This window comes from Callorhinus ursinus, unplaced genomic scaffold (assembly GCF_003265705.2).
Source record: "Callorhinus ursinus isolate GAN/ISIS: 27379988/994484 unplaced genomic scaffold, GSC_fseal_2.0 scaffold58, whole genome shotgun sequence".
In the NCBI taxonomy this organism is placed as follows: domain Eukaryota; kingdom Metazoa; phylum Chordata; class Mammalia; order Carnivora; family Otariidae; genus Callorhinus; species Callorhinus ursinus.
In genome coordinates, this window is record NW_027397120.1 from 3040740 (window position 1) to 3111601 (window position 70862).

Consider the following 70862-nt stretch of genomic DNA (forward strand, 5'->3'; position numbering starts at 1 on the left):
GTTCACCCGTAATTATTTCCGAGTGGCCCTCCCAGAGACATTTAAAGAGAATAACCACAATATGATTGTTACTCTTCAAAAAACATTTACAATAATTCTTTCTATTATGAAATCTCTAATCTCTGGTTAAATTTCTGCATACTTTTTCAATTTCATAAATGATTGATTTGGGTTTTTTATACGACTTATTTCAAATTGGGATCCAAATAAGGTCTACATATCCGATGGGCTGATGAGTTCTGTCTCTTCTGATCGAGGGTCTCCCTTACTTTTTTCCCCCTTGGACTGTATTTTCAAGAAGCTGGTTTGTTCGTAGAGTTTGTGTCAAGATTTTGCTAATGGTGTCTCTCTTGTGTTTTACCTGGTCCTCTGACCTCTGTATTTCCTATAAATTGGTAGTTGATCAGAAAGCTTGATCAGATTCGATTTTGATTTTTTGGCAAAAGTTCTTTTTTGATCCTTGCCTTTCTGATCTTTGCTGCTGACTTCGTTCTTTTCATCTGGGTGTATCCTGCATTCCGTTTCGGATACATTTATTGGTCATGTGCATATTTTCTTTTATGAACTTCCCGTCTTTGCCCATTTTTTTATTGGGACCTGTATCTTTTTGTTATTTATTTTTAAGACTTCTTTATATATAAAGGCTAGTAAGTCTGTTTTTCTCTCAAATACAAATATTTTTCCCACTTTATAATTTTTCACTTTTTTCTCAGTGATGCTTATGGTCCCCTTAGCTGCACGTAGGACTTTCCTGTCTGTCAGCCTCTTTTTCTCTGGTTTCTAGCTTGAGAATTACTCAAGAAAGACCTTCCTTTCCCTCAAATTCTGTACGGTATTTGCATTGATATGTAATTATGCATGCTCAACTTTGCATGATTTTTATTTCATTCTTAACATTTTAAAACTTTGCTCTATCTAAAAATTTTGGGGGGCAAAGGATGATATGTCTAGCTCGATTTCTTCCTGAGATATTAACCAGTTATTCTAACCACATTTTTCTCCACTGATTGTAAATTCCATTTGTACCATATATGGGATTGCTTCTGTGCTTTCTCTTCTGTTCTTGGATCTGTCATTCTCATCTGGTGGCTGTAGCACTGTGTGTGTGGGGGGGGGCACATGCATGTATGTGGCTTTTTTATTAAAACATACCACATGCAGAAAAGTGAAAAGTCAGGGTCCAGGCCCAGTGCACATCCTCATGTGGACAGCCTACTTCTCCATCTTCCCCTGTTATTTCTCAGAATGCTCCTGGCTTTTTTCACACACTTATTCGTGCAAATCAACCTCAGACTCATTTTATCAGATTTCAAAAATAAAAGCCACATAAGACATCGATTAGATTTCTGCTGAATTTACTGATTAATTGCAGGATAGGCAGTAGCTTTCCAGTCTTGAGACTCACCACTCAGAGACATGGGGTATTTTACCATGATAAGTACTTTTTATGTATCTAAGGGCTTCCTTTTCTTTCTGCTTTTGGTTTTTGTTTTGTTAGACAGGTCTTGCACTTGAAGCTCAACCCTAGGTATCTTTTTTCCATTACATTTTCTGATTATAACTGTTTAACCAGATCATTTCCTGGAATATTGCTGTTTAAAACTGAATAGTACATTTTTCCCCCAAATGCAATGAGAAGGAAACTACTCTGTACTTAGTGACACTGTATGTCAGTGTACTGAATGATCATCTTTAACAATCTAAAGCCCTTTGAGGGAATAATTATCCTCACTCTACTATTAAGGACAGAGGCTTGTCCAAACTGGGCTTCTCTGACCCCAACAGCTGCCCCTTCAGACCCATGCTCTTCAAACTGCACGTGGGTCTCAGGGGTAGGAGGGTCTTGTTAACATGGAGACACTAGGTCTGGGAGGGTCCCTGAAGTCTGCCTTTTGATAAGCTCCCGGGAGATGCCACCAACCACGTTCTGAGGATCTGGGCGTCCCTGAGTCATTGAGGTTGTGAGAAAATGGGACCTTTGTAGAGGGGCGGGGAGCTCCCTTGTTCTATGTGGAAAGTACTTCGATTTTCTGGAGGAATTAGAATATTACTTAGCCAGACGAGGCAGCCCTCAAACCCAGTACATGAAGTAGTGGTGTCTGGTGGATCGCAGGGCTGGGGTAGGTGCCTGCCTGGGACTCCCTCGCTTCTCCCATCACTGACCCTATGCCTCAGTTTCCTCTTCTGGAAAATGCTTCAGAACCCGCTGTGAGCATTGAGTGATGGAATGATGCATTTGAGGTGCTTTGAACGGGGCCTGGCAGTAGTGACCGCGACTGCATACCTGTGCATGGGGCCTTGGAGCCCAGCGCCCTGGTCCCAGGATGTCAGTGACAGGGCATAAAGCTGGGCCCTCTCTGCCTCCGACGTTGACCTTGACCCTGTGGGGAAGCCCCCTCCCCCACAGGGGCAGGCCGTGTGGAGAGCACCATTCCAGGTGTCATCCCAGGGCCGCTGCCCTCTGCTCATGTCTAGTACTCGTGATTTCTGTGCACATTTTAAAGCACCTTTAGAAACTTCTGGCCCATCAGTTCCTTACAGATCCTTATGCATATTTGTTGAGGATTTCCGGCCAGCCATCACACAGGATCCTGTACTTCTGCAGCCTGGCAGGAAGGCAGGGCTGTCCAGTGCAAACTTAGCAGGGCTCAGCAGGGCGGGCGCAGAGTTGCTCCTCGGGGACAGACTTCCAGTTGGAGAAGATAAAACAGCTCTGGGGATGAGTGGAGTTATGGTTGTGCAACAGTGTGGACATGCTGCATGCCACAGATGGGGATGCTTAAAAAATAGCACAATTTAGGCCCTGTGTATTTTACCACAATAAAAGAAACAAATCCAATCAAGGCTTTTACAACAACTCAGTCTTTTCCCTCTCTGTGAGAAATGGAAGCATTCCTTCCTCTCGTCTCCCGTGATCATTGGCTGTGGATGGTCCCGACACTAATCACTCATTCTCCAGTTCCCCTTCTTCCTCCAGCCACTGGAAACCCCGGAATAATTTGGGGACTCAGGCAAGCCCCCCAACCCCAGGTTCGATGGGCAGCTGGTCAGAGAGAGTTGGGGATGAGTCTTCAATCCCCACGTTTGGGGATCTGGAGCCAGGGTGGGAAGTAGGTTGGATTTACTGAGATGTTTCTGAGCAGCCCGAGCACTGGGCTGCTTGGCAGCCGTGTGCATGTTCCCTAACTGGAGGTGGCCGGTGACTGGGTCCCTCATCGACCGACGGGGGTGGAATGCAGAGTGTGAGTTTGTGCTCCCCACCTCCCCCGGACTCAGCAGGGGCTTCTGTCTGACCACCCTTTCCTCCGCTGTATTTTGGGCCTACCGTCTCCTTACAGAGGCATGGTCAGCTGCGAGCCGCCGGGGGGAATGCCTGTGCGAAATGCTCCCCGCGGAGTAACTGCCACTTTTGAGCCGTGCACGTGTGGCTCCCCGGGTACCCTCCCTGTCCTACTGGTGACAGTGCTCCCACTTCCCGGTGGACAGCAGAGTCTGGGAGCTTTGGAGGCTGGGGGGCAGCCCTCGGAACGGCCTGCTCGGGTCAGTCAGGGTTAATTGTGCATTTACAAATACACAGTGACTTTTTAGCCAAAATTCAGGACAGACAAGATTTGGTTAGTGACATCTAAATTCACTTATGTGAAAATAATTACAAACTTAAATCACATTTAGTTATGACCTTTATTAAAAAAAGTAAAATTATAAGAAAAGATGGAACCATCAACCACAAACGTATGTATCAATTAAAGTGATCATTTTGGTCATTCTTCTGGTGAGACCCACTTAGTCATGTTTCAGGAAAGCCAGTTGAGTGACCAGCTGAATCTCTTAAATTTTAAAAACATTCTTGATAAGCCTCTTAATAACTAATTTGAATTAGCAAAAGAAATCTCACCTCAGGGCTCATAAATGCCTTTGCCAATCCCTGAAAGTTGTCGATTGTGAAAAATGACCTGTGGCCAGTTGCGCGTCTCCTTTGGAGACGTCTCTGTTCAAGTCCTTAGTCCATTTGCAAATTGAGTTATTAGCTTTGTGCTGTTGAGTGAGGTACTGGAGTTCCTTACTTATCTTTGAAATTAGCTTCTTATCAGATAGACGGTGTGCAAACGTTTCCCGCCATCCTGCAGGATGACTTTCCGCTGTGCCGGGGCTTCCTCTGCTGGGCAGAAGTGTTCAGGTTCACGTGCTCCCACTGTTGATGTTTTCTCCTGTTGCTGGTACGCTCGGTGTCCTGCCCATGCCACGTGATGTCATCCCCAGAGTCCGTGTCACGGTGCTTTCCTGGTCTTCTCCTCTGGAAGTTGAAGTTTCAGGCCTTACCTTTGGGTTTCCAGTCCATGTGGAGTGGATTTTTGTGTGTGATGTAAGATAGGGCTGCAGTTTCATTCTTCTGACCGTGGTTTCCAGTCCCCTGAGCCCCGTTTGTTGAAGAGACTTCCCCGTTGTGTGTTCTCGGTGCCCCTGGTGAAGGCCCCTTGACCGTATATGTGTTTGTTTCTGGCTCTCTGTTCTGCCCCATGGGTCTCCGTGTCTGTCTGTATGCCGGGGCATACTTCCTTGGTGCCTGTGGCTTTGTAATGTATTTCGAAGTCAGGAAGTGGGATGCTTTCAATGGGCATGTGAGAAGGTGCTGCACGTCACTCATCATCAGGGAAATGCAAACCCAAACCACGATGAGATCTCACCTCACACCTGTTGGGATGGCCGTTCATAAAAAAACAGAAGACAGTGAGTGCTGGTGAGGATGTGGAGCCACCTGGAGCCCTCGTGGACTGTGGGTGGGGACGCGAATGTGTGGCTGCTGTGGAGAATAGTACAGAGGGTTCTCAAAAAGTTAAAAATAGAGCTGCCACATGACCTGGCAGCTCCACTTTTGGGTATATGCCCGAAAGAGTTGAAATCAGGATCCAAAGTGATATTTGCACTCCCACATTCATAGCAGTATGACTCACAAGACAGGGAAACAGTCCTAATGTCCATCAACAGATACATGGATAGAGAAAATGTGGTCCATACACGCAGTGGAATATTATTCAGCCTTAAAAAAGAAGGAAATCCTGCATTATCTGACAACCGGGAAGACGCTGGAAGACGTTATGCTGAGTGAAACGAGCCAGTCACCGAGGGACAAATACTGCACAATTCCACTTAAGGGAGGCATCTACAATAGACTCTGGGAAGCAAACGGTATAATGGTGCTTGGATGTGAGGAGCTGTCGCTCAGCGTGTTCAGCTCCAGCTGCGCAAGACGGATCCACTGGGGAGCTCTGCTCTGAATGGCGTACCTATAGCCAATAATACGTGTTGCACACTTGGACGTCTGAAAGGCTAGAGCTCACGTTAAGTATTCTTACCACAATAAAAATTTTAAAAAACCCCAAAACAAAAAAACGACCTGTCACGGCAGCAGCACTCTGGAGAGAGTGTTGTGCTTCCTCTCCATCTTTCCCTTTAGATCCAGACACTGCTGCTGCCCCAGGAGGGTCCTCTGTTTCATGGTCACTGCTGGAGGGTTTTCTCCCACTCCCTGGGGCCAGCAGCTTCTCCCTGAGGTTAGGGCAGCACCCTGACAACAGAAGAGGGGGAGACTTCTCACAAAGACCCTTTGTCTGCCCAGATGGTTCCACTTACAGCGCGGTTTCACTGGCATGCCGGGTAATTGATAGATGCGTTGGAGACCTGTGGTCCCAGAGTTGAGGCTGCAGAGAAGCCCACGTTGGCTGCTGCCCCATCCAGACTGTAGAGTCCCGCAGCTGGCCATGTGTCCCCTCAATCCTCACGTCCCACAGCAAAGTCCTGACACGAGTGGAGAGGCTCCCACCAGGCCCCAACGGGCGCCGGGCCTCATTCTAGAAAACACCTGCGTGGACATAGAGGCTAGACCCGGAAGATCTGACTCAGTGTCCCCGAAAACCCCAAGAATAGCAGTTGTGGCCTCCACAGACTCCAGGAGTCCCACAGCAGCCGAGCAGTATTTACAAGCTGTCTTGCTCTGCACCAGTCCAAGAACATTTGGGTCTTAACAAAAAATGACATTTTGAAGCAATTCATATAAATTGTAAGATCATGATTTGCCCCCAGATACGGTATTCGGATATGGTGGCAAATGTTTATTGCACGAATGATCTCCACCAATATCTGACTGGCATTTTAGCAAACATGCTTGGAAAACGTTCTTAGGACATGTATTCTTTCCTCAAAATTAGTGCAAGAATTTTCAAACACTCCACTGATACTTAATTTATCTATGAGGCTGTTGGAACTCCTCTGATTCTCAGGTGTCCTGGTCTAAACTCCTACTTCAATCCTGTATTCTTGTAGGAATACTCGTAATATGGGAACAGGAGGTGGTATCTAGGATTACACCGGCCTGATGAGACCGTGCAGACCGGAGGCCAGGCCTGGGGCTTGGGTGCTTAGTCACTTCCTCTGGGGCATTTTCTCCTTCCACTGCCTGTCCTGGGGAAGCCCTGGATGTCAGGGGGCTGTGGCTAGTACTCCTGCCTCCCGTCGGGGCTCAGAGCCAATGACTGACTGTGGGGTCCACAGATCCCTGCTCCCTCACCTTCAGGTGCTCAGACTGCAGAGCAGGTGCCCGAGCTCTGGGTGGGATCAGGCCCTGACCTCTTCTGCAGCTGCTTTGCCCCGGCTTCTCCCATCCTGCCCCTACTCCCACAGGTTTCTCCCAAGGGGCCTGTCCACTCTCCCTGGCACAAGTGCCCCTGCCTTGGGCTCCTTCCCAGTGGACCTGGCCGGAGGTCAGGACAGAGCAAGTTCTGGTGGGTGGGAAGGTTGCTGGCGGCCAGGCAACGAGAGGGTGGACAGCAGGGGACAAGCGCTCGTGATTAAAGGAACCTCAGCTGCTGCTGTCATGATTAACTTTAAAAATCTAACACAAATATCACCCAGTGCTAACACTTAATTCTGGTGAGAACGTGCATGTGTGTGATGCACTATATTTTTCTTTTCTCTTTTTGTATTTCTTAAGATGTTCTTTCACAAATTACTTTGAATAAGGAGCACATAGGCTTCATGGTACAACCCAAGGTCTGCAATGAGAGCTGTGCCTGGCTCTGTCCGTGCAAGTCCTAGATGCTTTGCACAGAGCAGCTCAGGGAGTCCCCGCACAGTCCCCTGAGGCAGGAAGGGTCATCTGCTCTGGAGACAAGGAGGCCAGGTGTCTGGCTGAGGCCACGCCGCAGGTCGGTGCTGAGGGCAGGGCTTGCCCCTTGGCTGAGGGGCTCCGAAGCTCCTGTCCACATAGTTTTGCTTGCCTCATGCTCTCTATATTGAAAACAGTCTCTTAGAATAATTTTTAAAATGGAGTCTGAGTGCTAACTCACGTTTCTTTGGTAGCTTCTTTGAACTTAATTCAGATGTCCCCTATGTTATTTGAGGTAGAAAATGTCATGTGTTGATTTTCAAGTTTCTTTAAAACATGTTACAAAGCTTTACTAGGATTGCATTTTTCTTTTCCACAGTTTGCCTTTATTTTGTGGGTGAAGTGACTTTTATGTTTCAACGATGATGACAAGGTCACCGTGCTGTTGCCCCCATATCCAGTCACACTGACTCAGCCATCTGCCTAGGACGGCCCCCCCCCCTGTCTACACAGGTCCTCCTCCCAGACCCCTGGAGGGGTTGCTGCTGGTAGCTCTGTTAACCTCCTATGGCCCTGAGGCAGGTGCTCTCATCCATTTTGGAGATGAGGAAGTGGGTCCTAAAACCAAATGGTGTAGCTGAGTGAGGTTTGCACTGGGCTTGAAGGGGAGGCAGGGAGGGTACATCACAGGGAGAGTGCCCAGAGCTGGGCAGAACTCCCTGGCACCCATACGGGTTTGGGGCGCATCTGCAGGGTCAGTTTGAACTGATTTTAATGACCTTTGAAAACTTCAGGAGCTCTGGCCACCATGATGCCACCATGTGCTTGGCCAATCGGGCTCTGTGAGGTATGTGAGGGTCCTGAGGGGCTGGGAGGACCACTGAGCATCCCCTTCCTGTTCCTGGGCCCTGCGCCCACAGATTCCAAAGGTCCGTCTTTCCCAGCTCAGAGTCCACCACCCACCACCTGGTTCTGAACCGCCCTGAGTGTCTCCTCTGTCTTGATGACTCTCTCCTGGGTGAGAGCCTCGTGTGCAGGCTGAGAAAGCACAGAACACCTACCATGAGGTTTAAACTCACTCCTAATTTTATCACCAATGGTCCCTATCTAAGTGTTGCTATGTTTGCCTCTTTCTCAGCTTTGGTCCTGAGCAAAGTCCTCAAAGTCTAAAAACCCAGACTCATCCCAGCTGAGGGAATGATCTCCCTCCCAGAATTGGAAATGGCACGTACTACATGTGGCCTGAGGAAGACTTGTCACTCTGGCAGCAGAAAACCCAAACAACCAAGGCCGACTGCTAAGTCAGAAACTGTCTTTGGGGGCGCCTGGGTGGCTCAGCTGTCTGAGCACCCAACTCTTGGTTTCAGTTCAGGTCATGATCTTGTGTTCGTGGGATTGGGCCCTGCCTTGGGCTCTGCTGGGAGTCCTCCTGAGATGCTCTCTCGCCCTCTGCCCCTTCCCTGCTCATGTTTGCTCTCTCTCTCAAATGAATGGATAAATCTTAAAAAAAAAAAAAAAAAAGGAAAAAAAAGAAACTGTCTTTGGCTGCAATGTGAGCCGGGATGCCTCTGCAGGTTCCCTGCCTGGACCCGCCTGCGTGACAACGGGGTGCCTGAGCATCTTCCAGGAGCTGGGGAATAGCAGATCCCCGGGCAGGGCCCCTGACCCCAACATGGGGAGATCTGGACCTGCCCGCTGTGTTGCACACCAAGCTCGGGGAGTCACTGCCCGGCCTGGAGGGCACGCTCAGCACATGGGAAAGAAACAAGCAGCAAAGACAGAACACAGTGTGGAGGAGAGGGAGCTCCCACCCGCTGGGCTTCCTGCCCCACTGGCCACTGGTGGGTGGGGCCAGGGTGGGGGCACAGCCATTCTAGCCCTGACCTAGCCCCATTGTCCTACGGCATTGAGACAAATCATGTTGCACTGGAGGGGAGGCAGTGGGACCAGAAAGCCAGCCACCAGCCTTGAGCACAAACTCTTCTGGGCTTCTAAGGCAACAACAAGGACAGTTTGATGTATAACCCCATGGTCGGGAGGAAGGAAGCACGCTTGTTCTTTAGGAGCAACTGTCTTATTTCCCTGGAGCTAAATCAGAAAAAATACTTCCAGTGGATCTTTATGGGGGGGCGGTAGGGAACATCCCTGACTTGGGGCACCAGAGGCCAAGGCCAGGGTGTTGTAATATGAATGCATGAAGGCATGTCTCCAGGAGCCAGGGTGATGTGGCCACCGTGTCAGTGATCTCAGCTGATGTAGGGACAGGAGTTAGAGAAAGTGGGTTTCTCTCTCTCTCCATTCCCTTTGCCCTCCCCCAGCTTTGTGGGGATCTGCTGGCTTTGCAGTGGGGGTGCCTGGGTGTCTGGGTTGCTCATTGAGGGGAGATCAAGGTCCTTGAGAAAGACTACAGGTTGCAGAGCTGTGGGCCCTGCTGGAGCACTAAGGCAATCTTTGGAAGGGCTGGGCTCCTGGAGGCCCTGGGTCTCTCCCATGTCGGGCTGCTTCCCCATCATGCACCCAGGCCCTTCGTGCCTTGACAGACTCTCAGACATCCTGAGCCAACACTCGGGATGAGCAAGAGCCGACTGCCTTTATTCCATATGCAATAGTAATGACGTTAACAAAATATCAATGGTGAGCTCTTAGGTGCAAGCAGGATTTCTCTGGCACATGGCCTTGATGGCCTCTGATCCCCACGATGACACCACGGGCCCATCCCAGCCTTGTCCCCACTTTACAGATGAGAACAGCAAGCCAGAGAAGCTGCAGAATGCACACACTGGCTGCTCCCGGCACCCACCTGGATCTCAGCTGGAGTCTGGGCCGATTTCAGAGTCGCGTAGCGACAAGCCAGGTGGCCTTCCTCTGTGCAGGCACCTGGGTAAGGATGCGCGGGCCCTTCCTTGTGCTCAGAAAGCTGTAGTGCCTGTTGTTTAGAATGCAGAGCATTAAGGTGTACAGACACACAGCTGGGTGGGGTCTCACATGGCCTACCTCCCCCCGCCCCTGCAAAGGTAAGGGGACACCCCCTGGGAGATGGAACTGCCTCTCAGGGAGACCTTAGGCCCCACGCAGTGCACCTCGGGGCCATTGTTTCAAGCTCATGAGAGGGGCTGGAGCAGGTGGGGCCTGGCGCCTCCAGAAACACGGCCAGCCCCCTGCAGTGGGGGCTGGCAGTGGGCACCACCCGTGGCTCACACGGAGATGGCAGCTGTACATATTTAAAAGGAGCATGGCCGGCTTCCTATCTGAAGGATGTTTCCCCGGAGAGACCACCACCATTTGATCTATTTTTGATTAAAATGTAAAAATTAAAAATTAAATCAAATGGTAGTAGAACTCCTTGGGGAAAACACACTTCAGTTATGAAGTATTCCCTACAGTAACCTTGAGACTCTTACAGCATCATTGTCTCATCCGTAGGTGGTCTTTTTATGACACACATAATTAAAATGAATTGCAGTGAGAACCACCAAATGCCTCCTTCAGAGGTGTGGACTGTGGGCTGGCGCTTCTGGAACAGGTCCTGGTCGGGGAGGCGCCAGGCGGAGGGGACAGATGGGGCTGCCCAGCCAGGACGGAACCCTTCCCCCTGCCCGTCCCTAGTGCCGCCTCATCCCGCCCACATCAGCCAAGGATCTTACCTGCTTCTCCTGCCCAAACAGCCGATGCGCATTTCGAGTCATGTCACCAAAGTAGGCGCAACTGGATTTGCTAGGAAAATGTGTTTGCAGAATCTAATCTGCAGCTTATTTGTATCAGGCTGCTTTGTCAGTCTGCCTTGGAAATGGGAAAGCACCTTTGAGAGGTAGAGGGTGGCTGTCTCGAATTTGCATCCCCGACCCCACGGCTGACGGATATGCGGCACGCTGGTTTGATGGGATGTGACCTTCTGAGTCACGACTTCATCTCCATTAGCGTGGGGTGTGGCTGGACATGCCGTGGCTGCCTAATGACAATTTCTGGTCTGCATTCATTTTTTGAAACCTCTGCTTCGGATGAAAATGCCACAGAATAACAGCATTTCTGGACTAAAGATCTTTTTTATTTTTTAAGATTTTATTTATTTATTTATTTGACAGAGACATAGCGAGAGAGGGAACACAAGCGGGGGAGTGGGAGAGGGAGAAACAGGCTTCCCGCAGAGCAGGGAGCCCGATGGGGGGCTCGATCCCAGGACCCTGGGATCATGACCTGAGCCGAAGGCAGCCGCTTAACTGACTGAGCCACCCAGGCGCCCCTAAAGATCTTAAGCTTTAGACAGCTACCAGCAACGCTGTGCCATGGTTTCTAGGCAAACAAACCTGCAAGGGTGCCAGGCCCAGAGGTGCCGATCCAGGGTTGGAGGCACAGGGGCTGTGCTGGCCCCATCTCGGAGCACATTCATGTGGGGTCCCCACCTTTCTGATTACCTGCTGGTTTCAGCCTGCCAATATGTGACACGTGGTGATCTGTTCTCAAAAGTTGTGGCAGCCAGTGACAGGTGTAATGATTTGGGATGGAAGTCCTCTGATGAGCATGGGAGAGCAGGCCGCAGCACAACCCCCGGGCAGGACAGAAGAAGCCTCCCCCAGAACCTGCCCTGCTGGGAAGCACCTTCATGGTCTCCAGTGGCCAAGCCTAGGCCCGAAGATCAAGCTGGTCCCTGCCCTCCAGGGAAACCCAACTCCCTGGGTCCAGTCCAAAACTTTCTTCAGGGGTGGGTCTTATTCACCTCCACGGGCCCTTGGGCCCTGGCCGTGGCTCTGTGGGAGCCATCATCACAGCAGGTGTGACCATCTCCCACTAAGCTCAAGCTCCTGAGGGGAGAGAGCTGCAGGTAAGAGCTGGGTGCCTGCAGTCTGCAGGCTGAGAGGTGCTGGTCACGGGAGGCCCTGGGAGCTCTGCCCCTCACATGGCTGATGTGCCGTTGGGTGCTACAGACTACGAGGGCCCGCTGGGCTGGGTGCCCGTGAGCCCCAACGCTCAGAGTTTCAAATCTATCATGTGCAAACTAAAAAACTGCCCACCATCTACAAGCTGCAAGCAGGTCCTCCCTGCAGGAGGCTGAGCTCTGCACTGCCCTGGGGCGTCAGTCCTTCCTTTTGGTTTAAGCAGTGGGTGGACGGATGCCCTGGTTATGAAGAGGCAGGGCTCAAGCGTCCCCTAGTTCAGAGGCAAGGAGTTGTGGGGTCTTCTGGAAGATCACAAGTCTCAGCTGCTCAGGGACCCAGAAAGCAAAGGGCAACACAGGGGCTTTCTCCCACATGCACATGGGACCCAGCACTTGTTATAAATGACATCTTTTTAAAAATCTTTTCCAGTGGTATTTCCTGTGGCTGGTATTTGGGAGGAGTTTTAGGTCTTTATAGATGTGTTTGATCTGGCCGGCTGATAACACCTTCTTACTCGTTTTTAATACTTTCTTTTTTTTTCAAGATTTTTAAAAAATTTTTTTTAAAAATTTTTTATTCATTTGACAGAGACACAGCGAGAGAGGGAAAACAAGCAGGGGGAGTGAGAGAGGGAGAAGCAGGCTTCCCACTGAGCAGGGAGTCCGATGAGGGGCTCGATCCCAGGACCCTGGGATCATGACCTGAGCCAAAGGCAGACGTTTGACACCTGAGCTGCCCAGGTGCCCCCCGTTTTTAATATTTTAACAAATTAATTCTCCTGGATTTTCTAAGAATACCAACATGTTTATAATGATAACTGATTTTGGTTTAAGTATATTGGCCCCTCAACTCCCTTGTTTATTTATTTTTTACTATTGGCGGTGCTTTCAAAAACTTTGTGTTGTGCGAGATTCAAATCTGCTTACATGTAGAGCTGGAGACTGGGCTCCCCCGTGCATCGTCCAGCTTCATCAAGTGCTGACTCAGCCCGTCTTGCTGCTTCTCACTCTGTGAGGACTTCTGTCCTGGGGTGGACGAAGCAAAACCAAGGCATTGTTTTATGTCATCCTAAAGACTCCAGCATGTATCTTTAGCAGGTGAGGATATCTTGGCCGCACTTTTAACTTCCCTACATCTCACAAAACAGTGACTCCCTCGTATCATCTGACACCATTCACACTCACTTTTCCTCCAGGTGATGAGGTCTGCCCTCCTTCCTTCCTAGACCTTCTTCCGTGGCTGGTTTCCTGCCTGCCACACCAGTTAGACGTAGGCTTTCTACATCTGGTTGGAGTGATGAAGACGGCGTGTGCCTCTGAGTAGTTATGGGTCTGAGAAGGCAGGAGCAGATACAGAACAGAGTGGATTTCAGGCATTTGGGATGAGGGGGCAGCACAGCCCCGGGGAGAGCGGAGGGGGGCCAGCGCTGAAGGAGTCTCCGTGCTGAGGGGCTGGTTTGGGCGGCTTGGGCAGCTCCAAGGAGAAGTGCCAAGAGGCTCCAAGGCTTCAGCCTGAAACACACCAGCCCTGAGACACACAGGGCCAAGACTGTTCTAGAAAACGGAGAGTAAAATGGATCACAGATTTGCTTCTGAAAAAATGAGCTGAAGAAAGCACTTAACCCATTTATAAAACTCTTCTAAGAATGTAGATTCAATCCCAAGTAGCAGAGTTTTTGTTTTCTAATATATTTCCTTTGTCAGTTAACGTAGTTCCATCCAGACTGCTCTGAGTAGCTAACACTTGCAGACTTGCAGAATGATCTTTCCATCGACCTGGCGACTACACAGTGTCTGACTTAGCACAAACCCTGGTCCGGCCCCGAAACCCAGGCAGTGCTCTATCTCATGTCTTCCTCCACCCCACCCCCTACCCGGATGCCCACAACACTCTGCCTGGTGGGGTGTGTGTGTGTGTGTGTGTGTGTGTGTGTGTGTGTGTGTATGCATGCATGTGAGTATGCATCAGCGCAGATCTGGCTCATCATTTTAAGACAAACAATAATTCTCATAGCCAGTATACTATTGATAGACACTGAGGTTGCTCTTGAATTTTGCCTATGGCAAAAATGCTAAAATTCATACGCTAGAGTATGCAAATCTAATCTAGATAGCTTACTATCAAATTAGCAAGAATTCTTTTTAAAAGCATAATACTTAGTGCTGGTGAAGATGTGGAAAAGGCACTCAGTCACTCTTGGTAGCTGTAAACGGTGTTACGATCATTTTGGATGACAATTTGGTAAAATCTATTAATATGTAAAATGTTCCTGCTCTTTGGTTAATTTGTGGCTTTCCTGGGAAGTGAGTCTATGTATAGATTTGTGCCCAAAGGTGCCTTTTGAGCCTTGCTCCCCAGACCTCCGAAAGGACCTCCTGAGCCCAGACTGTGTATGTGGAAACTTTGGCGTCCCGAGAGGCTTCAGCATGTGGAGCCGTGTGTGCTCGGAGGTGAGAGCACCGGCATGTAGGGGTTTGCTGCTTCACATTCTGTCTCCAGCACAGCTTCTCCCAGGCAAGATGTCAGCTCAGGAGCGCTGTCTCTTTCCAAGTAAAACCGATGTCGCAGACTGCCCTTCAGGGGTCAGAAGGAGGTGATGCCATTTGGGTCCGTGCAGCACCTTTCACCCACCTCAGAGGTCTGGGGGTGGCTGTGGGGTCCTCACCAAGGCTTAGCATCCCTTTGTGTGTTGGCTCCTGCCCAGGAGTGTTCCCCTGAGGAAGGGGGCCTGCACAGTTCCCCAAAGCCCCCCTAGCCCTCAGTGCCCCCCAAACGCTGGGCCTCCTGCTTCACCACAGTGGCCTCTGCATGCTGTTCCTTTGAGTAAGGTGCGGGACGGGGCAGGGCAGGGGAGAATCACCAGAGGCCTTTAATGCTGTCTTATTTCTCTTTGGAAGAATAAGAATTGTAAGAATTTGACACCACTACTTGGTGTCCGTGAACCAAATGACCCACTGCCTCAGCTGCTTTGTCAAAGGGGCCTTGACATGGCCTTCACCTTGGAGAGAGTCAAATGTTCACACGTGCCTTGCATGGCAGACAAGCAGATGTTAGGATGCAGTTATGGGAGCTCTGTGGGCTGCTTGGCAAGCTGCTGGCTGGCACAAGGGCATCTCTAGCCCAATAGGGAGTGGGGTCTGGGGCCCCTGACCCCAGGCCTGCTGATGCTGCTGGCAGCCAGATTTCCCAGCATTCCCTTAAAGAGGTGGCACCCAGGCTCAGACTGCTCCAGCCGCAGCTCCTGGCATCCCCACAGACACGTCCACTCTCATAATCATCCCAGGAGAAGGGAGAGGGGCAGAGGACCGGGCGTTCCTTCCTGGGGCACCCTCACAGCCTACCGTTGGCTTTGGAGCCAGCGTCCCCTGGCAGGCCAGTCTCTTATCCCAAACCCCATGCCCTCGATGCTGTGCACTTTGCCACATCTGTCACTGGATCATGCCATTAGCTCTCTGGGGACAGCAATTCATGGTCATCCCAAGTGCCTGTACCCACACAAAATAGGGTATGAGAAGCCATGAGGTTTCTTAGAGGTAAAGAGGCATCCTTATCGCCCGCGGTTTACGAATGAGACAACAGGCCCAGGTTGTAAGCTGCCTTGAGGGCCCAGTCATATGGGACAGAGCAGCACTGGTCGGGGCTTCTGTCTCCATTCCTGGCTACTAGGTGAGCAACTCTCCCAATCTGTCTGTGACTGAGGGTCTCCAGGGACACATGATTTTTGGTGCTAACATGGGGACGTTCCAGGCAAACTGGCAGCAGTTACTCACTGTGCCCAGCCTCTCCCAGGCTTCTCCTGGGTCCTCCCTGCCAGCCGGGACCCTGTCTCCGAGCTCAGAACCCGGCGGTTCATGGCTTCCTTCCGGGTTGCCTCACCGGCCTCCTCCCCCTGTGGACGCCTATCACGGGAGAGCGCACATGGTTGATGCTCAGTGGTTGTGTCCCAAGGAGCACTGAATGGGCGGCGGGCAGGGCCTGCAGATGATAGTCAGGAGGGCAGCCTAGTGCCAACCTTGTGAACTGGGCAGTCCGAGGCCAGGGCGGGGGGGCGGGGAGGGACTGGGGCTGTGGCTGGGCACCCTCCAGGCCCTGGACCTCGCCCATACCTCCTGATTGCCCTGGCTGGTCTTTGCATCCCATCATTTAAATTGAACAAATGGTAATGAAGAAAATAATCCCCCCGAATCATTTTCCTCCCAGCCTACATGCCTGTGTCCAGAGGCCAAGTCTGGAGGAAATGTTAACACGGGCTAATGAAGACCTTGACTGTGACTTGAAGGACCACCCTGCTGGGGCAGAATCCTGGGCAGGAGATGGCAGCCAGCAGATAGATGCACGCTCCTGACTGACTTAGAACAGAAGTGGGGGGGCCTGTGGCCAAAGTCGAGGGGCCGGTGATCTTTCCTAAACCTGTTATTCTCTAGTGAATGTATTTCTCTTCCCGTGACCACATGCAACTGAGGATTTATCCCCAATCAACAAATGAGAAGTTCTGAGCCAGAAACCTGAGTCCGTGCTGGTCCTCCACCTGGGGCACTCCCGCCACCCGCTGGCCCGGACATCTGGGGACCCATGTCATCCTGCTCTGCCCATACCTGCTGGAAGCCGGGGCTGCATGTTTCTCCCTGTCACCAAAGAATTAAAGACAACATCTCGGGTAGGAAGCTATTGTGGAGGGTGGAAGTTTCTTGAGAGGCAAATAAATTGGATTTAAGTATATTACAGTCATAATCTTTCTCTGCCTCTCTCCAGACGGTCTCTGTACATGGAGAAATGAGAATGTATTCGCAGACAAAGCGTGACCTGAGGGAGAAGCCTGCCGGAATCTGGATTTTCAATAACATAAGACAATAAAGCTTAGACTTCTAACCTGCTGCAATATGGTCAGAGTATAAAGAGCTTAGCTCCTAATAAAAGGGCAGGGCTTCCCCTCATATCTGAAGATCCGGACCCCCCAGAAGGACACTTCATAAAGATCGTAACGGGTTAGCCTGGATCACACAGACACGAGGCCTTGTTGACCGATTGTCTGACAGTTGTCACCTATGGATCTGATATTAATAAGTCCCGTGTTGATTTCCTCGGGGTATTTTTGTCCCTGTAATTGCACATCTTCCTGTTGTGACCCTACACTGGGTGGCATGTTGCATGCACGTTGCACCCTTTTTTCTGGGGTTTGCCCACCGTGATATGGCACCTCCCTGAGGGGGGGGATGAACTGGCAGCAGCTGGACAGTGGCAAGGGTGAGCTTGTAGAACATAGGACAGAGCCACCTGAGCCACCTGCTTCTCCCTGGGAGCTCGAGTACTCTGACACCTTCCACAGGAGGGGAGCAGGTGAAATTCAGTATCGTCAGCCATCCTTCTGTGAATTTGTTTGCCTCTCAGAGACTTTGCCAGGGGATTAATGGGTTGCCAGGTGGTTCCCCTGACAGCATAATTGAGGCAAAGTACGTGAATCTACTGCATGAATATAATTGCATGAATGAAGCTGAGGGACAGTAGCAGAGCTTGGTTAAAAATCTCTGACACATAAAATGCCACTGAGCCAGCAACAGAGCAGTGGAGAATTGGACCAGCCAGCAGCCCCTCTGGCTATCCATCCTCTCCCATGGTGCCGATGGCATTGCCCTGACTCCTTCCGTTTCCACCCAGACTTTCTGGTGGCCCCAAGGCAGGTCCATGCCATGCTCTGCAGTATCATCTGCACTTTAAAATGACATCGAGGCCAAGTATTCCAGAACATTTCAATTCTGTTCACTCCAGGTACTGCTTTATTCCTCTGGCTGCACCTCAGAAGAGCCCACCCCTCTCATGTGGGACACATCTCTGCAGAAGTTTTCATTTCTGGTGTGTCCCCAGTGGGGAGAGGCAAGTGTGGGATGCTGGATGCCCTGGGACAGAACTGTAGACTCTGCTAGGCACCTTCCTTCTCTGGGAAGCCTGCCCTGGTCCATGTGGAGGACGACAAAGGAAAGCACACACTGAGGTAAGGCACATACCTGTGTGCAGCCATACAGAACACCTTCTGTAGTGATTTACACCAATCAGGGAGCCGTGTCTGTTTCTCCCTTTGATTGTCAAATCAAAGACCATTGAAATGTGGCATATTCACAGCAACACACAGCCATGGGGAGGCTGATGGTGAGAAAGGGGCCACCCCTCAGGTAAAGTGCTGGATAGGGTGTCAGGGGGGCTTGGAGAGGAAACTGCCCACCTCCGGGCCAGACTCTTGGGGCTGCTGGGAGCTGATGCTGAGCCACAGACCAGCCCCACAAAAACCATCTGGTGCCCTCCATCCAGTATGGGAACTGACCCTACGGATGCTTATGGTCCTGTGACAGGATGTCTTGGGGTCTGTGGGTGGTGCCCATGACCTGTTGATCTTGGAAGACCAGAGCCCAAGACCCAAAGTCGGTTCCTGGTCAGACGGGCCTGATGTTGGAGGTTGGTATCAGACATGCTGCTCATTAGCTCCATGATTATATCTTCCTGAGCCTCAGGTTTCTCATCAGAATATGGTAACGACATGGGTGCCATTGAGTTTATCAACTGAATTAATCACAGCCTTTTAAGAGAGGGTGGTCCTCAGCTTTTACAGGGCAGTGTTACAGGATTATTTTCCTCCCAAATTCATATGTTGGAGTCCTAACCTCCAGTACCTCTGATTATGACTGTATTTGGAGATAGAGTCTTTAAAGGTAATTAAGGTTAAATGAGATCATAGGGTGGGCCCTAATCCAATGTAACTGTTGTCCATATAAGAATAGGAGATCAGGACATGGGCACAGAAGGAAAACTGTGAAGAGATAGGGAAACAATGGCCATCTACATACCAAGGAGAGAGGCCTCAGGAGAAACCAAATGTGCTGACACCTTGAGTTTGGACTTCTTCCAACCACAACTGTGAGAAATTAGATTTCTGTTGTTTAGGCTACATAGTATGTGGTATTTTGTTATTGTATCCTGGGCAAACTAATGAAGACAGGTTTGCTCACAGCTGCCTCTGCCCTTAGCCCAGAGAGAGTTGGTCTTTTATTCGTGCTCAGAGGCCTCTGAGCTTTGTGACAGGTGGGCAAAACACTGGTGTGTTAGAAACAAGCCTGAGGGAAACTCCTATGGACCTAGCCCTCTTGTAAATAAACTCTACAAACTCTGGACCAAAACAAACAACCGAACAAAAAACAGATCTACCCAAGTCTCTGGTCAACCCCTAACTACACATGCTTTTAGGCAGATTCAGAGCAGTTAAAATAAAAGCAGATCTGAACTATGATTTGATCTGACACGAAAGAGACAGAGTTTGCAGTTTAAGTTTGGTCAAAACAAAAACAAAAACAAAACAAAAAAATCAACGTTCTCTGGAGGATTAAAACAGCTTACTAAAACAAAAAATCAACATTCTCTAGAGGATTAAAACAGCCCAGAATCTCTGCAACATAACATTCCCAATACACAACATTCCAGGATACAATCTAAACTTGCTTGAAAATGTGATCCAGACTCAAGAGAAAAGTCAGTCAACTGAGAACAATCCTAGATGATCTCAAGATGTTGGAATTAAGAAGACAAGGATTTTTAAGGAGATATTATAATTGTATTAGATGAAATAAAATATGCTGGCAGTAAAAGAAGAGAGTAGAAATCTCAGCTAAGAAATAGAAATTATGAGAAAAATGAAATAGAAATTCTAGAACTGAAAAAATGTAATCGCTAAAACTAAAAATTCAGTGGATTGGCTTATTACTAGAATGGAGACCACAGATGAAAGAGTCAGCCGACTTGAATATAAAAAGTATCAATGTCCAATCTGAAGAAGAGAGAGAAAATAGATTGGAAATAATGAACAGAGTGTCGGGAAAACTATCAGAAGTTCTAATATATGCGCAATTTGCATCCCAAGTGAAGCAACAGAGAATGTAGCAGAAAAAGTATCTAAAGATATAGAAGCCAAAAAATTTCCTAAATTTGGTGAACACATAAATTTTAGTTTCAAAAGCTCAGTGAACCCTAAGGAGGATAAATATATATAAAACCACATCTAAGCCTCCTAATCAAACCGCTGAAAATCAAAAGAAAGAGAAAAGCTTTAAGGTAGTCAGAAAAAAACTATATACATTGTACCTGGAGGAAGATGATTTGGAAATACTGCAGACTTCTCGTCCAAAACTATGGAGGCCAAAAGGCAGTGGAACAACATCTCCAAAATGCTTACAGAAAAACCTGCCCACCTAGGATTCTATAATAAGGGACAGTATCCTTCAAAAATGAAAATATTTTCAGATTAAAGAACACATAGAAAATGTGTTGTTATTCATGAGAAATGCTAAAAGAAGTTACTTGAAGGGAGGTGATAACAGTTGGAAATTCAGTTTTTAAGGGATTAGTGAAGAGTATCAAAACTGGGAAATATGTGAATAAACATAAAAGACTTCAAAAACCTTAATTTCTTTAAAATACATAAGACTGTTAAAAAGTTACAACATTGTTTTCTGGAGTTTATTATGTATGTGGATATCATACCCATGACAACCATAGCATGAAGGACTAGGGAGCAAATGGACCCATACAGTTAGAGATTTTCTACATTTTACATATGATGGAACAGTATCAACTCTAAGTAGACTGAAAAGGTAACGTTGTATATTATGGATATTTTAATCCCTAAGCAACCACTAATAGTATAATGTAAAGAGATATAGCTAAAACACAGTAGCTTAATTAAAATGGAATTTTAAACAATATTCAAATAATCCAGAAGAAAGCAGAAAATGAGGAACAGAGGAGCATGAAACAGATGGAACAAACAGAAAACAAATAATAAAGTAGCATACCTAAATCCAACCATATCACAAATTACATTAAATATTAGTGAACTGAGTATACCACTTACAAGGCACAGATCGTCAGAATGGATTTTGAAAAGCAAAACCCACATCTTATACTCATTAGGAGGCTACAGTAAGAAAAAGCAGAAAATAACATGTGTTGGCAAAGGTGTGGAGAAATCGGAACCCTTTGCACATATTAGTGGGAATGTAAAATAGTACAGCTGGTATATAAGCCAGTATGACAATTCCTCAAAAATTAAAAAATAAAATTACCATATGATCCAGCAATTCCATTTCTGAGAACATACCCAAAGAAAAAGCAAGCAAAAAGAAAGCATGGACATGAAGAGACATTTGTACATACATCTGTTCATTAAAGGACTAGTCACAGTAGCCAAAACATGGCAGCAATCCAGATGTCCATCTGTGGATGAACAGATACAGAAAATGTGGTAAATCCATGCAATGGAATATTAGCCTTAAAAGGAAGGAAATTCTGAAGCAGGCTACAATATGTATGAACCTCAAAGACATTATGCCAAGTGAAGTAAGCCAGCCAGTCACAAAAAGACAAATACTGGATGATTCCACTTATGTGCGTTACATAGCATAGTCAAACTCATAGAGATGAAAGTATAATGGTAGTTTCAAGGGGTTGGAAGTAGTGGTGGGGGTGGAGAAATAGGAGTTGTGTAGTGGGTATAGAATTTCAGTTTTGCAAGATGAAAACATTCTGGAGATTGGTTGCAGAACAATGCAGATATATTTTAAAATGGTAATTTACACTTAAAGATGGTAATGGTACATTTAAGGTGGTAAATTTTATGTGTATTTTACCACAATTAAAAATAAAAATTAAAAATAGCAAGACCCAGCTGGAGTAGTTATTTTAAATATATTACTTTAAAATAGTCATTTTAACTATTTTAGTTAAATATAAACCCAGCCTATCTGGGTTTATGAAAACCCAGATAGGCTGAGCATAAATACCTGGAAAAAAGGTATATCATGCAACCAGTAAGCATAAGAACACTGGAATGGCTACATTAAAATCAGACAAAATAGACCTCCAGACAGAGAATATTAAGAGATAAAGAGGGACATTTCATAGTGATAAAATGGTCAATTCATCAGGAAAACATAGTAATTATAAATGTGTATGTACCTAATAAGTAAAAATTCTATAATCTTAGAGACTTTTAACAGCCATTTCTCAGCACGTGATAGAAATAGAGAAATAATTTCAGTTAAAATATGAGTGATATGAGAACATTATCAACTACCTTGATCTAGTTGATATTTCTACCATACCTGCAACTTCAGAATACATGGTATGTTCTGCAAGATGGATGACCACACACTGGACCACATCTCCACAAGTCTTACTAAATTTAAGGAACTGGATTAATGCAGAGGATGTACACTGACAAGTATGGAGTGAGATTAGGTATAAAGAGCAGGAAGATATCTAGGAAAACCCCCGTGGTAAACAGAGTGATGTATAAACCCACCACCCCAAGTTGTCCATGTCCTAATTCCTGGAATTGTGAGTGTGGGCCATGAATACATTAGGTTACTTGAAAAGAGAAATTCAGATTACAGATGGAATTACGGTTGCCAATCTGCTGACTTTAGGGTAGGGAGATGATCCTGGATTGTCTGAGTGGGCCTGGTATCCTCACCAAGGTCCTGCGAAGTAGAAAAGGGAAGCTGAAAAGGAAGTCAGAGTGATGTGATGTGAAGGGGACTCAATCTGCCTTTGCTGGCCTTGAGGATGGAGGAAGGAGGCCATGGCCAAGGATCATGGGCAGCCTGGAGCAGCCAGAGAAGACACACACACATGGATTCTCCCCTAGAGCCTCTGGAAAGGAGCCCAGCCCTGCAGGTATATTTTGACTGTCATCCATTGAGACCCACATTGGCCTTCTGACTTGCAGAACTGTATGATAGTTTGGGTTGTTTTAAGCCACTAAGTTTGTGGTCATTTATTACAATGGCAATAGAAAACTAAAAAAATCCTTGATTTCAATTCACCAGGGTTGTTGCAATAATTGGACTTAATTAAAGTAAAAATTAAGGAGGTTAGAAAATAAAGGGAGGTCCGTCTTGGAGGAGAGCTGGATCCATGTCCTCATGGCCTCCCTGCCCCAGCCCTGGATGCGTGTGGACACAGTGTCCGCACTGTGCACTGCGGACTGGACAAGCAATCCCCACACCCACTCTAGTGGGTTGAATAGTGTTCCCCGAAAAATTCATTTGTGCTCAGAACCTCAGAATTCAGCCTTATTTGGAAATGAGGTCTTTGCAGATGTAATCAAGGATCAAGATGAGATCCAACTGGATCAAGGCAGGCTCTAAGTCCAAGGAGAGGGTTGTTATCAGACCCAAGGAGGGACTCAGACAGAGAAGACCATCTGAAGACGGAAACAGAGTTTGGAGGGAAGAATCTGCAAATACAGGACGCCAAGTACTGTGGGAAGCCGCCAGAAGCTGGGAGGGAGTCATAAAGTGATGGAAGGACCCAACCGTGCCGACACCTTGGTTTTGGACTTCCGACCTCCAGAGCTGTAAGAGGATCCATTTCTCTTGGTTTAAGTCACCCAACTGGTGACAGCCTGTTGTGGCAGCTGCAGGTCACTAATACGCCCAGAGTGTGGGTCCTTGGAACCATTACAGCCAGAAGCAGGAGCTCAAAGGCTCCAGGGAACACTTGGCGAAAGGACCAACTGACAGGAGTTGGGCCCCGGGAATCAGACCTGCTTCCTTCTTGGGCTCCTCTGGATTCATTCTGCCCCCGTGAGACTCCTGAAGCAAGAGGGGTCTCCCCTCACCTCCTGGGCACTGGCCCAGGCCCTGAGAGCTGCTCCTTCTGGGGCCTCACACCTGCTGTGATAAATACCATCACGGCCGCACCCCCTCAGAGCCCTGCAGTCACCCAGGCCTCAGGACGTGGCCGTGTGGCCTCTGGGCCCACACCCTGGCTGGCAAGGCTTGCCCAGAACCCGCCTCTCACTCCGGCTGGGCGGTGTGTCTGGGGGGGCTGGAGAGCGATGCTGACAGGTTGCGGAGCTACCCCTCGGCAGGGCTGACCGGCCTGCGTGCCCGGCGCATGGCCCACGCTCACAGCACAGCCAGCCGAGGCTGCGGCGCCCAGCGGGGCTGGGAGGGCCTGCCCGAGGAAGGGAGTTCCTGGCATGTCAGCTGGGAGGTAGAGTCCCAGTCTTTGCTCCGGGGTCGTTGTTTCGATTTCTTTTCAAGGCGGACGATGGCATGTGAGCAGGGCAGAGTGTCACCTTTACAGGTGCCTGGCTCCTGACACCTCCTGAAGTGTCAGGCCCTAGGAGGAGACAGCTGTCATTGTGAAAATGCAGTTGTTCTCAGGACCCTGAGTCCGGGGTGCATGGGGGTCCCCCTGACTCGGGACCCTCGGGGTCTGGGAGCCATCACAGAGTGCCCAGTCCTTTCGCTCTGCTGCTCTGGGGCACAGCCTGTGGAGCTGTGTTTGGCCAAAATCGTGCCCCCAGGTGGTTGCTCACAGCCGGCTCTGCTCCCTGGAGCACCTTGGGCCTGGGTTCCTGGCCATGGGCACCTGTTCCTACTCAGTGGTCTCAGGATTCATTGGACCTTCTTTGTGGTCAACAAGCATCAGAAGTGGAGAAGGCCCCAGGCACTGTTCTCAGTGCCCAGGAGGTTGGATGGAGAGGTGGGGGACCCAGTGGATCTTGCACCCAGTCCAGGCTCCCTGGGTCACCTGCCCAGCCCCTCTGGTACATCCACTGGGTCAACAGGCCTATTTCTCATTGGTGCCCCACAAGGAAATGCTTGCATGCTGCTGACTGCCGAGTCCCTGCTCCTTTTGTATATTTCAATATGCAGAAAGAGGTTTTTATCGCCTTAATGGGGTGTCTAAATTGCCTGCCCCACCTCTTGCTGCAACAGCCAGCGCTGGAGCTCCGATCCAAACCTGAACAGTGGGATCGTTTGTGCAATTTTTTGGGAGCTGTGAAAGGAAAACATTTCAAATTAGGGAGAACATTCCAGTAATTGGGAGTGCTTGGAATCCCCAGCTTACCAACACAGCCATTCCTAAGTGCATTTTAAAAGAGAGGAAAAAATCTCCTCTGCACATCCCTTGGAATTGCCCAGGGGAGAATATGCCGCTGAGGCCTGTGGACATGTCCCAGATGCTTTGGGAGAAGGGTTTGAGGAGCTCCGAGGTCGGCACCGTCTATGTAGCATTGTCCAAGCAGTGTGCGGTGAGGAATCCCCTACCAGGCTCTGGACACAGCACAGTGTCCCCCATGCCAAAGATGTCACAGCAGCTTCCCAGTGCAAACCGATGCCACTAACTCTGAACCAACCCCCCCCTCCCGCCACCCCGCCGGAACGGGAGCTTGAGGAGCCAGGCACCTGTAAATGTGAAAGGCTCATCCTCACAGCTTTGCGGGTGGCTCTTGAAAATGTCCATGGAGACCACTGCCCTAGAAACATAGATTCTGAGACCCTTGTGCCTGTCTCGGAACATGGCAGGGTACTGATCAAGGAGTCGATTTGAAAAATTGAATTTTAAAAACCAGTAAGTAAGATCAGGGATGCTTGCTGTATATTTGTCTGCTAGGGCAGCTGAATGAAGTACCACCCACCGGAGGTCTTCAACAGGAATTTATCTTCTCCCAGTCCTGGAGGCTAGACACCCAAGATCAAGGTGTCGGCGGAGTTGGTTCTTTTTTCCTTGCTTTGCAGATGGTCGTCTGTCCGCTGTGTCCTCGCGTAGTTTGTGCTCCGAGCACACGCGTCCCTGCTGTCTCTCTTGGAAGGACTGGTCCTACTGACCACCTAGAACCTTAGTTCTCCAAAGACAGCCCCATGAGGGCTCGGCCTTCACCCTGGGCAGTATAAGGGGGCCACATTTCCATCCACAGCGCACTCTTGAATTTCGGGCTTGAATTTTGGTTACAGTTTGTGCTTTGGTTTGGTCACAGGTCCCTAGAAGAGAGCCTTCCTCCATCACTCGGTGACAGGGAGTGGAACCGATTAGCCCATTCTGAGGCTGCCTGCGTGCCGGCCCATCTTTGATCCTCACAGCACTTTGCAAGCCTGGCGGTGAGCTCCTGTTCACAGAGGGCAGCACCAGGGGGCAGGGAGCAAGGCCGTTTGCTGGCACTGGCTAGTCGTGCCAGGCTTGGAGACAACAGGCTGAGGCCCTCCCTGGCCTGCCAGCAGGGGAGACGTGTGAGGTGCTCTCATGGGCCTGGAGGTGGCGTTAAGGGACAATGCGAGGGGGCTTTCTGTGGGCACCCCTCATCTCAGTTTGCCTTTGTCACTGATCTGTGGGAGACGCTAGCAACGTTTATGCGACAGATAGAGAAGACCATGAACTTCCAGCCGCCTCTTCCGTGTGTCCTCCATCACCAGGAGCAAGAGTTTCAAGAGTGGCAACAAGTTGGTCCTATTATGAGCTAAGTATGCTCCAGAAATACGATCTATAATTGTCCAGATTTAGGGAAGTCACGGATGCGAGTGGCCGTTTCCAGCTGCCCATTCCCACAGTGAGGGTGGGGCTGGGTGCCTCAGAGAGGAGACCACCATGGGCTTTGTCCCGCGGGTGCAAGGGAGACAGCCCGGGAGGGCCGGGGTGCACCTGAGAGTCGGGTGGCACAGGGGGAGGCTGGCCGCCCTTGGGCACAGCACCCCCAGTCAGCTCACCCATCCAACGGGAGCCGAGTGTGTCCCCCATGGATTGTGAGGAGAAAGGATCCATGCAGGTGGCAAGAGTTGGGTCCAGTGTTGCTATCTGTCAAGCCCGTGGTCAACAGGAACTATTGTTCTCAAATCCCTGCTCTGCCAGCAAAGCCCCAGCGGCGGCTGCTTCGTGCACATTCAAGGTTTGTCTCTACCGAGTGCTCGCACTTGGCACCCTGTCCACGGACTGCCTCTCTGGGCTGGCGCGGAGTTGGCCGGGGCCCTGGGTGGCCTCCAGGAGCTCGCTGCAGAAGGAGGCACCCTGCAGACACAGGCACCACCATCCTCTGAGATCATTGTGATGGGGCCTTCTGCGTGGGCACAGGGAACCCTGAGGAAGGAGCTCTCTGGGCCTGTGGGTGCCGGCAGGATGCCCCCCTCCAGGACAGAGAGGGGCCCGTGGAGCATGAGGCCGAGGGAGGCTTTCGTGTGGCCGCTAGGAAGGAGCAGACCAGAGTGCAGGGTGGGCACTGGGGCCCCACAGAGGGGGACCACCCAACTAAGGGATTTCTTTCCATTGGGTGGCCCGCTGCATTAGTTTCTTGGGGCTGCCGTAACAAATTACAAATTTGGATGGCTTAAAGCAATGGAAATTTATTCTCTTTCGGAGACTGAAAGTTGGAGATCAGTGTGTAGGCAGGGTGCTTGCTCTGCAGGCTCTGGGCGGGAGCGTCCCTGTCTTTCCCTGGTTTATGGTGTTTGCAGGCATGCCTTGGGCTTGTACCTGCACACCTCTGACCTCTGCCTCCACCATCGTCCTGTGTGTTCTGTCCTCTCTTCTCCTTATAAGGACACCAGTCACTAGATTTGGGACCCACACTAATCTGGCCTAACCCTGTCCTAACTAAATACACCTGCAAAGATCTATGTCCAAATCATGTCACAGTCCACAGTTCTGGGGGGACGATTCAACCCTATCCAGAAGTTTGTCCCAGATTGTTGTGACTTTGTTGTTCATTCCCCACGTCATGCCTATAATGCCCCAAACAACATGTGGTATTTACAAGTCACAAGTGTTTTCTGGAGAAAAGTGCCGGGGAAGGGAATTCTCTTCAGGTTAACGTCTCATCTCATTCCAGCTGGCCCAGCCCTCAGATTCCCAGACAGGCTACTCAGGTTGAGTCAGCAAACCTCCTGCTCCCCCCACCTGGCAGACTTGCTCGGGCATCCCGAGGGGAGCAGGTAGAGCAACCTACCCGGGAAGGTGAGCAGGGGCTTCCTCCCCTGGGCAGGAGAGGCGCTGACCCACAGCTAAACTAAGCCCCGAGACAATGGGACCATTGGAGGCCTCCGGCCTCAGACAGGCTGCTGCCCCGGCAGGACTGAGCCCCCCGGGTGTCCCTTGCCTTTCTCACCTCAGTGCATTCACTGTGACTCGGGATCACCTGAGTTAGATCAGGCTCATGTAGTCGGACTCAGCAGGACTCATTTGCCTGTACTGGTTGGAACAAACTGGGAACCGCTGAAGCAGAAAGGGGCTTATTGAGAGACTTGGAGTTGCCCGTAAGAGCCACTGAGCCACTAGGAAAGCAAGAGCGGGCTAGATCTGGTTATGAGATCCAGGGACATGCATACCCACGGGTCCCCTGGCTGCGTCCCCACTGGCTTCACTTGGTGTTTCAGCCACTGTCTTCCTTTACTCTCCCTGCAAATTGGCTTTCTCCAAGTCCAGAATCCTCAGGGCAATGGCTCATTGGTCTGGTGTCCCCCAATCATTTGAGACCAACTGGGGACAAGGAATCACCCGCAGGAGAGCGAGGGATGGGCAGGCAAACCTGCGGAGGCCTGCTACATGCCTTAATTCCATAATGAACACTTGGCTCCAAGAATGGCATTTGGAAACCTCTAGGCTAATGTTTGTCATTTGGAAATCATTTCCCGGGCAGGGCTGGGTGAGTGCCTCTCCTGGAGCTGAAGTCAGATGCTGGCGCCATTTGGCTGACACTGTGCTGTGTTTGTGAGAGATGCTATGGCCCTGCGTCCACCAGCTTCTCTTGCAGCCTCAAGGCAGTGGTGACCAGGGAGGAAAGGAGTGGATGCTTTTCTGTAGACCTTGGAAGCCTATGCACTTGGAGGGCCCTTCCGCCTGTCTGGCCAGCTTGCTCTGAACCAGCCTGACAATTTTCCCTACTCCCTGGATTGGGGGTTCCAAATCCATGAGAGACAATGCTGGCTGTCACAGAAGTCAACCTCACATCCCTCCATGCTTTTCAAATGCAAGAGGACCCAGCCAACGCCTCAGAGCCGAGAAAGGGAGATGAGTGGAGGTGCCAGGCTCTCTGAAAGACAGCGATGGGCAGCGCAGGCTGAGAAGTGCTCTCTGAGGAACGAACGAGAAGGCTGGGTGGAAATGGACCCAGAGGACCTCTGAGAGCCGCCCAGCGCCCCTCAGTGGGGGCAGGAGCCTCAGACGGCAGCCATCTTACTCGAATCATCATAAGTGAATTGAAGAAGAGGGTTTGTTGGCTTGAACCAGAGGGTCTGGAGGTATTGATAGCTTCAGGCATGGAATGACCCACATCAGAGGGTGGCACACTTCAGCCTGAGGGCCGGATTTGTTCTTCCGCCTGTTCTTGTAAATGCATTTTTATTCTAACATAACCGCAACCATTTGTTTAAGTATTATCTGTGTCTGCCCTCCCACAATGGCAGAGTTGAGGAGTCCTGCCAAAGACCATCAGCTGGCAGAGCCTAAAATAGTTATTATCTGGCCTTTTCCACAAAAGGTTTGCTGATCCTGGCTCTAGAGCTGTGTTGCCCAATATGGTGGCCACTAGCCATGTGTGGCTCTTGTCTTTTAGATGCACGAAATGGGTCTAGTCTGAATTAGAAGGGGCTGTAAGTGTAAGCGATGCACAGTATGAAGAAAAGGATGTAAAGTAGCTCATGGCGAATTTTTGCATATTGATTGCTTAAGATGATATTTTTTAATATGTTGGGCTAAACAAAACATACTGTTAAAATTAATTTCACCTTCTGCTTCTTACACTTTTCACCTGGCTACCGGAAAATTGTCTACTGCATCTGCGGCTCGCGTTGTGTTTCTGTCAGATGGCACCGAGTTAGACAACGGATGACGTCACGCCTCCTGTCCGCCTCTCCGGTGGGCTTCCTGCACGTGGCAGACGAGATGGCTGCTAGCGCCATCCTTTCAAATTGCAAGTCACAGTCCGTTAAATGTGCCAGGAAATCAATGTAGTAGGTCATGGCCAGAGTTTAAAAAATGAAGAATAAAATCTAAAATGTTTACAGTGCCTTGCACACTACAGATGAGTATTGGCTTGCAAAATGTGTTTCAGTTGTGCGTTCTTTAGTGCATCGGGGAGTGCCTTGATCTGTAAGATGTACTATGATTTTTGTGAATAAGAAGAAGACACACAGCCAATCACACCACAATGAATGGCAGCAAACAGCAGACTCTTGAAACACCAGAATCTGTCACAACAGCTCCTTGGTGCTTTGAATTTCTCTTCCATCCTGAGAGATGTGGCCATTTCTCCTGCCTTTGGCTGCATGGCTGGGTGCACTCTGGTCCTTCCTTTTGCACGTGTCTCAGTCACCAAACAACCCCACTTCAACTATTTGTGGGAGACTTCCCTTCTTAAGTCTCATGAAACCCTTGGTGGTTGTTTTGGAAAAAAACAAGCATGTGGCCTCAAGGTCATTCTCCCTATGATGAATATTTGCTCCCCTAATATTGAGTCTGGTTTTTGTGACCTAATGCCCTGCTCTGGCATTTTTCTGCATACTCAAAAGCCTTTCATTTCAATGTGGAATCATAGCAACTCCCTGTGAAGACATTCTAACAAAAATGAAATTCAATCCATGTGGTCCCAATAGGATGGACAATCCCGGTGATGTGCAGAGGGCCCAGGGAGCTTTTGACTGCAAGAGTACATTTTTAGAGATTCTAGAAGGTTAGAATAGACAATAAGTAATGTGTAAATATGTGAGTAGTGGTCCCATGCAAAACGCATTTCCCGTTGTGGGTTGTGAAAAGCATCGAGAAGCACCAGGCACGTGGAGTGCACCCTGTGAGGAATCCCAGCCTTCCATAAGCACTTGGGGCTCAGACCTCCATGGGCTGGAGGCTGAGTCACATGCACCTTCCCCTGAAGTCAGCGGGACCCACACCACCTAGGATCCATACAGGAACAGTAGCAGCTGGGGCTGCCGAGCCTGGGCCAGGCAGACACCTTCTGTGGGGTGAGCCATGTGAATTTCAAGACTGCACCTCCTTTACTGTTCTGTTCCCGTTTCATCCTAACCTTGGCTGGAAGGAAGGTGGGATGCGGCTTGCTCATCCATTACCTCATAAGCCATGTCTTAAGTTCATTTGTTCTTTAAGTCATTCAGGAGATAGTCACTGAGCATCTACCGCGTGCAAGGCACACACGGGCTAGCACCAGAGAAGAGGAACGAACTGGGTATGGGGAGAGGGAGAAGCCCAAAGGGAAGCTGCCAATTCTGGAATGTTCTGCTAGGCATGGGGGTTAAAGAGCATCATTGGACTGAAGGCACCACAGTGAGTGGAGATCCTTTGCAGGGAGATACCAGGGTGTTAGCAATGCTATCCAGAGGGAGGAGGGAACATACAATGGATTAGTTGACCAACCAACCAACCAACCAACCAACCCATCAGCGCCCAAGTGCTATCAGAAGCCCTGTGTGCCCCACCCCAGCCCCTTCCTGCCCAGCTACCTCTTATGCTGAGTAGCAGAGGTTCGTGGGAAGGGTTGTGGGTATCTGTGCAGTAGTAGGAATGGCTCTGAGACCAACCAGCCTCCTGTCCTCTTTACTTTGTCCCCACACAACCCTGGGGCTCATGTCCCCCGTGGGACTCATCTCCCCAGTGCCCCTGCTGCCTGCAGTTTTTCCCTGCACGTAGCTAGTTGGCCCTGCAGGGTGCTGATGGCTTGGGAAGCTCACAAGTCTGGGCCAGTGGTCCACTGTGCCCTGCTCCTTGCTGTGGGAGCCACTGTGACCCCAAGCATGGACACGTCTGGGTTAACTTTGGTAGTGAAGCCTGAAAGTTCTTTGAACCGAACACATAGTTTCTCTTGGGGACACACAGAACCGGCAAAGCTTTATTTCCTGTTTCTCTTGGTTAGCAGTGGTACTTTCTGCCCCGTCCCTGGCATATTTCTGACATGCCGGCAGCCTGAATACTGCAGCTTCAAGAAGAGGCTATGGAGCTACGACACATCTTTGGTAGCAAGGGTTGAGCACACAGCTTTATAATGAGGTTGGAAAGTTTGAGGCTATGCATTTAATGAATTTTGTATTAAGATCTAACACAGCTGCTTCCATTTGCATTTCACAGCATTATTTAGAACAGATGTTTAATACTTAATGAATTGAATATTTAGATATGGTGATGCATTTGACACTTACCATTAAAGAAGAGAGCTTCAAATGCAGTGAAGTCCTCCTCAAGCAGTGGTTATGGGGTTTAGGCAGCGAACTCTCCAGATGGGCCGATGGGGAATGAAGATCTTGAAGGAGATGCCTTCCTACACCCTGGCTTCCTGTGCTGTCCCCAGGGGCTCCCTGAAGGGCCCTGCAAGCCACCTCCATCCCAACTGACTGTCAAGGTTGCTCCCGACCAACACTCCACCTCCTTCAGATGAAGCATTGGCTGAGTTTTCCTCTCCAACAGAGATTGTTCTAGAAAGGCATCCATCCCTTGTAGACCGATTCAGAAAGTTAAAACAAAGTTATGGATCTCCCAAGAGCCTTCTGTATATTATGAAGTCTACTATGCGCCATGGAACACTGTAGTGTGCTTATTATAGTTTATTCCATAAGTAGATGCACCTTAAGAACAATTTATTTGAATATTAATACCTCTTTTTTTTAAGATTTTTTATTTATTTATTTGAGACAGAATGAGAGAGAGAGAGAGAGCACATGAGAGGGGGGAGGGTCAGAGGGAGAAGCAGACTCCCCACCGAGCAGGGAGCCCGATGCGGGACTCGATCCCAGGACTCCAGGATCATGACCCGAGCCGAAGGCAGTCGCTTAACCCACTGAGCCACCCAGGCACCCCGGAATATTAATACCTCTTAAGGGAGACATCATCAGGCTGACTAGAAAACATTATCATGGTAAAGTTCTGGGGAAAATCTCACATAGCAAGTCCACAAAACCAATAAAAATCTCCACCATGTGGCCCATGTGATGAAAAACATGGAGTTTCTCCCTGCTATTGCCGGGTCGCCTCGGGGGTGGGGGGGTGCACACACCTGCCGCCTCCGAGGCCCCCAGGCCCCCTGCCCAGGGGACTGCTGGCTCGCTGATTGGTGCCCATAGAGACAAAAGCCAGCCAGGGCCCAGCTTGGTGGCAGGATGGACCCCACCTTCCTGGTGACGGCTGCTGGCCTCAGTGGGACCCATGCACGGTGGGAGGGACCTCACCAGCTGAGCAGCCACCTGGGGTGGCAGGTGGAGGGTTGGGGTGGGAACCCGAGGAAGGCAGGAGTCCACCAACAACCCTCTGCCAGGAAAGTGTCTAGCCTACGCTTCTCGACACAAGAGGCTGGAGCCTGGGCCCCCTGGGGTAAGCTGCAGCCTCGGAGTGGCATCGGGCACAGAGGAAACATCTCGGAGGCACATGTCACTACCACAGGAGAAGTCACTGCTGGGCTCTCTCTGGGCTTCAGATTCCTCATCTGCACAATTAATAATAATAGCAGCATCCTCATAAACACAGTAAATATGATGATGAGTTGTGGGACCGACACCTGGCCCGTGGTGACATTGGGGTTCTGCAGTGGGGCCCCCTCCCACATGGAGGGCCCCACCACTGGCTGCCCACACCTTCACACTCGCCTGCCTGGGAAGAGGCAGACCAGCTGCAGCCTCAGCCGATAGGCTCATTTGGAAAATGGAAATGTGCATCCTAACCCCGTTTGTCATGTTATCAGTGCCCGTTGTCAGCCGCATGGCACAATCCACAGGAAAGATTTAGACCTAACAGGGAAAAATCAGTTAAAATTGACATATCCATTAGAGGATTTTAGAACTGAAAACAATCTTCATGGCGTGTTAGGATGACTTCTTAGGTGATGCTAAATCAGTAGCTCATACTTGGGATGAATTCATTATTTTGTTTTATGAGAACTGTCTGGTTCCTAAATTCTCTCCTGTTGCGCCTTTTCAGAAGTGCCCCCAGGAAAGCTGCAGATGAATCTTGAAGACACCAGCTGCAGTTGCAGCCTGAAACCCCGTCAGCCACGTCGCCCCCCACCCCGGTCCTGGGTGTGATGCCGCCCCGGGGATCAGGTGACAGACGCACTCCTCGCCCGTGTCTGCCCCTGCGAGCCTCGGATGCATCGCAGGCCACAGCCCCTTGCACCTCCTCTGGCTCTCGTGGTCCCTGGGCCCTCTGGTCATCATCACGCATGAGAGACTCATGGCACCACAGGAGGGGTGGCCGTGCCCTTGGCCAGGTTTTCCACGTCCTCTGACCCAGGGCAGCGGAGGGATGCAGGGGCGGGGCCAGCGCTGGAGGGGAGGAATGGCAGCAGCAGACCCCAGACCACGGGCCTGCCACCCCCGGGCCCGTGTCGCTCTGGTTCCCGGCCCACCCACAACCGAGTCCTGGATTCAGCAGCTGCGAGAGATTACCGCCCTTGAGGGGGAAACGGAGGTTTCCTGATGACTTTTGTGTCTGAAGCAACGCTCTCATTCACATCTAAGGACACACCACATCTTGGAAAAACATGGACCTGGGTATAAAATATAAGCCCTGGGAGGAAGCACCTCCGCTGCTAAGTACACAAGAATTCTCAGGGCAACAGCCCCAGATGGCGGCCGAGAGTGTGGGCCGGGGAACCCCGCTCCAGAGCGAAGTTTCGGCTGGCGCCCAGTCTAGCTATGGCCGGGGCAGGCGGTGCCCGCTCCGCGCCGCTTGGAGGTGGAGACACAGTCCGTCCACCTCGTAGGGCTGCAGCAGAGCGGTGAGCGTCCGTGAGTGACAGCCGCCACCACCACCACCACCACCACCACCACCACCATCATCAAAGCTGTTGTCTCTGACCCCCGCGACAAGGAGAGGGGCGCACCGCTGGTCAGCGGCTGGAGGTTTGTGACACGCCAGTGTTCCCAGGCCAGCGCCCCCTCTCCAACACTGCGGCTTCATCCTGCCAGCCCAGCCCCGGGCCCTGCTGCGAACACCAGCACTGCCCGGACTCCCCCGTGGATGCTCCATCCTCCTGGGCCAGGTAATAAACCCGACCGAGGTCATCCCTCCTGTAGAGGGACCTGCAAAACTCTGTGTCTCAGGGCTCTGTCAGGCCATCCTAGACACAACGCAGTGAAATTTCAAGGAGAAAACAGAAAAACTAGGTCAACACAAAAAGCCAGGAGAACTTTTGTTGTTCTTTTGGGCTGCTTTACCCCAAGACAGCACCTCCTGTCCCCCCTCCGCCCACTCTGACCTCCGCTAGCCGCGCTGTATCAGCAGAGGTCAGGGAGACCCAGGAGGGAAGGAGGCAGCAGAAGCCACCACAGGTGGTGACTTGCAGTGACCGCTGAGCCAGGAAGGCTCAGGAAGGCCTGTTGTGGTGGGGGGGGGGGGGGGGTGGGTCCTGGTGCCACCAGCATCCAGCTCTGCGGCCTCAGCAAGATGCTCAGCGTCCGTGGGCCGGAAATCCTCATCGCCGGATGAGCACCCCACCTGCATGCCTTCCCGGGGCTGCAGTAACTACTCACTACAAACTTATTTCATTTAAATTCACTTTAAATCAACAGAGATTTCTTCCCTCACAGTTCTGGAGGCCAGGAGTGTGACATCAAGGTGTGGCGGGGCCGTGTCCTCATGCAGGCTCCAGAATAGGGTGCTTCCTACCTCCCGGAGCTTCTGGAGGTTGCTGGCAGTCCCAGGGGCTCCTCGGCTCGTGGCCACAGAGCAGCACTTGCTGCCCCCCTCTGTGCAACTGTACTCGTCTCCTGCCGTGTCCCTCGAGAAGGACACACGATGGCGTGTAGGGCCAACCAGGATAATCCAAACTCGTCTCAAGAACCTTAACTTACGGTAAGTTAGGACCTTTTGTCATAAAGGTAGTAGTCGCTTGTTTGCCATATAAGGTCACGTTTGAGGATCCGGAGATTAGGGTATGGACACACTTTTGGGAGGCACCATTCTCCCTGCTCCCCACCTCTCAGAGTGAAGTGGGGATTAGACACTGGGTCACCTGGCTCCTGGCCAGACACCATGGTCGTCACGGTTCAGCCTGCATGAGGCTGAGCCTCCAAACCTGGGTGTGAAATCACGGGGACGTCGCTCCTCACTGCACACCTGGCTCTGAGCCCCGACATTGCCCTGGGAGGCTGGGACCCCATTCCTGTCCTTGGGGCCTGCTAGGCTGTGCTGGTCATGCTTTTCTCGAAGTCTCACTTCTAAGAAACATTCTAGACCCTGGCCAGCTTTGGAACTGAAAGTCTGTCTTGTCAAAAGTGAACAAATCAGAATATTTGTGAAGTGCTATTAATTTCCGCTCCAGCCATGTTCATCTCACCTAAGACACTAGCCAAGACCCACACATCATGATGCTTATGACGAGCCGCCTAGCTGCAGGCCCGCCTCTGAGTCCTCTGCAGCAGGAACAGGTGACGGTGCTCTCTGTCTCATCCATCTTTTAATTACCCTCTCCGAGGACAAGGTCTATGACCAGACCCTCTCAGTAGTGACAGCATCGATATGGGGCCATTCGGAGTTGATGAGCTGGCCATGTGGACCTGGGGGCATGTATGTGTGTTTTTCCGGTTGTGCACTAGTGTGATTGCCATGGTTCTGAGCCCTGCCCTTTCCGGCCAGGCGGACAGACACGGAGGTTATTCACAGCAGCAAAGAGCTCTTTTAAACAGCAGGAAGAGAGTGTCTGGATTTGAAGAACACTGGGCTAGCAGAGACGGGCTGTGTGTTCCTTTCCTTTTTTCCTCCTTCTTCCTCCTTAATGGGTTCCTAAATAACAATTGCTCATTGTAAAAATTCATCCAATTCAGAAATAAAACAGTTTAAGGTTCAAGGCAAAAACTTCCCGTTCTTCCTTCTCCGCCCCCACCTCTGTCCCACTCCCCGGGGCCAATGATATTAGCAGGTGGTGTCCGTGTCAGCACAAATACCCACATTTCTCTTTCTAGCTAGTTTTATTGAGATACAAATCACCCAGTTAAAGCATTCAATTCCATGGCTTTTAGTCCATTCACAGAGATGTGCCACCCTCACCTCCATCAAACTTAGAACATTTATCAACTCAAAGGGAACCCTGTGCCCTTTAGCCATTATCCCCAACCAGCCCCCCACATCCGCCATCCCTAAGCAAACTATTGTTGGACGATTTTCTGTCTACAGATTGCCCTGCTCTGGACATTTCACGTAAGCAGAATCATACAATTTGTAACCTTTGGGGCCTGGCTCCTTTCACGGAGCATCCTATTTCGAGGTTCATCCATATTAGAGTGCGTGTCAGGGCTTCAGTCCTTTCTATGGCTGAGTAATATGCCATCGTATGGAAAGACCAGTTTGTTGATGCATCGCGTATGTGCAAATACCCACACTTCTTTATCTGTACGTTTGCTTTAGATGGGATCCTACATTCCTGCAGCATGTGGGTACTGTACCGTGCTGGTACGTGCAGGTGGAGCCTATTCTTTCTCCTGGCCCCAGAGCACCCCCTCTAGGCACACACCTTCCTTTCTGTGATGCTCAGGTTCCATTTGGTGGTCTGTGTGCCACGTCTGACCCACCACGGTGTATTGTTCTGCTTGCTTGGTGGTCAGAAAGCACATGGTATCTGCAGCCTGGCTTCCGTGGAAGAGCTACAGGATGTAGCCGCTCCGCATGCCCTGGCTGTGTGGCCTTGGACACTGCCCAGTGGCTCTGAAGGGCCCGCTGCCCATCACATCGGTGGTCGCACTCCTGACCATGTCACCTGCCCGCCGCCTGGTGTGGGACAACTGGCCCCGTATGGACGGGGCTGCAGTCTCCACTGAGATACTCCTCAGCTAATCCAGGTGTAGTTGTCCCCATTGGTCATTAGGCTGAGCCAGGTAATAACACCAACTCACAAGTTATAGTGGCTTAAAATAATCCAAGCTCTCTCTTGCTCACACTGAGTCCAGGCGAACCCGGATCCTCCAGAGGGTCCCAGGCCAGCCCACCTCTGGCAACAGGCGCCACAGGGTCCAGAGAGAGAAGCAAATGGCCCATGACACTAGAACTTGGCCCTTAAAGTATTTGCCAGGAAGTGAAACATGCCGGCTACCCTTGCACGGCCATGACAAAGGTCAAAGGGATGTGCTCACCTCTGAGCCTGGAAGATTTGCCAAATGGCACCTGGGGCTCCCTTGGGTGTCACTTGGGCTGTGGTGACACCCCAGGACACGCATCCTCGGTGCCTTTTGGTTAGACACGGCTAGTCTGTCTTTTATTTTGCCTTTCTCACCAGCGCTAAGAGGAAATGCATCACCTTCTAAATATGGTATAAAGTTCCTATGTGACCCATTTTTAAAAGAAAGTAAAAAAAGAAGGGTGCCTGGGTGGCTCCGTTGATAAAAGTGTCTGCCTTTGGCTCAGGTCGTGATCTCAGGGTCCTGGGATCAAGCTCCATGTCAGGCTCCCTGCTCAGCGGGGAGTCTGCTTCTCCGTCTGCCTCTTCCCCTGCTCATGATCTCTCTCTCTCTCTCTCAAATAAATAAATAAAATCTAAAAAAAAAAAAAAAAAAAAAAGGAAGGAAGGAAAGAGATGTATTGGCTTTAAGATAAGCCAGGACAATCTGAAGCATCACTGTCTGCTGGGCTTCTCCTCTCACTTGCACCGCTGAGCTGGGAAGCCCTCCTTCCTCCAAGGACATGAGCCCCACTCCTTGGGGGGTCCCAGGAGCCTTCATCCGGGCCATGGTTGAGCAGATGGGGGGGGAGCAACCAAGATGACCCAAACCACCCCTGGATCCATCTTTTTTTGGAATGGAAGCCGGGAAGTCCCAGTGGGGACCCTGTCACCCGGCAGAGGCTGCCTTGCACAGGCCTCTAGCTGCTGGGGTGGTCGGGGCCCCGTCCCCCAGCCTGGGCAGCCATGACTGTGCCACCGCTGTGTAGGCTCCTATGGACAAAGCAGCCCCTCAGACAACCTCTTCCTTGCCTGCTGACCCAGAAACAGGGACATTGGTGGGAGATGCTCTGGACCAGGGTGGTGCCTGGGTGCCCTTGTCCCACCCGAGACTGTTGGCCTGTCTCAGCCTCAGGGCCTTTGCAGAAGAGCATTCATTTCCTAGGCCTGTGTGGCCAGGTGCCTCAAACTGGTGGCTTCCAATAAGAGAGACGTGCCCTCCCGCAGCTCTGGTTGGCAGAGCCACCCTCCCTCTGAATGCTCCGGTGTGGACATCCCGTGTGGCCGCTGTCGCAGCTTCTGGCAGTGCCGACGTTCCCTGCTTTCCTAGGCTTACAGCTGCATCTCTCCCATCTCTGCCTCTGTATTCTCTTCTGGTAATGACACTAGTCATTGGTTTGAAATACAGCTTTGCATCTCACCCAACTATGCCCAGGTTCACTGCTGGACTTTTGATCATGTTATCCAGTTGGCCCCTGGAAAGCTGTGCCTCCAACTGCAGAGCCTAGCGGGTCTGACTCCCCATGCACGGCCCCCCACGTCATTGTTGGCTGCTCCCCTCCCCCTCCTCCTCCCCTCCCCCCTCCCCTTCCCCCACCTGCTGCCCTTCCCCTTCCTCCTGCTTCTCCTTCTCCTCTTTTTTCTTCCTCAATTTTGCAAGCCTGAGAGGTAAAAATATTAATTCACTGTTTCATTTGACTATTTTTTATTTGGTGAGATACTTTGTATCCTTTATCCACTTTTCCCCTATTGAGGTATTTAGGAAGTTTTCTTTATTAATTTGAGAAACTTTCTCTATATAAAAATGGGTCAGTCCCTTTGTCCTGTTGTAGATATTTTTCCCTGGTTGAGGCAAAATTTTTTCAGGTGTGAAATTCCAGGAGAAGTTTGTGGCATGAATCCTTGTATTGGGGACATTCGGTGACATAATAGACATAATGTCTTTTATTGCAGTTTTCAAACAGTATAGATACACTCTTCAGATGGCCATTTTTTTATGTTGACCCTCTATAAAGTCCAGTGGCATAAGACTAAGTCATAAATAAGTGAAGACATTTTTACAGGAAACAAGGACATTGAAGTCTGTGTACATGACTCTTTTCCCCACATTTTTTAAAATTATAAAAGTAATAGACAAAAAGCAGAAATATTAAAGCAGTGTAGACTGATATTAAATAAAAAAGAAAAGTTCCCCACACCATTACCACTCTCAGGAGAGAACCATTTTAACAGTTTACGTGTTCAGATCTTGTTGTTACCACCGTAATTCTAAATAAAATGCTTCTACTTCTGTTTCTGCATTTGTCAGTTTTAAACAATTTCTATTTGACTTTTCAGTGTGGTAGAGAAGTTTAAGTCATTTCCACTTTCTATATTCTCCCTTTAATTTTATTACATTATTTTTCATTCTTCCATTTTTTTGTTGATTGCTTAGAATTGTGCACAGATCTCTCTTTCTTGAACATGATCTTGAACAGCCTTGAACAGCCTTGAACAGGATCTCGCATCCCCCTTCTCTGTCAGGTGATGAGGTGAGGGCTCCTCTGCTCTGTGTCACTTCCCTCACACCAACCTGTGTCAATGATTCCCTTACATTTAGATTGTTTAGATGTTGTTTCTCCACAGAACATAGTGAGCACCTGCTAAATGGCAGGCACCGTTGTAGGCAGCAAACAACACTGACAGAATTCCTAGACTTACAGAGCTCACTTTCTATTGGAGAGACAGACAATGACCAAGGCAATAAACAAAATCTACAATGTATCAGATGGTAAGAGCTATGGGGAAAAAAGGAGGGGAGATGAGGAGTTGCAGTTCAATAAATGGCCAGGGAAGAATTTATAACATTTATTCTCTGTTCCAAATCTGTAACTGTGTCTGCTCTGTAGACGCCAATATGTTTAGTCTATAATTCTAAAGCTAGTAAACATATAGTATGACTTCATAAATATGTACTCAGGAAGGAAATGAAACTTTATACTGCTAGGTATAGTTGCCAGCAAGGGTGATGATCCAGGAGCCAATGTTAAAATGCATATGTATTTTTTACATTCTATCAGTTGCTCAAATCATGTCATGATGTTTTATCTGGGCCCGTGACACTCTTCTATAACTCTTTGTTTATCCTGGGATTGCTAATTGCTTTTATGTTTTCATATTGATGGTACAAGTATGCTTTCGCACCACATTAGGAAGATCATTCAGCTTCTTCATTACAGTGTTCTGAATGGTTAATTTGTACCAGCCGCTTTCTAAGCTCTCAGACTAGAATTTCTCTTCATACTGCACTCTTGGGTTAAGGCAACTGTTTTTTGGATCCTAGCTTTTTCTTTTTCTTAAAGTTCTTTTGTTGCTGTTGTTGGCTAAATTGGAGTACATCCTCAAGCGATTTTTTACAGAAAGAGCACAAAAGGTGAAGCAAGAGGTAAATTTCCCCAAAACTTGCATATCTGGAAAGTCATCCCCAAATATAATTGCTCGTTTGTCTGGGCATAGATTCTGAATTCATAATACTCTCCTCACTACTCTAAAGATCAGCTCCATTGTTTTCTGGCATTCATTGTGGCTGATGAACTTGCTGCCAATTGTATCCTCATTTCTCTATGGTTAACTTGTCTTTTCCTTCTCTAAATGCTCCAGAGATCTCTCTCTAATCGTTGCTGTCTTAGAATTCCACAAGGCTGGTCCTGAGTCTGAGTCTCCTTTTCTGGGTGGAAGAATCAGGATCTCGTAGGACCAACAGGGTTGGGTGGGCCTGAAACATGAGTGCAGGTTGCTTTGACTGCCGTGCTGGGAGAGAAGCTGTGTATAGGGTAAACAATTTCATACTATGGTATGAATGGCTGATAGGCTGGCAGTTCCCAGGAGAGGTGGTAAAAGGAGAATTGTGATAAAAGGAGAATTGTAGAGTTCAAGGAAACTAGTTTTTGTTTGTTTGGTTGGTTGGTTGGTTTTGTTGTTTTTTGTTTGTTTGTTTTTTGTATCTGTGTGAAGCTTTTCTTTATAGGGAACCCCTCCTTTCACCCCACCCCTCACCTGCTCTCAGCACCCTAGCACAGTCACCCACAGAATGAGAGTCAGCAGTCTGGCACCCTAGTTCTAAAGGCAAGCCAGCCAGCCACAGTTGATTAACAAGCCTGTTACAAAGAAGGAGCTTAGACCATGAAGTCAGGCCCATGATATCACATGTACAGCCGTGAAGTCAGGATCACGTTTGCGTGGGTGTGTCACAGGATCTGGTCATCCCCTGGGACCTGGGTGTGGGCTGGACACCTTGCCTTGTGGTGCAAGCCCCACCTGGCCAAAGGGCAGACGGGAAATTCCCACACACTTCAGTGGAGGGCCATGCCCCGGCCCTGTCTCTGCAGGCAGCTAAGCTAACTGGCTCGGTGCTGCCAACCACAGTTGTCTGGAGGCCAGCCCAGCCTCAGAATCCAGCCTAGGCCTGAGAGTCGGGCCAGGTGCTGGCAGTGCCTGGCATGCCCGGCAGGACAGCCTGGCCTCCGTCCTGTACCAACCTCTCCTCCACAGAGGGCAGACATGCCCGCCTCTCAGCCATGGGGTTTCTGGACAGGCTGATGCCCTGGGGCTCCCAGCTCAGATGTGTGGCCACCACCTCTTGGCAGAAAAGCTGGTCCTCTCCCCATCTGTACGCAGGTGACGGCAGTGTCCCTGCTCAGGGGCGCAGAGTGAGGCTGGCAGGGCTCATGGCAGGAGGGGAGCCAGCCCCAGGCCAGGGACAAACCCCAGGCTTGTGGTTTCTGTGACAGTGGCTGTAACCTTCACTCCTCCATAGGCCAGGGGAAGTGTCCTAGTTGGGCCTGTGTTCCTGAGCCTGTTTGACGCTGTTCTGTTTGAAAGGAGCTTGTCTTGCATCTTCCCCAGGACCCAGGCCTCTGGGTGTCCCATTGGTGACAGCACCTTCCCAGCAGACTCAGGGCCTGAGCTGAGTCTCCTGTCACCCGAGAGGAGTGTGGGCCCCTCACAGGTGGGCACCACAGTCTACACCCTGGAATAGTACTCAGCCATCAAAGGGATGAAGCCTTGACCCATGCCACGATGTGGATGAGCTTTGAAAACGTGATGTTCAGGGAAGAAGCCAGACACCAATGGTACATAGTGGAGGATTTCATTTATTTGAAACGTCCAGAACAGGTAAATCCATAGAGAAAGCAGAATGGCCTTGATGAGGAGTTGATGGGAGGGGTGTGGACAGGTAAAATGTGGCCCAGTGCAGCTTTTCAAGGGTTTGTTTGAGCAAACCTCGATTCATAGTGGGAAGCAGCAAACGGGAAGTGGTTGGGAGCTCTCCCCCGACAGGAGCTCGGGGAGGGGTTTCTGTAGAGGAGCTGCGGAAGCGAAGCAAGGGAAGGGTTGGATCGGCCATAGTGGAAGCGGCTCCCTTCTCTGGGAGAGCCTGGTTGGCCTTTTGCAGTTGTTTGTTTTCAAGTTTCATCTTCTCAGGCTTGAGTGAAGGACTCCGGCTGGTGTGGGCGGAGAAGGCAGGACAGCCACCCGGCCTAGCGGCCTTCTTGTGTCATTACTGTAACAGGAGGACAGGGGGCAGTTGCTCTGTGGGCTCAGGGTTTCCTTCTGGGGTGCTTGCAACTAGACGGACGGAGTGGTTGCACAATTCTGTGAATGTGCTGACTTTATTAAATGCACTGAATTGTATGCTTTAAAAGGTTGAAATGATTAACTTTCTGTTACGTGAAGTCTACTTCAATTAGAAAAGAAATCTCAATAGCCCAACCATGAACTTGAGACAAACCTCGGGGCCTCAGGGTTGCTGGACATTGGGCATGAGGGTGAAGGGGGACAGCGGCTTGTAGAGAGGGCCGAAGCAGCCACCATGCCTGGGTCCCGCAGCCTTGGGGTCAGCCACAGCCGAGGCCTGGGGGCCATCTGAGTCTCACCCTCAGAGCTGCAGCCCACATCCTCGTGACAGGACAAGGGCCAGCTGCAGTGTCACTGGACACTCATCCCAGTGTCACACTGCGGTGCACTGTTCAGGCAGAGCGGGGCCCTGACCCTGGGAGCTCTCGTCACTCCTCCTGGGCCAGAGGAAGGACAGGCCGACGGTGCTCGGGTCAGAGGCTCAGGCCAGACGGCCAGCTCTTTCCACCCTGGGCTGAGCTAGTGAAGGAGCTGCTCCTGGTTTGAAACCAAAAGCCCTTCAGGCCAAGAACTGCCTTCCTAGAAACCTAGCCCAAGGAAGCAAGCAGGGGTGGTGCAGTCAGCGATTCATAAGCAAAGCTTCCCTCGCAGCTTTGTGTGCGGCCTGGAAACCTAGGCACAGTGGGTGCATTCACTGAGAGCACATCTGTGTCACAAAGAATTGGGTAAACATTAACGTATTAAGATATGTGAATTATCAAAATGCCCACAAAACATTAAATGAAAAAGCCAATGGATCTTATTGTCTATTATATGCTATGCAGCATCTTAGACCAAGGACAACCACGACTCCCTATTGTGGAGCATGTCCCAGCCGAGAAGACAGACAGACTCTAAATGGAGAGAAGGTCCACACGCTGCAGCAAACATGGCCGCTGGTCAGTGCTTTAAAAGAACAGAGAACAAGCAGAAGGAGAAGTAGGCCTGTGATGGGGACTGAAGCCGTACACTTGGACGGGCCCAGTGACAAGTGACATCCAGGACAAAAGCCCATTGGTCAGTTCAGAATTGGCCGGGGACCTGCAGCGGTCCCCAGACAGGGATCGAGTCTTGGGGAACAAGAGAGAACTCTTCGGAGGTGGCTTCAGACGCAGGTGCCTGGACAGCAGAATGGGGGAGGCAGGGATTCCAGACGGAGGCCGCTCGCGTTTCGGGAGAAGAGCCCAAGGGACCCCACAGCGAAGGAGCCCCAGCAGGAGCCCCAGGGGAGCACCCGAGTCCTGGCCGTGCCGTGACCTGACTGACCTCCCGCCCCACGAGCGTGCTAGGGTCTCCGGGCCAAAATGGACGGGCGAAGGAGGTGGCAGTGGGAGGGTGCCCTGATTTCTGGCTTGTTCCGCAGCATGTGTAGTTCAGCCGTGGTTAAAATGTCCAAGGCAGTTCAGGTGGAGGATGGGAATGAGGAGCTCAGGGCTGGACAGGACAGAGGTCGGGAGGAGGTGGGGGGACTCTGACTCTGCCCCAGAGACGCCCTGGGTACTCTGAATAACACAGTTACACCCTGGCAACCTGTGGTCTCACCCTGTAAGGAAGAATTTGCTGGTGTGGTTGACTTAAAGCTCTGGAAGGGGCGGTGGGGGGAGTGTCCAGTGGGCCCTAAATGCAATCGTGTGTCTTTACGGGAGGGAGAGGCAGAGGCAGAGACTGGAGCCAGAGAAGCCGGGAGCCTCCAGAAGCTGGAAGAGGCAAGGAGCAGGTCCTCTCCTGGAGCGTCCAGAGATGCAGCGCTGCCGACAATGTGACTTCAGCCCAGCGATACTGATGTTGGATTCTGGCCCCCAGGCCACGAAAAAAATAGATTCGTGTTGCTTTAAGCCGCCCAGTGTGTGGTCATGTGTTGGGGCAGCCCCGGGACACCATGTAGGGAGACTTCCAGCCCCGGGAGGTACTTGGCAGGGGTGGTATGTGTGCAGAGACTACCCTAAGGAGCATCTCAGGGCGGTCCCGCACACATGGGCCCTGACACACCCGTTTGCTTGGGAGGCGATCCCAGGATGCACCACAGGAGGGTGGGGAAGTGAGCCAGGGCAGGGCAGTACCTCAGAACAGGACCCGCGAGTGTGCAGGTCATCACGGTGGGCCACGGAGTTCATTCTCTCTGGGATCCGCATGATGGAGCCAGGTGTCTACCCACCAATACACACCTGCCAAAGCCACTTCTGGGGTGTTAATGCCCAGCTCCTGTGGTCTGTCCCACGTGCAGGCTGAGGCAGCCTGTGGCCAGAGTCGTCCCAGGGAGGAGGACTTGCCTTATACAAGAGCCGAGGGGTGCTGGGGGTGCAGAGTGCATCTGCCTCTGTGAGAAGGAGGTGTGGGTCCCTGAGATTCTGTGGGGGGCCCCGGAACAGGGCCAGGGAGGGGGGACACCCCACATGGGGCCCAGAGGGAAGGCCAAGGGGAGGCTGAGGGGGCAAGGGGCTGTGGAGATGGTGGCAGGCAAGTCAGGCTGTGTCCTGTGTCTGGACTCCAGCTTCCACACCAGCAGCTGGTGGCCCTGAGAGAGCTTCACTTCCTTACCTGCAAAATGGGATGTCCATAACACCACCTTGCAGGGCTCCGGTGGGAGCTGGAGGTGATGCCTGGCACACGGCAAGCGCTCAGAGAGCATCACCTGTCCTTGTTGCTTTCCAACTCAATATCTAATGGTGAGGTTATTGTAGATGCACAGGCAGGTGTGAGCAATAACACAGACAGAACCCATGATCCCTTTACCCAGTTTCCCCCAAGGGTAGCCTCTCCAACTCCACAGGGGGGGCTCGGGCACGGTGATGGAGCGTGGACACAGAGCATTTCCACCACCAAAAGGCTCCCTCCTGTCACTCTGAACAATCAGCCACACTGGTCTCCCGCCCCCACCCTGCCCTGACTCTGGGGACCACTCACATGGTACCTATTTCTGTAGTTCTGTCATTTCGACAATGCCATATAAATGGAATCATCTGGTGTGTAAACTTGGGGATGGTTTTCACTTAGCACAATGCTCTGGAGATCCATCCAGGTTGTTGCGTGTACGGACAGTTCCTTCCTTTCCATTGCTAAGCAGCCTCCACGTATGGATGGGCTACAGCTGGTCTGAGCACCTGCCTGTTGAAGGACATCTGGGCTGTTTCCCATTTTGGGCTATTATGAATAAAGCTGCTACAAACATCTGTGTACAAATTTTTTGTGTGTACGTAAGTTTCTTTTTCTCGGGGATAATGCCCAGGGATGCAGTTGCCAGGTTGTTTAGCGGTTGCATGTTTAGTTGGCTGCAACCATTTTGTATTCCTGCCAGCAGTTCATGAAGGATCCATTTTCTCCGTGTCTGCATCAGCATTTGGTGGTGGCACTATTTTTTATTTTAGTCATTTCGATAGGAGTGTAGTGGGATCTCACTGTGACTTTAATCTGCATTTCTTTAATGAGTATGTTTTTTTATCTTTTTATGTGATTCATTGCCATCTCTGCTGAGATGGTTTTCATGTCATCAGTTCATCTCCTAATCAGATTATTTGTGTTCTTACTATTGAATTTTGAGTGTTCTTTATGTAGTCCAGATACTAGTCCTCTGTCAGATTTTTGATTTACAGACATTTTCTCCTAGTCTGTAGCTTATTTTTGCATCTTCTTACCAGGATCTGTTGCAAAGCAAAAATTTATGTTCACACAAAAACCTGTACATGAATGTTTGTAGCAACTTTCTTCATATAATAGCCCCGAACAGGAAACAACCCCGATGTTTTTCAACAGGTAGGTGTTTAAACAAAGTGTTTCTTGTCTTTTTGTCAAGCCAGTGACATCTGTTGCCTACTACCAGGAATAGAAGTCTGAGCACTTCTGCCCACTGCATCTTAGGATCTGAGGTGCCAAGGAACACAGACAAGCACTGGATGAAACAAGGCTTTCCTCACACAGAAATTTGCGTCAATAGTAGGCATCAGCCCCCTCCCCCATGGCCAGCAGGTTCCTCGTGGCAGTTGGTACAGGGCCATTGGCCTGCATGCATCCCTCCTGTGCTGCATCAGATGGACTCTGTCCCCTCCCACATGTAGGGGTTGGCCAGGTGCTGTATGATGGACACTCCTAAGCAGAACAGAGGAGAACACATTGAATCTGAAACAAGGAAAGCTATCCACACAAGGTGGACAAGTCTAGCACAGGTGGTGTGGGCTCTTTACCTCTTAATAAGGAAATGTTCCGGGCCCAATGCCCCTGCTTATGCAGCTGAGTGCAGGGATTGAAGACTACAAGTGGGAGACTGCCTTTCCCAACATATTTTGGCTAAGCCCAGTTTATCCATGTTTTCCTCTTATGGACTGTGCTTTTATGTGAGGTCTAAGAATTCTTTGACTAGCCATAGAACCGCAAGATTTTCTCCTTTGTTTTTTTCTTAAAAGTTTTGTAGTTCTATATTTCACATGAAGTCCGTGATTCATTTTGAATTAATTTTTGTATAACGTGTGAGACTTGTTTGCCTGTGAAAAAGCATTATTCTCTATGCATTTAATGCTATGCCTTTTCCTCCCAGCACTGCATTAGCTGTGTCCCCAAATTATGATATGTTGTCTTTTTGTCTTCATTCAGTTCATTTCTTCTTTTTTATTTCACTCAAGACCTCCTTGACTCATGGGATTATTTAGAAGTGCCTTGTTTAATTTCCAAGTGTTTGAAGATTTTTCTGTTCCTGGACACTAGATTGATTCCATTGTGGTCAGAAAACACACTCTGTATGATTTTGATTCTTTTGAATTTTCAGATACCTGTTTTTATGTCCTAGATTATATGGCCTATATTGGCATATATTTCATGGATATTGGAAAGAATGTGCATAATGCCATTATTGCGTGGAATATTCTATAAATGTCAGATCCTAATTGGACTGAATTGTTGGTTAATGGTGTGACTGAGTTCTGGATTTTTGCTGGTTTTCTAAGAGTTCCAACAATTGTTGAGAAAGTCTCCAACAATAATTGTAGGGTTTTTTCTTTTTTCCTCTCAGTTCTATCACTCTTGGCTTCACCTATTTTTGGCTGTTTTTGTTGCAAACACATTTCTCATGGCTATGTATTCTTTTGTCATCATATAATGTCCCTCTCTGTCTCTGGTAATTTTCTTTGCTCTGAGGTCTACTTTACCTGACCAGTGAAACAAATTCTGCTTTTTTAAGATTCATGTTTACATGATATAACTTTTTCTATTCTTTTACTTTCAACCTGCCTGTATCATTACTCAGTTGAAATGAGTTTCTTGTAGATGGTGTATTATCGAGTCATGTTTTTAATCTACTTTGATAATGTCGATCTTTTTATTGGTATATTTAGAGCATTTACATTTATTGTAGTTTTTTATATGTTAGGGCTTGAATCTGTCATTTTACATTTTGTTTTCAATTTATTCCCTGTGCTTTTTATTTCTCTTTTTTTATATCTTCTTATATCTTCCTGTAGGTTACTGGAACACATTTTTTTAAATTATTTTTTAATTTAAATTCAGTTAGCCAACATATAGCACATCATTGGTCTCAGATGTTGTGTTCAACAATTTATCAGTTGCGTATAACACCCAGTGCTCATCACATCATGTGCTCTCCTTAATGTCCATCGCCCAATTACCCCATCCCCCCACCCACCTCCCCTCCAGCACCCCTGTTTGTTTCCTATAGTTAAGAGTTTCTCATGGTTTTTCTCCCTCTTTGATGACTTCCCACTCAGTTTTCCCTCCCTTCCCCTCTGATCCTCTGTGCTGTTTCCTATATTCCACATATGAGTGAAACCATATGATAATTGTCCTTCTCTGATTGACGTATTTCATTCAGCATAATACCCTCCAGTTCTCTCCACATCTATGCAGATGGTAAATATTCATCCTTTCTGATGGCTGAGTAATATCCCATTGTATATATGAACCGCATCTTCTTTATCCATTCATTTGTCGATGGACATCTCAGCTCTTTCCATAGTTTGGTTATTGTGGACATTGCTGCTTTGAACATTCCCTTCAGATCCCTGCATTTATATCTGTGGGGTAAATACCCAGTCATGCAATTTCTGGGTAGGTCTATTTTCAACTTTTTGAGGAACCTCCATACTGTTTTCCAGAGTGGCCATACCAGCTTGCATTCCCACCAACAGTGTAAGAGGGTTCCCCTTTCTCTGCATCCTCACCAACATTTGTTATTTCCTGACTTGTTAATTTTAGCCATTCTGACTGGTGTAAGGTGGTATCTCATTGTGGTTTTGATTTGTATTTCCCTGATGCCAAGTGATGTGGAGCACTTTTTCATGTGTCTGTTGGCCATTTGTAGGTCTTCTTTGGAGAAATATCTGTTTATGTCTTCTGCCCATTTTTTGACTGGATAATTTGTTTTTTGGGTGTTGAGTTTGATAAGTTCTTTATCAGAACACATTTTAGAATTTCCATTTTGAGTTAACTGTTGTGTTTAGATGTTTATCCTTGTACCTTCTAAATTTCCTTCTTTTATTGTTTCTTGTTTAGAGAATTTCCTGTAACCATTTAGCCTTTTGGGGTAGGTGTGAGGATGAAAAATTCTCTTGGTTGTCTTCCTCTAGGAATGTCTTTATTTCCCTTTTGTTCCCGAAGGACATTTTTACTGAATGAAGGATTCTGGGTTGACAGTTCTTTTCTTTCAGCACTTAAAGCAATTTTGCCACTTTCTTCTGGCTTGTGGTTTCTGATGAGAAATCCATTGTCATTAAAATTACTTTTCCCCTATAGGCAAGGTGTCTTCTGTCTCTCACTCTTTTATATATATAATATATAATATGTGTGTGTGTATATATATATATAAAATATATATGTAGATATTTATGTAGATTTATGTATGATGTAGATATGTATGTACATATATATGTAGATATGTATGTAGATATCTATATATGTAGAAATATATATTTGTATGTGCACACACACATATATACTAAAATACTATGTATATATGTAGTCTTTAACTTTCAGAGGTTTGACTGTGTTGAGCCTTGGTGTGGATTTCTTTGGGTTTATCCTCTTTGAGACTCACTAAGTTTGTTGAATCTAGATTTATGTCTTTTGCCAAATTTGGGGAGTTTTCAACCATTATTTTTCTGAGTACTTTTTCAGCTGTGTCCTCATTCTCTTCCTCCTGGGACTCCAATAACATGAATGTTAGATCTTTTGTTATAATTCCACATGTCCCTGAAGCTCTGTTCATCTAAACTTGTTTTTCTCTGTTTAGATTGAGTAGTTTTTATTGTTCTATCTTCAAGTTCATGGATTGCTTCCTCTGACTCCTCCATGCTGCAGTAGAGCCCATCCACTGAGTGTTTTATATCTGTTATATTTTCATTTTTAAAATTCCCATTTGGTTCTTCTTTATATCTTCTATTTCTTTGCTGAAACCTTCTATCTTATTTCCTGATACTTTCCATCTTTTCATTTGTTTCAAGCATATTTATTATTTCTTTTTGAAGCATTCCTATGATGGCTGCTTTAAAATATCTGCCAGATAATTCTAACATATCCATATCTCAGTGTTGGCATCTATTGGTGGTCTCTTTTCATTCAGTTTGAGAAATTCCTGTTTCTTGGTATGATGAGTGACTTTCAGTTGAAACTTGGACATTTTGGTTATTATGTTCTGAGCATCTTATTTAAACTTTCTGTTCCAGTTGGCTTTCTCTGGCATTGCCCTGGCAGAGGAAAGGGTAAATATCACCTCATTGCTACCAGGTATGGGGTAGAAGTCCTTGTTTCCCACTCAGCCTCCATTCACAGCTAGTGGGGGGACTCCTCATTACTGCTGGATAGGGGTGGGAGTTCTGGCTGCCCACTACTACCTCCCTGGATGGGTGGCAGTGCCTCATTACTGCTTCCCACATGGCCTCTACTTACACCATGGGGGGCAGGCCATAGCCTCGTTACTGTTGGGTGGTAGTGAAAGCTCCGAATCCCCACTAGGCTTTCTCTGACACCACCCTGTTGGGGCACCTCCTTACGGCCTCTTGAGGATAGAAGTCTAGGCTCCCCACTTGGTCTTTACTGGCATGAGTGGGGTTGGGCCACAGGTTTTCTGTGGTGTTTGGTTGGAATAGAGCAATTAGAGTCTGAAAGTTCTCTGTCTTATTAGGATACTCCTGTCCCAGTCCTTTGGCTAGAGAGAGCACAGATTTTTGTACAGAGTACAAAATCTGTACCATTGACATGTCTGGACTGACAACATCATCAGCTCCAAGACTGGAATGTATGAGGCAAAAAGAAAATGCAGGAAAATCACCATCAGGTAGTTCCCTGGGTCTCAAGATCCCTAGCTGGTCTTTCCTATCCTTGACACTTTTCAGTCTTCTCATGTATATTATACATATAAGGTCCAGGGTTTTTAGTTGTACCTAGCAGGAGGAAAAGAAAAAAGTTCATCTACTCCATCTTCCCAGAAGCAGAAATCTCTTATTGTTATTATTTTTAAGAAAAATATTTAGGTGCACAAAATGCACCTGGTCACAGAAAAGCATATATCTCCAAATGTCTTTTTGAAAAGACTGCATGGAAATACTCCAGAAAGTTAACCCTCATTTTTTTATCTCCCTACTTTCTTGTAATTCCCAAATTGTTAATTATACGCAGGTACTATTTGTAATTTTAAGTAAACAATAGAAATTTCCACTTTTAAAAATAAGCTGCTGTTCTTTGTGCTGCCACCCCCAATAGACACTGAGTCACACATTCCTCTGAGTCTTTCCTTATGCCCTGTGGATTGGAACCACTGTAATGTTAACATACGGGATCATTCCCAGTGTACAGATAGCCATTATGGTTTGCAGAGCATAATTTTCTGGCCCAGGGTAGCACCTTTTTCTCTAGGCCATTAAAACTGATCACCATGAATATTGCATGAGTTAGTTGCTATAAATGAATAAGCTCCAAAATTTCAGCAGCTGAAAATAGTTTACTGCTCACTCACATAACAGTCCAATGAAGGTTTGCTTGGTGGGGAAACTTCCTCCATGTGGTGACCTAGAGGCCCAGGCTCCTTCCAGCTTGTGGCTCTGCTGTCCCCTGAGACATGGAGACCTTGGATTCCAGCCAGGGGAAGGTCAAAGAAACTGGAGAAGGCGTACATCATACTAAAAGCTCAACTCAGAGGATACACATATCATCTCTACTCACACTCCATGGAGAGACAGGGCCACACCAGGATGAAAGGGGAGAGTCTCTCCTGGAAATACAACTAAAAATGCCCCCATAGCAGCTGCTGTAGCCAGAACTGAGTAACAGAATTGTATTGAAAGACACCTCAAGGCTCATCGAGGGGCAAGGCCCCCAATTTGCTGTGGTGGACTCATCTCATTGCCCTGCATCCTTTCCTTTGGGTCCACTCCTCACCAGGCAGTTTTGGGATGGATGCTGACCTGGCAAAGGATCCCATCCTCCTGGCATCACCATACTTAGTTTGTGACTGGTTATGTGAGCCAACCCAGACCAATCTGAACTCTCTCTGGGATTTTTAAGGTAGTCAGGAGTTGCTAAATTGAAGGTATATGAATTGGAGGCCGTCAGCACTCTGCTAGGTGTTGGGGTTTGGAGGCAGTAAGCACAAGACACACAGGGCCTGTCTGGAGCTGTTCTCCAACCAGCAGGAGGGACAGATGGGGGTGAGTGCTGGGGGCGTCTTTCCTCTCGACCTTTGCAACCTCTTCATCATGCATAGCATCCTGATAGGGCTGATGTGCATCTCCTCCCCCACTGTAAGGCTCAGCAGCTGGGTAGCCTTTTCCCTAGGTATTGGCAGTGCCTCCAGACCTCCAGACTAGGTCTGCTGCAGCCTGTGGCCAACCTGGAGCCAAGGAGCCCCTAGAAAACAAGTCGGCCCATCTGCAGTTCTGCTGAGATAGCCTATGGCTCCTGCCTGGATCATGATCAGGAAGGGGGACCCCTTATGGTCAGAGATACTGCTCATTTCATGGTAACCTCTATCATACCCATAGTTATTACAGGCAAAGCATCAAAGTGGAACCAGCCAAAGGGGACGGTGCATACAGTGGAATCTGGGAGGCATCCAAACACAGAGCTTTGGTCTTCCTTTCTCCATGGAGTCCTGGACAGTGTTACCCCTCCAGTCACAATGTGTGACAACAAGCACTGAGTACTGCCAACCAGGGAAGCCCATCGAGTTCAGTGTCCAGAGCTGTTACTGAGATTTCATTATACAGGTATGCTCCATTGATTGATTTGCCCATGTGGTTGAACTCCAGCTCCAGCTCCAGCTCCCCTCCCCCAAGAGGCTGGGCTGATACCCTGAGGCCCCCAGCCCCCACCCTCTAATTCCATGGCTGCTTTTTCTGGCACAGCCAGCACCTACCTTAGTCATCCCATTAGCACAAACTATCAGATGTGGTGAGGGCTCATGAGTAACAAAGACACTCCTATCAATTTGTCCTATCACCAAAACAATGTCCAGACCTTTCTTTGGAGGCCAAACTCTGCTCTGCCTGCTTACTCTGGGGCCCATCCTTGCAGGGCATCCTGCCTTGGCCCCACGCCCACTTGCTGGTCCTTCTCTCTTTCATGGGGCATGCCTAGCAGCTGGAGGGGGGCCTCTGCAGGTAAGGTGCAGGAATAAAGTCTGGGGTGAAGTCACAGGCAGGAAGAGGAGGTCCAAGACCAAGCGGGACAGAGCCAGGGGCCTCCATCTCTAGAGATCAAACCACATTTGGGGGGGTGTCCCCTCTGAAAGCCAGTGCTGGCTTTGTATGCCTACTGGAGGGTATGGGATGATGGACAAAGGAGCCCAGGACCCAGGAGAATGTGCCTGTCCTTCTCAGGGCTCCAGCACCAAAGGACTTGGGGGTCCACACACACTTCTCAGGGTTCTACTGTCAGTTCCCGTCCCAATTCTTCCCTTCCCTGAGAAGCACATGCCCAGGGCTGGCTGGTCCCAGAAGATGAGAGAGCTGAAGAGCTGACCTGAACAGAACTTGCAGTCTGGGGCCACACCTAGCTGTGCGCAACCAGCAGGGCCCAGCCAACACAGCTGCCCCAGCCAACCTGCAGGTGCGCGTGTGAGGAAGCATGGCTGCTGCCTGTGTAACTGTACTGGGGAAGGTCAGCAGCACCACCGCAGCCAAACTGACCGACACACAGCTTAAGCGATGAGCATCGGCCTCCAGGCGGCAAAGGTGGGTGTGTTCCTTGTCTGTTGTTGCTCTAATAAATTGCCACGAATTTAGTGGTTTTAAAAAACACCCATTTACTATCTCACAGTTCTGTAGGTCAGATATCTGGGTGGGCTTGGCTGGGTCCTTGCCAGAACACCTGATGTCACTTTCTTTGAGTCATGGATGCATGGCTTGTTCTCTCTTCTTCTTCTTCTTCTTCTTCTTCTTCTTTTTTTTTTTTTTTAACATTTTACTTGTTTATTTGAGAGAGAGAGAGACAGAGATAGCGACAGAGACAGCGAGAGAGAGCACAAGCAGGGAAGAGAGGGAGAAGCAGGCTCCTGGCTGAGTGGAGAACCCGACATGGGGCTTGATCCCAGGACTCTGGGATCATGACCTGAGTTGAAGGCAGACGCTCAACTGACTGAGCCACCCAGGCGCCCCTGTTCTCTCTTCTTAATGGGCACGGGAAAAGAAAGCTAGAACACTGCTTGCCTCTACATCTCCAATCTTGGCATGATCACTGGATATTAGAAATTCTGTTCATTTCCCAGGTCTTGAGCATCTGAGCTTCTTTACCAAGTAGATTTTGCAATGGACTCCAAAGTGTAAATGAATATGAAGCTTTGCTACAGGCCGAGCAGGTTGGAAGGGTCAGAGAAGTCATGTCTCCCCAGGTAGCCTTTTAGCCAGGGACGACTGGCCGCAGGAATCTGAAAGGCCGGCTCCCTCACCTTGGGCAGGAGAACTGTGAGACTAACTTACACTCTGAGTGTCTTGAGGGACCAGACCGAAGCCATCTTCTGGGTTATGCGACATAATGCTGCATAACCAGCCTCCCTACACCATAGCAGAGAGGTGACTCTGGTGTGGGTTGGGCTCTCACACATCTGCCACCTGCCGCGGTTTGGCTGGATGGCTCTGCTGATCCTGGTGGGCTCTCTCCCCTGTTGTGGGTCAGCTGGCTGCCGGCTGGTTCAGGGCGGCCTTGGCGGGGCCACTGGGCTCCGTGCCATGTGTCCATTCCATAACAGTCGCTGGTTGGGTCTGTTCCTACAGTGAAGACAGAGGCACAAAAAGCAGAAGTGGGGACATCCCACAGGATGGCTAACATCCAGAGGCCAAGGCAAGTCATGCAGCCCAACTCAAAATCAAAGGGTGGGCAAGGGGATTGGTTCCACTTTGTGATGGGAAGGTCTGCAGGGTCACACAGTCAGGCCATCTTCTGCTTAGCCTCCATATCCTCCCTGCCTCCCGACTCCCTCCCCAGCTCTTCTGGGCGAACTACCTGCATGCAAGTCCCCGCCTTAGGCAACCATTTCGTGCACCAGCCGCTGTATTTAGACTAAAGTGTTCTTCTGAAATGAGGTGTAATTCACATGTCATAGGTTTAAAAGAGTTGACTTTCAAGGCTTTAGGTCAATAGAAGAATAAGAAATGAAAATATAGAGGCCTGTACTGAAAACATAAAGAGTTGGATATACATATGTTAGGGTGAAAACAGGCCTCAGGGATCACAGGATTTTTCCCCCCATCAACATATGCCTCTCAGTCTTTCTCAAATATTATGTTTTGTGGGCCTAGAACAACCCTAGAATTGCTCTTCATGAATGATTGTAGGACGGAACCGCCATCATATTCCCTTGAACACCAGTGGTGGGGCTGTGGAGGGCCAGGGTGTCTCGCAGAGTCACTCCAAATGCCTCCCTTCACACCTTGAAAACAGTCTTGAATCGAGTTGCTTGAATCGAGTCTCGGGAAAGCAGTCTGCCATCTCCACAAACTGGAGGGGTGGGTTTCATCCTGGAACCACCATCCCAGGCCAACACAAAAGGCCCCGGGAAGCTGGTTCCCATCACCCCTGGCCTGGCTTGTTATCACGTGGACAGCTGCTCACCACTGCCCAGGTCTCACTTCCCACCCGCATCCCACAAGTGGCTTTTCCTGGCTGTCTTCTGTGGACAGCGGGTAGTTTCCTTTGTTACTCTCACCCAGTTTACTCCACTGGGACGCAAGAGCAAAAATGTCATGAAGCAGGTCATGGCATATTTGACCAAATCAGTTGCCATTTTAATTAAAATATTTTTTTCCTTACAGGCAAGAAGAAATGTGGAGGGACTACAATGTTCTGAGCAGAAGAGCCAATTTTGTCTTCCCGGTCTATCAACTTGCGTGTGTGTCTGAAACTTTCCACAGTACCAACTCTCTAAGGTTGAATCACATCTGTATGAATTCAACAATTATTTGCTGATCCTGCATGCTGTGTCCAGCTCCTTGCTAAGAACTCATCAACCAGATGAAGAGAACAGGTGAGTCCCAAGGTCAGGAGTTTCCCACAGGGGGAATACACGTACAGATGTGTTTCATACAATAGGTCAGCAAATAAAGCGAAGAATTGCTGAAACCTTTTGTCCTCTGAAAATGCCCAGGATTAAGTTCTCACCCCTGGATTAGGTGACCAAGTTTCACCTCTGCTGAATTTCTGCAATGGGGCCCCTCCACTCCTCTGCACCCTTGGACTAGTGCTAATTTGGCATTGGTCAAGTCCCGCCTCGCCTCACACTTAAAATGTTGGCTGGTTAGTAGGGACCACAAGGCACATTGCTTCTTATGGACAAAGAGATAAAAGTAAATATTGAAACAGGTTTGAATATTGATGTTTGTGAATTTGTTTCTGGGTACAGAGGCCAGTGACAGATCATACACATGTGGACAATGACAGATGACGAGATGGACATTGATTTTTATGTGCCTGTTAGATGTACCGAAGCCTTTCCTGTCGCAAAACGTCTCAGAGCTGAGTCCTCGTACTCCATGGGCTGGACCTCAAGCGCCATGAGAGCAGGGCCTTGTTCGCTGCTGAGCACAGCCGGCCCCAGCCTACATGAATACTTGTGGGACAAAGGAGGGCAGTGAAGGGGGCAGCAATCACCGTATCCCGTAAGTGAGGCAGGGACAAAGTCAGTGATTGTTCCTACTTAAGAATAACTCTGCGCTGTTGTTTGTATATGAAGGTGAGGTCATGGGTCTCCTGTCAACGGGTCAATGGCCGAGCTCTTTCCCATAGAAGTGATGGGTTTTCTCAAACTGTCCCATCTGATTATGTCATTTCCTTCATGAACTTATGTGACCAGTGCCATTCCTCTCCCAGGCCTTTGATCAGGAACAAATTACCTACATGACTAAATGTTCTCCATTCATTTCTCATTCCCATAAAAAGAAAAGAAAAGAAATCCTCAAGGATCTACCGAGAGTAAGGCCAGGTCTCCATTCTCTAGGAGCATTTGGAGAAAGGAGGCCCGGGATGGCACCTTTGGAGGGCAGGTAAAATTGCAGAGGAGGAGGGTTGGAGAAGAAGGGTCACCAACCCAACATTAGAGGGGCCCTACCCATCCCCTTAGCCTCTTACTTGTCATTCCACATCCTATCTGGGCACAGTTAGCAAAGGCCATTTCAGGGCTCCATGCATGCAAAGTGACTTAAAGACATCTAACCTCCCCAGCCTTCGCCTCTGAAGCCACATGGGGCTGAACCACGTAATGGCCGCAGTTCTGGAGTCCAGCAGTGAGGTTGGAGTCCCAGCTTCCTGGTAGCATGACCGGGACATGTCCTTTAACTTTCCCACCTGTCTTGGGCGCCCAGCACATAACATTCAATACATGTGAGCTGCTATTAAAAACATGGGTAATTTTATATCTTAAAATATTCCATATTGCTTAAATGATTTCATGCTGGCTCACATTAAAAATGATTCCCAAGTGAAGATGACAAAGGGGAAATATTCCTTATTTAGTTCTTTTCTTACATTAAGCTATCATAATAAAGTACATTTCTGGGTTGCATTCTCTAGAGTGCTTTTTACTAAATAAATGGCCAAAAATAACTTTTCCCTTCCAGTAAGATTTCATGATTCAGCACATTCAAATTTCACTACAAAAGGTTGAAATAAAGAGAACAAAACAAATCTAGGAGCATGAAACAGGGGAGAAAAAGCAATGCATTGTTGATGGTGAAAGTCCAGTTCTGACCTGCTGGTGCTTTCTGTTTTTGAAGACAAACTTGGCTACAGGAAAGTCGTCTTTATCCGGGGATCTACATTGCACTTAGGTCTTGAGGAAGCAGGTAGATTAAGAATTAGTAGGAGATAGTACGAAGTTCTCAGCAAAGGGGTATACTAGAAAAATAAGCAGTCACTGTAGGGGCACAGGGCCTGGAGCCAGCCACCTTGGTTAAAAGTCAGCTTCTTCCAACCCAAGGGCCAGCCAGCCAGCAGGTCAGGGATGCGGACACGCCTGCGGGACCCCTGTACTTGCCTTCAGCAGCAGCTCCAGATGTTAATGGCAAAGGTCCCACATCTGGTCATTTCCTGGGTGACAGCAAAGGCAGAGTGTGGTGGTCAAGGCCGCTTGGGCTCATCCTCTCCCGGGGGTGGCGGAGTCAGCTGACTGTTGCCCTGAACGCCACAGTCAGCTCATGGGACCAGGTATCTAATTCTATTCTCTTGCACAGTGGCTTTATCTGGAGAATCCCAGCCCTCCTCTCTTTGTGGGAGAGCTCTTGCCTGGCCCCATTTCACTGTAACCACCTGGCATTTGAGCGCTTCCCACTAGATTATGAGCATCCAGACTCCAAGGAAGCTGTCCCCTCACCCAGCATTACCAAAAAGGCCCAGGCGGACGCGTGCCATCCTCTGTTTGGGAGAGTGCAGGAGTTCTACACCGACGGCTTCGGGCCAACCCGAGCCTGGGATACGCGCTTAGGGACAGGTGTCTACTCGCTGGGTCTGGCGCGCTCTCTTGGCCAGGGGTCACCAAAGCCATTGGGCCCTGGAAGAAGGAGCGGAGCTCCGGTCCTAGCGAAGGGCCTCCCCCGTGGGGGCCCCGCGCCCGGCCCAGGGGGGCGCCCTGGAGGTCCCTCCTCACGGTGTTGAGAGTGGGGCGCAGCTGCGGCCCGGGGGCACGGCGGGGGCGGGCCACGGGGCCGCCTGCGGGGACCTTCTTGCGCCACCGCCCGGCGCCCGCCCGCCCGCCGCGCCACCGCCTCCCGCGGTGGAAGGCAGCGCGGCGCGTGCGCACTGACGCGCTCGCGGCCGGGCCCGTGGGCTCTCCCGGGAGGGTGGGAAGTGGGAACGTGGGAAGGCGCCGGGCCGCACACCCTCCCGGCCCACCTCTGGCGCCGCCGCCACCTCGCGGCCAGGGCGCCCCGCGACGCCCGTCGAATGAGCGGCGCAGGTAAGCGCGCGGGGACTGTTCGCGGTCCCGTCGGGGGCTCCCGGCCCCAGCCTGCGGCCCCCAGAGGCCACCGGCCACCAAAGTTGAACTTGGCGCGCCGCGGGCCCGGCGCTGGGCGCAGGGGAGCCAGGCTGCGCCGACTGCGCCATCCCCCTCCCGGGTGCGCTCTTGCTCGCCCGTGGGGGGCGCGGTCGGGGGCATTGGCGGAGGCAAGCGCGGCGGGGTTGGGACTGCGGGAGCCCAGGACCTTGGGCGGCGCTCTGGGGCCTGGCCTCGCAGTGAACTTTTGCGCCGCGTCCTGGCAGCGTTTTTGTCGGCCGGCGAGCACTGCCTGGGCAGCCCCTCGGGCTCTGGGGGGGCTCTGCCCGCGCTCCTCCTGGCCCGACAGCGGGGAGGTGAGCGCGGGCTGAGGGCCCTCGGCGCGGGGGAGGTGCGCACGGGCGCAGGCGGAGATTGGGGGTTCCGGGGGTTTAGTAGAAGGACCCGGGATTTTTCAATCCCCGCCCCTCCCCTTCATACAAAAGTGAGACCCTTGGAGGGAGGGAGGGAGGGAAAGGTCGAAATGCCGAGGTGCCTGGAAGAGAACGCAGGAAGCAATTAAAACTCCTCCTTTCGGATTAACAACCAAAAATTGATCGATGTGTCAGGAATACCGCTGATTTATGAAAGGTGCTTATTTCTCTGGTATGGAGAATTTTATGTTCTCCAGGTGAAACCGAGTTCACCCAGCTCCAGCGTAGATTGATGTTTTAATAAAAATAAATAAAGGGGAAAACTCGCTTGGTCTTTGGGGACATCAAGTCTCAAATCGCAGAGTTAGACTAACAAATCAAATTGCATTATCTTTACATTTCATATCTTTTAATCGTGCCTAAAAATCTGAGGCAGGAGAGCGCCTTCATTTCGAAAGTTTAATATAGTGCTTAAAAGTTCGCATAACTAGCAATCCATGTTTCATAAGCAAGACGGCGCGGGGAGCGTCGCGTAATTGCGGTAAGTGGCAGGCCTGGCTGAGCCGGCGCGGGGCGAGCGCGGGCGGCGGCGGGCGGAGGAGCGGGCTCTGGAAGGCGAGCGGGAGGCAGCGGCGGCGCCCGGAGCCGCGCGGCGCCCGTAGATGGCGCCCTGGCCCCACGCTAGGTTCGCGAGCTGCGCTGCGCCGGGCGCGCGCGGGCGGGGGAGCAGGCGGGGGGCGCGGGGCGGGCGCGGAGCTCGGGGCTCCGCACTTGCAGTTGACTTGGGCCCGGGCAGCACGGCTCGGCAGGAAAAAAAATGAAGCTTATTGTTGGCATTTTAAATTTAAGGCCTGGGCAGCTGGGGGGTCAGTGAGCCCGGGACGTTCCTGCGAGCGGAGGGGTTCTCTTCGAGAGACCCCAGTCTGGCTGCGGCGGGCCTGGTGGCGACCGCGCAGCCCCAGTCCTCGCTCTCCGGGCGCGCGGCCCAGGCGGGGCACTGGCGTGCAGACACGCGTGGATGCGGGCGAGGGTCGGTCGTGCGGCTGCAAGGACACCAAGTTCCAAGCTGCCCATAGATCACCCCCGGGGGAGGCCAGGACGGCCCAGAGGCTGCCCCCGCCCCGCGCGGGGTGCACCGCCTGAGCCTGCGCCAGCCCAGCCGCCTCGGCTGCCGGCGCGCTCCGCTTTGCAATGTAAATTTCAGCGGGACAAATTGCTTATTAATAGTCTAGAAGAGAAGCGGGTTTCTTTCTTTCTTCTTTTCTTTATCTGTTTTTATTTCTGCATGGCCCCTAGCTATGCCCTGGGCAGCCTCGCCGCCCAGCAGTTTTCTCTTCATTTCAATATCCTAAAGAAAATGCAAATTTCCACAGTGTGGCCTTTTTAAAAAGTTAAATTAGCAACAGCTTTAAGTGACTCCATTAGTATGGAAAACATACACATGTTTAATGTGAGAATAGCTTCCTTTTAACAGGGCTCATTCTGGGCTGTAAATTTAGCAGACCCTCGGATTGGTAAAGAATCACGTCTCTGCCAAATGTGTCACCAAAGGCGCACCCCCCGCATGGCCTGCGCCCGGCTTACCCGGAGGGGCCATCCCGCTGCCACGCGCCGCTCGATACCGTCCGCCAGCTTGGATCACTTAGAAGTCGCGCGAACGTGGGTGAAAGGGTTTGTGCAGGCGGGAAGGGAGGAGGGGTTGACACATTTCTGTCCAAGGGTAGTGTGCTCTCCCGTCCCTCCCAGCCTCGTCCTCGCGGTCCCTACAGCTGAGATAATTCCCCGGGCGGACTGACCAGGCCAGGCGGCTGTCACCCACCAACCCATTTTTGCGCACAGGAACGGATGTGTACACACCCCGTTAAGGTGCGGCCGAGGAGTGGGCGAGTGTCACTGCAGAGGAGGACGTCGATCCCATGCCAATCCGCCCACCCCCACCCCTTGGCTCTCTACCACCCCAACTCCTTTGCCAGTTTTGGCAAACCCATTTCAAGCCAGAAATTCATTGGCGAACTTTTGCGCTCCGTTAGCTTTCAGATGAAGGTGTTCAGTTCTTTCATGGGGTCTGGTTATCCCCCTCCTTTACATTTAAGCCAGTGGCAGGGCACCCCACCCCCTCCCAGGAAAGAGTTAAGATTTATGGTGTGCTGGAGAGGTCTTGTTAGGATGTAATCTGCATTTTTTAACTACTGCGTAATAAAAAGTGAGAAGTTTTGAGACACCTTTCTTGATTATACCTTTGGCGATACTTTAGGTTTTACATTTAATTTGCATTTTGTTCTTAGTGAATATTGAAGTCTTGAGTGGAGAATTGAATTTTATTAGGACATCTGGACCGACAATATCAAATCAGACACCAGTGTCCCAAAGCATGCTAAAATTTCAGAGTTAATTAGAACGCAGTGTGTTTAATTAAAGCCAATTATAATATTTGAAATTATCTGATCGATCCGTGTTTCTACAGTTTGGGTCTGTTTAGGTGTTGATTGGCGCACTCTGTGCGCTGTTCGATCTAGAAACTACTCAGGGGAAAGTTTGCTTTGTCAACTGGCGGGGGCGGGTGGGCGCAGAATCCACGTCCTGGGCGCTGGCTCCCGCGCATCCTGCCCGACTGCCTTAGGGCGCCGCTGAACGCAGCTCCGGAAACTCCAGCTCGTTGTTAAATCGCTGCGCCTTTTCGGGTCCGAGGGACCCCGCCACGCACCAGCTGTCTTTCCCAGCTCAGGTGCTCCTCCCAAGCTTTTTGCGGAGAGGCAACCTTTAAGATTGCAAGGTGCGTTGGGAGAAACCCAGCTCGCAGAATGAGAGTGTTTCATTTGGGATTCTCGCTGTGGCTGAAGAGCCCCCAAGGCAGATTCAGAATGGTGGGGTCAGCCAAAGTGACCGAAGGAACCAGAGAAAAGTCAGGACAAGGAGACAGTAATTAACTGTTTCCTTTCTAATTTCGCACGCAGCAGGAACCGAGGTGCGCCCCGGAGTTTTCCGCCCAGCTTGGAGAGCTCTGGGTTTTCCAGGGAGAGGGTCGAGAGAATTCCGGGTCGCGTCCGCTGTCCCCCGCGGGGCCGGGCACTTGGAGCGCACGTTTCTCGTCAGCAAGGGCGTGGGCGCGGCGCTCATTGCCCTGGCCTTGGTGCGGGTGCCGGGCTCGGCCTGGATTTTGCAGACACACGTGGGCGGCAGTCAGGACCAGGCGTTGGGTGGACGTTTCCGCGCGCTCCTAGGTTCACGGGGTCAGCGGGGCCTAGGTGGGCGCGATGCGCAGGAGCCGCGGCGCAGCTGGTAGGCCGGGCAGGGAGCCTCGGCAGCCACCTGCCCTGGGGTAGGTGGAAGCCTCGGCGGCTTGGCTCTTGGCTGCGCGGCGACACTGCTCTCCCCACCCCAGGAGGCGCTGTTTGTCAAACTTGGCCGCTTAGACACTCGGAGGCGCCTGCATATTCTAGCTTGGAGATTTGAGCCTTTTTCGGTACTCAGGGGTCGGGCTTCACCAATCTTAACCTTACAGGATGACGAATGGTAGGGGGGAGGGTGATGCAGAGAACCGGGGTCTGAGACCCTTCAGTGTTCACTTTTTACCTGTGAATCCAACCAGGCCTCCCCCCTTCTAGCAGAGGCAAGAGGAGCCCGTTGGGGCGCCCCGTGTGTCCTGGGCGAGGTGCCCAGTTACTTGCCTCCGAGGGCAGGCGGGATGCGCGGCCTGGCTTGGATTCAGTTCTCCACATGACTCCTGAGGGCCCCGCGGCTTCTGTCTCTGCCCTGAGATGGCGAAGGCGCTCTCTCTGGCCCAGGAAAACCCACCCAAACCTGGCCCGGCCTCCTTTGTGCGCAGTTTAATAGGATGGGGTGGCCCGAGACCGGAGCCCTTGCCTCCCCGGTCCCCCGCGGCCCACCGGTGAGCGTGACCCCGCGGCACAAGTTCCAGCCCTGGACGCACTCAGGGGCCGCGTGACATTGACTCGCGTTGGGCAGGGTCTGCGAGTGCGTGGCTGTTCCACCCTATCCCGCAGTTCAGGGGACTTTCCCGGTGTGTGTTCCCAGGATTTCCCTATTCTCTGGCCCTCCCGGCCCCTGTGGCCTCCTTCCCGCCGGGGCCCAAGGTCTGTCTGGCTCTCCAATTTCGGGTTCTTTCCCAGGCCCCTGCCTGTGCGCAGCGCCGGGTCCTGAGCCGGAGCCGGAGTAGGGCTGGAGGCCGGGGAGCGGGTGCAGGCTGAGCGTGACCTCCCGGCGCGGAGGACGTGGGGGCGGGCCGCTCCTGCAACTCGGGACTGGCGGCGGGAACGCGAACTGCGGGCCTTTGGCGCATTGGCTTCTCACCCTTTCTCGAGGGCTGAGTGTCATGGCGCGCAACCTGGGCCTGAGACCACGAGCCCTTCGAGGGCGCTGCGCCTGGGCGCGCCCGCGCGCCCCCCCGATGCCTCAGCGGGCTCGGCTTCCAGGAACACCCTGCCCGGGCTTCTCAACGCCGGAAATGCAGTTTATTACTCTTTGGAAGGCTGGTAGGGAGGTCAGCTGGCTCCCCGGAGTGGGCCGCGAGTGAGATGGGGTATTCACAAAGTACGCTGAACGTTGGGCGGGTGCGGGCTCCGCGGCTGGCCTCACTCCCTGGGACCCCAACTTGGTCCAAGTTTCTGGATGACTCTGAGACTGGCACCAGCTCGCCTCCCGCTCTCCAGGCCTTGCACCACGCAACAGTGGAGGTCCTGGGACTGGGGAGGTACCAGGGGGACGCTCACGCCTGGCGCTCGCGGAAGGCCCCTCGCCCTCCCCGAGTGGGTAGCGGACGCGGGCGGAGGGGCTTGGCGCGCGCGGCGGCCGGGGCACTGGGCGCTGCACGGCCAGCAGGGAAGCCGGGCTGGGCCTGGGCGCGGACGCTGCCTGGTCGGTCGTACCGCCCGGCTGGGCCTCGGGTGGTGCCGCGGGTCAACGGCCAAGCGCCGCCTCTGCCCTGCGCTCTGCACGCCGCTCCCCGAACAGGGCTCCAGGGGCGGCGGGCGCTGTCTCTTTAAGGTCACTGCCTGCTCCGGCACGACGTGGGGAGGACAGCTGGGCACTGGCCATCTGACTGACTCCGGCGTGACATCTGGGAGCCCACTGGTGTGTGGCACGCGAAGCGCTTGATGCCGCTATTTAAATGCAAATGTGAGGGGGCTCATTGAAGCCTCTCCCCGTAAATCCGCACAAAAGGAATACTTCCCACCCTCCGAGGAGGAGGCGGCGGCGGCGGAGAGGCGGCGGCGGCGCAAGGGCCACCCGTGCAAATCGCGTTGAGCGCGGGGCCCTGAGCGGTCGCCTTCACCATCGCGGCCCGCGGGGTTCCCAACGAAGGTCAGGCCCCGCCCGGACCGGCCCCTGGGCGTCTGTCTGGCCCCTGGGAGCGCTCTGGGAGCGGAGGCTGGACCAGCGGCCCTGCCTGCGCAACTTCCAAAGTGTCAGCCTGTCTCTCCGCCCCCCCTCCACTCCCCATCCCCCTGCTTCCCCTTCCTGGGCGCTGAGCGCCCCTAGTTCCCCAGAAAGGGAGGGAGGCGGGAGCAGGACTCCAGAGGGAGGAGGCCGGTGCTGGGAAGCGCTCCCAGCATCTCAGGGCATCCAGGAATTGACCTGCAGTCCCCTTCCGCCTCCCCAGCCTGGGTGCACTGTCCCTGGCTCCTTTCCGCCCCTGTTCCCCCTTCCTTAAAGCGAAAATCTGGGGTAGGGTGAGGTGGGGGGTGAGGGCTTGCCCTCCCAGGCTGCTCCCCAGCAGGCCCGGGTGGAGACCGGGCCCGGTCGGGCAGTCCTTGTGCCCGCAGCTCAGAGCCAGCAGTGGAGTGACAAAAAAGATAAAGTTGGTGAATGATAAAGACCGTATTTTCCACGCTTTGGGTGCGGGACCAGATGATCTAGAAAATGAGCTGAAATGGATTCAGCCTCCGAGCCTGTTGTGAGAGCAGCTGATTCCCCCATTTCGGGCCAGATGGCTGCTGAACACAGATTTGCATTCATTTTCGCTTAATATCGTCCAAAATAGTGGGGCAGCTGCATTTGTTGTCAAAAAGGTTTAAAACCCCTTTTCTTTCTGGGGCAGGATCGTTACCTTATGTGATGGGCTTATAGAACTTCTTTCCCCTCTTTAGTCAACAGTATCAGATTTAGAAGGATTTGTTTTTAAACCTTCTAATTTGGTAATCAGATTTAAATCGCCTTGGCGCGTGTAATCTGAATTAAAGATACTGTAAATGATTTTAAGCATGATACTTTCGTTAGCGCAAGGAAGGGGGCACCTCCAAGGCGGGCTGGGCATTTTAGGAAGTGTGCTACAAAGGAAGCATTGTTTCCTATTTCCAACTTCTTCTTTCCTGAAAAGGCACTTTGCATATTCTGACTATAACGCTTGCCTGGCCGCTCGCCCTGTGTCAGCCCCCGAAGCAGCTAAACACGCAGACACAAAGCAATTTCTCAGCCCCACCCTACACCTATGGCCAACTTTATTTTGCATTGTCCCTCCACGAAGAAAGTGTTCCTTTCCCCACTCAGTCTGAGGTGGGTGGAAAGCTCTGGGCTTACTAGGAATACAGAAATTTTCTTTTAATTTATCGTGAATAGTTTCCATACACTTTGATTTAAGGTTATTAACATTCTATAGACAGTGGCATCTTTAATATGTGGCGATCGCTTCTAAAGACTAATCTCATTACCCTCAAATAGTCATAAAATATGATTTTATTATACTTACGTATTTAATTAGACGGCCGGCACCGTAATGGATTTTGAGATGGGACTGGCGCAACAGCTTTGATAATTCACTTATCTTTGGCAATAGTCATTAACCCCCAACACCAGCAAAATAGATTGCTTTCCAACACATCTTTTTTTTTTCTCACCCCTTCCAAGAGGCGTGGGGGTCCCCAGATAACGTAAATCGGACTTTGATTTTTCCGGAATAATTAAAATATTAACGTACACACACTGCCAATTCATGGAAAAAGAGAGTGCCACCCCATACCGGCCAGGAAAAGGGTGCCCTGCGACACACTTGCACCCTGAAACCTGTTTTGGTTTTGTTTTAATCGAAAGGGCCTGCTTTCTCTCGGCAGGGAAGTGCCGGGACAGCTCCTGGGCGTCCCCTGGGTCTCTGCTCCGTGTCGTGCAGACGTCCTTTGGGCGGGCAGCGCGCCTGGGTTCCGAGTCCCCGCTGCAGGAGCTATGCCGCCGGGCCCACGCGTTGCCCGTGCCCTGCTGCCCTCCCGATTCCTCGAAACCAGGTCGGGAAGCTGCGCGCCGCGCGCTCACCCGGGCTCGGCGGCACTGAGGGCAGGACCCCGGCGCCCGCGGCGTCCGCTCGGCTTTTAGAGAGGCTGGCGCGGGGGAGGTCTAGCTACCGAGCAGGGCGCGCAGCCGGACACCCGGCTCCGGGTCGCCGGAGAGGCCGGGCGCGCTTCCTGTCCGTCCGGAGAGCCCGGAGCCTTCTTTGTCACTCGCCGCGTTTAAGCACAGGCCGGGGGACGGGGTCTCCCGTGGCCACCGGGAAAGAGAGAGCATCTGGGCAGGGCCCGCCTCCGACGTGGGTCCTCAGCCCGGCACTCGGTGGCCTCCCCCAGGGCAGAAAACACCGGCGCCCGGCGAGGCCCAGAACAGGGCAGACCGGCCCCCCAGCTGCCTTAGGTCTGTTTAGAAACCAGGCTGGGCTGCGCGCCCCGCCTTGGCGAGGGAGCCCTGCCCCCTCCACCGCCCCCCCTCCCCATCCCCAGTCGGTTGCTTGCCCCTTCAGCCCCCTCCCTGCGGCCTGCGTGCTTCTTCCCACTTTTCCCCTTTGGGCCGCCCCAGGGCGAGCCGAGGCCCTTTGCGTTTGTTGCGTGCATTTGGGCAACTTCGGGGCGCCTGGGCAGTTTACCCCCTCCTCCCTACAGTGTTTTGACTGTGTGGCTGATTTGGGGAGGAGGTATTCGGGGGGCCGAGCAAAAATCGTGCAGAGGCTGTTTGTTTCATTTCGAGATTTATTTGGGCGAGTAGTAACTTCCTGGGCTGCGGGTGGGCGCGAGGAGCCGTGGAGCCTGGCTGGGGGCGGCGGCGGCGGCGGCGGCGGCGCTCGGTGGCGCTCGGTGGCGGCGGGGCTCGCGGGGCTCGCGGGGCTCGGGCCGGCTCGCGGCGCCGTCAGGCAGTCAGTCAGCGAGCGCGGCGGCAGCGGCGGCGGCGGCGGCGGCGAGGGGCGCGGCGAGGGGCGGCCGCTCCCATATATGGCGCAGGCGCCGCCCCCCGACGTCACCCTCTGACAGCGCCGCTCCCGGGGGCTTCGAGTTTTGGCTCCCGGGAAAGGGTCCATTCCTCGGGGAGAGAGGGCTGAGTTTTGTGCGCCTCCGTCCGCTGCGCGCGCCGCTCCAGGCCCCGCCGCGCCCCGCCTGCGCCCGGGACTGCGCCGCGGCACTCACTGCCCCGTTTATTTGTCTTTGGAGCAGGCGGGCCGCGCCAGAAGCGGGCGATCCCGCAGTGTCCTGCAGCCGCGGACGCCGCCTGGCTAGGATGACACCACGTTGAGCGCGCCTGCAAACAACAACAACAACAACCGCGTCCGCGGCCACCGCGTCCTGCTCCTCCGAAGCGCCGCCGCCCTCGCCGCCGCTGGGGCCGCCGGTGCCGCCGCTTCCGCGCCCCCGGCCGTCCGGAGCGCCCGGCCGCTGGTGTATGTCGCGCCTGCCCGGGACGGGCTGAAGCCGGCGGCGGGCCGGACCGCAGGCGCCGAGCAGGGCGAGCGCGGCCAGGGCAGCCGCCTGCCGCCGAGCCCCGAGCGCCGCTGCTCGCGGAAGCGCTTTCGGCCGGGAGCTGCGGCCGCCGCCAGCAGTTTTCATGTTTGGGATTCAGGAGAATATTCCGCGCGGGGGGACGACCATGAAGGAGGAGCCGCTGGGCAGCGGCATGAACCCGGTGCGCTCGTGGATGCACACGGCGGGGGTGGTGGACGCCAACACGGCCGCCCAGAGGTACGTACCGGCCGCCCCCGCGCGCCCTGGCCCCGGCCCGGCCGGGTCCCCGCAGCCGGCCGGCGCCGCGCGCCTCACCGGGCCGCTGTCTCTTTCCTCCCGCAGCGGCGTGGGGCTGGCGCGGGCGCACTTCGAGAAGCAGCCGCCCTCCAACCTCCGGAAGTCCAATTTCTTCCACTTCGTGCTGGCGCTCTACGACAGGCAGGGGCAGCCGGTGGAGATCGAAAGGACCGCTTTTGTGGACTTTGTGGAGAAAGAGAAAGTAAGTGCAAACATACAATCACACCCTCCATCTTTCTAGAAGTGGGAGGCAGGCGGTGCCCAAGCGCGGTGGCCCCGAGTGCCCCCCGCGGCGGCTAGGACCGCTCCGCGAGGCGCCCCCGCCGCCGCCACGTGCGGCCGCCAGGGCCCGCCGAGGGCTGCGCAACTTCTCCGCGCCCCCGGACTTATTCGGGGCGAGGAGGACGCTGGGCTTCCAGCAGGAAAGTGACATCAGCGCGCGGCTCCGCGCTAGGACTCCTGCCATGTGTGAGGCCGCGGGGCCTCGGTCACGGAGGGGCGCCGCGCACGGCGGCCGCGCCGGACACCGATCACACTAAATGCAATTATTTATCGTTCCTTTCAGGAGCCCAACAACGAGAAAACAAACAACGGCATCCACTATAAACTCCAGTTGCTGTATAGCAATGGTAAGTGGCTGCCGCCGCCGGCCCGCCCCTGCCCGCGCTCCTTTCCCGAGGCGGCTAAAGGACAGAAAGATTTTGAGATTAAAATGACATGGATGTAAACACGAATTCTTCTCATGGCATAGAAGGAAAACAAAACATAAACGATCAATAAGTCGATGGCACTTCACATGATTAACCGGTGGGGCTTGAAGCAGAAAGTAAAAAGGGGGATCGATATGGGCTTCAGCAGAGCATCACTTTTAAGGGACTTTTTTCAATTTTGCAAATTAATGTTAATTATTGAGATGGGGGAAGCTCCATAAACGGAGCATAACTTACTTCCTGTGCACGAGTTTTTTAAAAAAATCCTCGAGAGACATTAGAAAGAGTTCAAACTCTCAGTCATTTGGTGCTCTGTTTTCTAAAAAATAAATGAGCACATAGGCCCACCGGTGTGGCAACCAGGCCTGCTCTCAGTCTGGCAAATTTGTTGCACCTTTCAGTGCAAACCTAAGAGTCTTGAGGTTCTTAATTAAGAAACCTAGAGAAGGAGAAGTGATTGGGGTTCTCTTTCTTGCCTTTTTAAAGGGCATGCCTAAGTTTTGCTGCTTCACCGCCCACAGCAGTCCTGATTTACCGACTTCCTGTGCCCCAGGTGCCCTCCCTAAAATCCTGATGAGAATTTGTCCCTGTTTTTTGCAGGAGTCAGAACGGAGCAGGATCTGTATGTTCGCCTCATAGATTCAATGACCAAACAGGTGAGAAAGTTCAAGCCTCCGCACTAGTCCGCGCTGCTCAGCTGGCTTGTCCTGGGGTTGAGATGGGGGTACTGACAAATGGATCTGGTGGAGTTGTTTTCCATCTAGTTTCCTTGACATGCTGATGAGAATTCCATATTTATTGGAATAAATGATGCATTGGGTAAAACAGTTTATGTTGTCGTTAGGACAGGACATCTATGCTTTCATTAGATGGCGTGCGATGGGATAAAATTCTGTCTTAATTAGTTATGGTAATTAATATTTGACAGAAAAATTTCAGGATACTTCCTCTCTTGTATATTTTTTTTAAATGTTTCTCTCTCTGCTTGGAATCATT

At 51.1% G+C, this 70862-nt stretch overlaps 1 protein-coding gene and 1 long non-coding RNA gene across 19 annotated transcripts in view; both read left to right on the forward strand.

The window, feature by feature from the left end:
- The first annotated feature begins 12915 nt into the window (after positions 1–12915).
- LOC112830338 (uncharacterized) lies at positions 12916–29803 on the forward strand. The gene is made up of 6 exons (XR_003209892.2): positions 12916–13073; positions 16401–16633; positions 16729–16859; positions 17743–17965; positions 25790–25910; positions 29601–29803. It is a non-coding gene; the product is annotated as an uncharacterized lncRNA (long non-coding RNA).
- Positions 29804–59590: 29787 nt separating this feature from the next.
- Positions 59591–70862, forward strand: part of EBF3 (EBF transcription factor 3) — a 124786-nt gene continuing 113514 nt past the window's right edge. For 9 of the 18 annotated variants that reach the window (XM_073884696.1, XM_073884699.1, XM_025880056.2 and 6 more), the window contains exons 1-4: positions 68409–69096; positions 69202–69358; positions 69722–69785; positions 70467–70522. In XM_073884696.1, the coding sequence (XP_073740797.1) occupies positions 68963–69096; positions 69202–69358; positions 69722–69785; positions 70467–70522 (411 nt within the window). In that variant the 5' untranslated portion in view covers positions 68409–68962. Of the gene's footprint in view, positions 59697–67366; positions 67384–68405; positions 69097–69201; positions 69359–69721; positions 69786–70466; positions 70523–70862 lie in introns of those variants that run through there. The other 9 variants (XM_025880051.2, XM_073884698.1, XM_073884694.1 and 6 more) reach the window with 6 other exon arrangements.